Source organism: Pithys albifrons, chromosome 22, assembly GCF_047495875.1.
Source record: "Pithys albifrons albifrons isolate INPA30051 chromosome 22, PitAlb_v1, whole genome shotgun sequence".
In the NCBI taxonomy this organism is placed as follows: domain Eukaryota; kingdom Metazoa; phylum Chordata; class Aves; order Passeriformes; family Thamnophilidae; genus Pithys; species Pithys albifrons.
In genome coordinates this window covers 8,059,158-8,114,957 of record NC_092479.1, presented here as the reverse complement: position 1 = coordinate 8,114,957, position 55,800 = coordinate 8,059,158, and the positions used below count along the sequence as shown (strand labels likewise).

The 55,800-nt window shown below is 47.2% G+C and overlaps 4 protein-coding genes across 6 annotated transcripts; 2 read left to right on the top strand and 2 right to left on the bottom strand.

Moving 5' to 3' along the window:
- Window positions 1-2,435: 2,435 nt before the first annotated feature.
- On the bottom strand, window positions 2,436-4,646 carry RBP7 (retinol binding protein 7). Its single transcript, XM_071575706.1, has 4 exons — window positions 4,538-4,646; window positions 3,306-3,484; window positions 2,946-3,047; window positions 2,436-2,671 (listed from the first exon to the last, which is right to left on the bottom strand). Exons 1-4 carry the CDS (start codon window positions 4,608-4,610, stop codon window positions 2,621-2,623), a joined length of 405 nt encoding a protein of 134 aa, XP_071431807.1. The 5' UTR covers window positions 4,611-4,646; the 3' UTR covers window positions 2,436-2,620.
- A 1,357-nt stretch (window positions 4,647-6,003) lies between these two features.
- On the bottom strand, window positions 6,004-11,335 carry NMNAT1 (nicotinamide nucleotide adenylyltransferase 1). Its single transcript, XM_071575628.1, is given in 6 exon segments — window positions 6,004-6,650; window positions 6,653-7,021; window positions 7,372-7,517; window positions 8,165-8,348; window positions 8,806-8,978; window positions 11,293-11,335. Coding segments are annotated over 5 exon segments (852 nt in total). The 5' UTR covers window positions 8,930-8,978; window positions 11,293-11,335; the 3' UTR covers window positions 6,004-6,621.
- A 29-nt stretch (window positions 11,336-11,364) lies between these two features.
- On the top strand, window positions 11,365-20,141 carry LZIC (leucine zipper and CTNNBIP1 domain containing). Of its 2 annotated transcripts, none has more exons than XM_071575872.1 (7): window positions 11,365-11,408; window positions 12,207-12,350; window positions 12,901-13,036; window positions 14,137-14,235; window positions 14,347-14,442; window positions 16,119-16,200; window positions 17,391-20,141. In XM_071575872.1, the coding sequence occupies exons 2-7, from the start codon at window positions 12,250-12,252 to the stop codon at window positions 17,447-17,449; spliced, it is 573 nt and encodes a 190-aa protein (XP_071431973.1). In that variant the 5' UTR covers window positions 11,365-11,408; window positions 12,207-12,249; the 3' UTR covers window positions 17,450-20,141. The 2 variants fall into 2 exon arrangements, with proteins under 2 accessions (XP_071431973.1, XP_071431974.1); XM_071575873.1 differs by lacking the exon at window positions 11,365-11,408 and adding an exon at window positions 11,423-11,443.
- A 3,815-nt stretch (window positions 20,142-23,956) lies between these two features.
- On the top strand, window positions 23,957-53,887 carry CTNNBIP1 (catenin beta interacting protein 1). 2 transcript variants are annotated; one of them, XM_071575682.1, is made up of 5 exons: window positions 23,957-24,191; window positions 36,731-36,813; window positions 39,078-39,198; window positions 39,978-40,068; window positions 51,190-53,887. In XM_071575682.1, exons 3-5 carry the CDS (start codon window positions 39,103-39,105, stop codon window positions 51,246-51,248), a joined length of 246 nt encoding a protein of 81 aa, XP_071431783.1. In that variant the 5' UTR covers window positions 23,957-24,191; window positions 36,731-36,813; window positions 39,078-39,102; the 3' UTR covers window positions 51,249-53,887. The 2 variants fall into 2 exon arrangements, with proteins under 2 accessions (XP_071431783.1, XP_071431785.1); XM_071575684.1 differs by lacking the exon at window positions 23,957-24,191 and adding an exon at window positions 31,475-31,638.
- Window positions 53,888-55,800: the final 1,913 nt, after the last annotated feature.

Here is a 55,800-nt window from a genome sequence, read left to right as displayed (position 1 = left end):
TGGTATTTTTGTGAAAGATACTCATCTTTTCCCTCCCACTGAAAGCCAAACTCGGCTCTCAGCAGAGCAGCCAGATCAGCTGTAAGAGCACTGAGGGGTCACCACCCGCACTTGGCTTGTTTGGTCACTTATACAAAGGTAAAAGAGAACAGGGTTTTTAAAAGTTGTGGTTTGGAAGAGCACAGACAAGTTGAGAGCTGCATCAGCAGATTTTTAGCCCAGGGTGACCAGTCATAATAAGGATTAATAAGCCCTGAACAGACAGACATGGAAGGGCAGCGTGGCTGAGTCAGTGAGAGAAGGAATCCCATAAACGCTGGACAACAGGATGTGAAGATGGAACAAACCTGCTCTGTACCAGCAATTAGGTCATAGCTTCATACACACTGCAAGTAATTATATAGTAATAAAATTGATCCGAGTTCTTAAATGCATATAAGAGGCAGGTAAGATACTTGGTCTTGTGTTTTTATATATATCTTCTGTGTTGTGTTGATTTGAAGTTCTCTGAACAAAATCTTTTGATGACTTAACTAAAGTGCTCAGAAGGGAAATAAATTATTTTGTAAATAATTGAATCATAATATACATTACTGGTCTTTTTATGGAACATACATATATTGTTGCCTAATTTTTAGTTACACTTCTTTTGGGGATTTTTTTTTTTATTTTTAAGATATTTGAAGTGGTCTGAAACACCTTTGAATAAAACCCTTCAAGTGATTCTTTGGGAGTTCTGTTCTTGTCCTTCAGGTCTATAATTCAAGTTCACATCTTCTTGTCAAAGACTATTTTAATGTCTTTATTTTTCCCCCATTTTCAGAACACGTGACTGTTCCCTTCCTTTTTTCCCCCTTGAGTTTCAAGATGTTTCATTTGTATTTTAGGAGAGTGTGTGGATTGGTTTGCACATAAATGAAATCAGAATAAGCAGTTTTGTCACTGTAGTAGTTTCTCATCCATCCCTAAGATCTCCAGAGCATCCTGCAGCAAGTTCTGCATGGCATTACCTACTGCCAGACCAGCAACTGGAAGCAGGAAAGTAGCAATAAAAAAGTAACATCCCTCTGTTGATAAAACCTCTTGTATCAGTAAGGGCTTCTTAACAGCAGCCTCACTAAGGAGTTATTCACTTCTGGTCACTCGTGTTTCTAAGGCTGCATTTTTCTCAGTCCTGCTTGGAGCCTCTCTCTGTACTAACAGAGCCAAGGTAGTCACTGGATCGCTTCTCACGCATCCTTTACTGGAGGGCACAGCTTGGAGCTGTGGGGTTTGGGGATATCTGCAAAGTTTAACAAGTGAAACGTTTACAAATCCAGTGTAGACACAGCACGTGGCAGAAGCGCCATCCAGTGGAGCAGAGAAGTCCCTGTGGCTGCTGCCCGGATTTGTTATTTCTATTAGAATAACACTGCAACAGCAATTTTGTTTTCAAACAGATGAAAAACTGCCCAATTCCAGAAGGAAGACACTGTCAGGATCCATAGAATAAACAGGCATTTTACTGCTGGTGCCCACATTGCCTTAACTGTGTAAAGGCCATTAGTTCTTTTGTTCTTATTTTGGAAACTACCTTAAAGTTACCCAGGCCTGCAGTAATTATGGGGGTCAGTCTAACTAACCCCCCTCTGTGCTTCAACAGGTTTTGTTTGGCCTCAGGGGTGGCTCTGAGCATTCTGCACTGACAGATCAGAAAGTTGGTGCTACTCATGTTTCAAAATGTCAGGGAGTAATTTTTCATTTAAAGTAATAAAGTTACTAAGCTAAAGCTAAAGCTAAACTCTTTCCATTCCTAATAACAGTTAGTGTTGCCAACAATATGTAACAACTCACTTCTAACTCCCAAGTTGAACTCACCATATACAAGCACTCACATACAGCAGAATAAAACCTACTTCTCTGTGACCCTCTGTAATATTGCATAAAGAACATTTAACTGAATTGAACAGCTGTGTGCAAAATAATCCTAACTGAAGCAGCATTGTTTTCACTCTTTGTGTGCTTAGAGAGTTCACTTGTTTTGCAGACTGAAGCCTCTGTGGATGCCTCAGACCCATCCTCACTGCCTGGGATTTCACCTCAGGCTGGTTCCTCTGGTAAGCTCAGCTTGGCTATTGTTGAGAATGAAGCAGCTACAGCACAATGTGGGGCCTCACAGTGCTCAGGTAAGATGTGGGCAAGTGGAGTTAATAACTACAGTCTCTGCATCTTAGAGATGGATTTTGAATAATAAATCTATATCCTCTGTTGTTTGTTTCCTTGTTTATCTTCTCTACCATCCTCCCCCTGCTTTGTTTGATGTTGACATGCCCCTTTAGAACCAGGTTTTCTTGTTCTAATTCACACTGTTAGTTAACCAGGGGCCCAGGCCACACCACTTCACTGGGCTTGGATTTATTCCTACAAAAACACATTCAAAAGTCGGGGACTTAAGATTAGTTTGGTTTGGGGCATTTATTAGCAAAAATCAGATCTTTAACACTGGCAAGAGCAGACATTTCCTGAGCCAGAAACATCAGCCCATTCAGGCTGACAGACACGAGGGGTGAGTTCTTGGCCATGAGGATGTGCAGTCTCCTGTGCAGAGCTGTCTCTCCAGGGGCAGGCCAGTACAACAGGCTCAGGCTCTCTTGAAGACCTGTTTACACACTTGATTCTCACAACGCAGCTCCTACCAAAGAAACCAAGAGTGCAGATGTGTACAGCAACCAAAGGACCTGCTCCCCAAAATGAACACAGATCCTTTGCCCCACTCTGGCCATGCCAATGGCTTATGCTTAACGTTACAGGGAAGCAGGGAAGTTGTTTCAAAGCAGAATGTGCTTGCTGTGTATCATCCATTACAAATACTACAGAGCTAGAGGGACTTCTGCACACCATGACCACTTCATAGATCTTACTTTGGTCATATAAAGACAGAATCAGTAGAAATTTGAAGTCAATACCAGGTGGAGGTCATCTCCTTCAAGCCAGTGAGTCCAGCCCCTGTTCTTCTTCTCACCAGTCTGGACACAGACAAGTCTGTCATTCTCCCAGGTAACCAGGCTCTGTGCAACAGGAACCCAAACAGTGTTTCTGCATGTCTGTCTCAGTTTTGCAAAATACTTGTAAACAATGTCCATATTCCCAGACAAAACAGGACCTAAATACTTCTCCTGAGTGAAACTCCTTGTCTGTAACTCAGGCTCCTACCTCTGCCCTACATTACAAATATTATTCTTTAAACACTTTCAGCTCAAGTATCTGGATTGATCAAGGCATCTTAATTTTGTCACAGCCCCATGATTTGATATATTCATTCTTACCTTGCATTTTCTGTTATCCAGGCCTTTATTATCTTCGTCAAACTCTTCTCCAACTTTGAATTCAAGCAAATAATCTCTGAATGTGCTGGTGGTATGGATATAGAATGAATCCCCATCTTGTTTGATGACTTTCTGAGGCTTCAACATTTTTGCTATTTTGCGTGTTGCAAAGTCAATACCTTGGAGAGGAGGCAAAAGGTCAGAGCTGTATTTACCACCAGCCATTTGGGCAGCCAGAACTCAACCTGTGTTACCACTGGAAGCATTTCTTGGGTACTTTTGTGGCTTGGTTGGAACCTTCTGTTTTCCTCAAAGGTGTACCTTACACAGATTTAGCTGTTCTCTTGCACATTTTACTCTTTGGAAACCAGTTTACTCATTGCCCAACTTCTAATCAAGATTTGTGGGACTTTGGGGCAAAATGCTCCTTTTAGGAGCTGGTTTGCCACACACAAATGCCCCAAGGTTGGTCTCAGGCTTAACCCTTGCTCAGCTAGAGGGAATAGTTGGGGGCATTCCCATCCTTTGTCAAAGGCAGTGGAGGAATTAACAAGGACTCTCTGCACCCTGTACCTTAAATAGGGCAAAAGGAAGGGCAAGATTTATCATCAAGGAACAGGCAGAATCTCTATTTGATTTGAAAACATTAACATATTAAGAATATATTATTTAGTATCCCAACTGAGGAATAAATGCAAAAAAAAAGAGAGAAAGGGTGTTCCCATAATGAGTAATTGATAGCACAGCAGGACTAGTAACAGAGAACAGTCCTCTCACCATGTTACAGACACCAACCAGACAATTTAAGTTGGTCACCCAGTATAGATACAGCCAGAAAACAGATTTCTTTCTGGCTGTGTGTGCCATAACCCACAAGGGACAGTGCTGGGCACAAAGGGAGAGAAGGGTGGGAGAGGAGATGTTCCTGCTGTCACTGCCTGTCACGGGCTGTGCACCACAAAGCTTATCAGGTACTGAGACCTTCCTTACTTCCCCATTAAAGCACTGTCAATCTCTCCCTGGGAGCCTGAGAAGTTCCCAAAAGCTGCAGTGACAGGCTCCAGTAGGGTAATGCTCTCTTGATCAATAAACAAAGTTCCTTCCACTATTTTTCAGAGGGGGAAAAGGAGTTTAAGCAATATCTCTGTTTTAGAAGAACTTATACTCCTAAAATTCAGGACCCTTTTGGGAGAAGGAAGGGAGGAAGGACAGAATCAGGTGTTTTCACCTACCTAAGGCCACCATGTAACCTTCAAAGTTGTCATTGCTGACAAGGTTCCAGGTTCCACTGAAATCCACAGGCATTGCCAGACTGCAGAAGGAAGATGCAGTCAAAAAGGCAAAAGTGAAGAAGGAGTTTTCTAACCAGGCCTTATATAAGGCAGATTGTGGGTGGGATTCCATCCCAGGGCCTTTCCTATGGAGGGGAAGGGTGCTCCTGCTGGGCCAGTGGGTGAGAGGCTGTTTGTAGAATGGCTTCAGCTGGGCTGCAGGGGAAAGTTCACCCTGTCTGAAATCTTTGTGTGGAGGAAATGTTAATAGCCCAAGAGCCACAATGCAAGGCAAAAACTGGGCTGAACCTTTTGTGTCCATTTGTATGCTTTGAAAATACTGATTCTGTCATTACTAAAATTCCCTGCACGTTTATTAGATCTGTGGCTCTATGATCTGAAATCTGGATATTCATAGAGGAGAAGCTGATCAGGGACTCAGGACTGACAGGGTGACCTGCCCCCTGTAAAGACAGGCTGTGTTAGAACAGACAGGCACTGACTGCCAAACTGTACATAGTATTATACCAGCACATTTCAAAGCAGTACCTATGGCACAGCAACAGAGATCAGAATTCTGGCTTGTTGGTTTATGCCTGGAGTGAATGGAAGGCACATTCCAACAGTACTCTCATGGATATAGAAGCTGTAGCTCCCTGCTTTGCTTTGCTTTCCACTGCTCACACATAAAGCAGAGCTGATTCTGTCCCCACTGGTGCTTTGTTAGATGCTTTACCTTGTGCAGAGCACAGAGGCAGCAGAGCACAGAGGCAGCAGATAAGCTTCAGTGTTTGGCTTTATCTTCAGCAAAGGAGTGATAGAAATCTCAGAAGTGATGATCCAGCAAAGTATTTTGGGAAGAGAACAAAAAATGCTTGACTTGGAAGAGAAATCATACAGGGGATTTGGAATAAGGGATTTGAAGGTGAAGAAACTCACCTACACTTACTACATTTATCTATTTACTCACTTGTGTTAGGCTGAATAAAAAGGGTAGTATTTTGCAGAGGAGTTTCCCTGAACTTTAGCTCCTTTGTGGAGCTGGAAGTTTGGCCAAGGTGACTCACAGAATGATGTGAGCAGGAAATCAGGACATCAGAGCTTGTTTCCTGTTCGCAGCTGGATGTTCTCTAACCTGCACTTAACCAGGAATGGCACAGAGAAATGAAGAGGAATGTGTTCCCTGGACTCAAATAGTAACATTTCACCCATAATTTGGTGTTAGGAGGTTGTGGTAGTAAAGCACTGTTGCAATACCACTGACTCTTGCAAGCAGAGAGAAGTGGGTACTTGGGTAAATCCTGTGTCAAAGCCTGGATGTAACATTTGAAACCAAACTGTACTAACATCATTCTACCTGTTTAAAAGTCCCACATCATCACACTTCAGAAATGGTGAAAAAGATGACTAAAATTAGCATATTACATGCCATTTATTTTATTGAAAGACCCATCACACATAACTACATTAAACTCCAGTGAAGTAAAACTGAAGACCAAAGCTCACAGTTTCTCTACAATTACACAGAGTGTGCCAACACACACCAGCATCATTATTAAGAAGATTAAACCTAGACTTAAAGTGCAGTTTTACTCTGAAAAATGACCACATAAATAGGGTGCTTTCCATTAGAAGGATCTGCTGTTTATTAAGCAGCACACTGGTTGACTTGAGGGCTGAAAATAAATCTTTCCTGCCCTCATCAGTCACAAAGACAGACAGTGAGCAAGAGAGAAAAGCAGATCTCACCCTTTGCTAGGCCTAATCAATAGTACAGCAATCAGCAGCAGCTCAGGCAGGAGCTAAGGCATCACAAGGGCATCCTTTATCCTTCAGTACCCTTATTACTACTGAGGGTAAAAGAACCAACCTCATCAGCAAAGGACATTGTAAACTTGTGGACTCTGGGGGGAGAAATGGCAGCCAGCACATCTGATGTAGGAATCACCAAAATAAAACCCTAACAATCCTTGGGGCTACTTTCTTTTCCTGTACCAAACTGTAGCTTTTCTCACAGCAGACAGTGGGTTAGTTTTCAGTGCCTTTTAGTTCTTGGAGTCACTGGCACGTTTCTCAGGGGGGCCAAGACCACCCCAGCATTCCTGTCCTCACTCTCTGGGCTATACAGGTTGTTTTGCTCAATGTAGGCTTGAACCACATCAGGCACCAGGTACCGAATGCTCTGGCCCCTGCGCAGGGCCCTGCGGATCTTGGTGGAGGAGATGTCGTTTGTGATCCATTCCTCCACCAGGTGAATGTTGTTCTTGTGCCTCCACAAAATGTCAGATTCGTAGATGAACTTCTGGACGTTGTTTCCAGCCCTGCTGATGCACACAAGGCCGTACTTCTCCACAATCTCAGTGATGTCCTCCGACTTCCACAGATCAGGGATCCCAAAAGACTCCAGTATGTCACTTCCACAAAGCAGTTTGATCTGTGGGACACCTTAAGAAGCAAAACGAGTGAGAAACAGGGCTTGGTTTAGGCCACCAGATTTTAGCTGACAGGGACATTTATTTTCTAGGCTACCTTTGGTTAAGATGAGACAATGGAATGAAATAAAAAAAGATTCAGAGTATCTAACATAGTCAACAGCCTCAATACAGAATTTTTCTGAATAAAGGTTATTGAAGTCCCTTCAGTAAAAGGATCTACTGCCTTATGCTGTGGGATCTAAGGCAACAAACTTACTCAGTGGCATCAGAACCAAGAGCTACCACAAAAAAGTTACTCACTGTGCAATTCTCTTGCAATAACAAGTGGCATTAACCATTTAATTTGCAAACAGACTTAACTCTTTATATCTGGACTCTGGTTTTTCTTTTTAACAGGTTCGTGCCTGTTTGGTTCCTGTTTCCTCTTCCGTCCCACCTTTGTTAAGGGCACAGCATCCTCCAGGCTATTGGTGGCATCAGAAGATAAAAGCTTCTGATGATGGTACCTGCAAAACAGATGTATTTTAGGGATTTAAAAGATGTAGGAGAAAATAGGGGTAGTATGGCCTATTAAATAACCTATCACCATTTCCTCCTGCAGCACTTTCACAGACAGTCCACCCAGGAGCTGATCTGCTGAAACAGGGACTTGAGAGCTCAGTCATGTGGTGCTCAAAGTGCAAAGATTTCAAAGCAACAATAAGGTTGGCTTGTTTCTTTTTTAAAAAAATCTGTTTTATTAATAACAAGAATCTCAGTGAAGTAGCAATGACAGAAAGAGTAAAAATGCAAACCTCAGAAAATACTCCTTCAGGGAACTCTCATGCCAGTCTTTAAATACACAATGGGCAGCTGCTGTAGCATGTCATGCCCTGTTCTGGTCTCTGTCCCTCCCCATGAACACCTTTCAGCACAAAAATTGAGTAAGGCCTAAGAAATACCTTTAAAACTGTTTGCAGGCTCATTTTTGGTATGTTTAGGACTAATGGTGCAATCTTTCATTTTCAATGCTCATATCAGTAGTGCCTCTGAATTCACTGAGTCCATTCATGCGATTTGGGGCTGGCCTGCTGTCATCTAACTTGCTAAGTTAACACCCTTCCTTATGCTTCTATAGGTTTGTGAGACTTTGTAGAGCTTGGCTGAAGAATACCTTAAAACTTTTAGTGTTTCCAACCACTCACTCTGGCTGCTTTCCCAATCATCAACTGTCACCCAGTCTGAGTTTTTTGTGGCCAGCTTTGCCATTGTCACTCGGTGGTTTGCACTGATCAGACCTTTCTTCCCATATGCATCTCCCACTGGTGAGATGATGCCCTTGATTACTTTGTATTTTCCTGTGGAGAAAAACACATGACACAAGAACACGAGAAGTGGTTGAGCAGATGTTACTTCCCCTGCATTGTATTTAAACTATGACATGAACACTGTTCAGGGCAATGGCAGCTCTGACAGGCAGCCCAGTGGAAAACCACAGTTCCCTTCTGCATTGTCAGGGCAGCACAAGGGAGGAGTTAGGAAGATAAATTAGAAAAAAGATTTCTATAAGCAAACTATAAAACCTGTGCTTTAGCCCATTAAAATCAGGAATAAGCAACAGGTATATCAGACAGTTCTCTCACGTTGGCCTACATGGTTTTGTGTGATACATCCACACATACCACCCTCAATATCTAATTAGCATTTCCAAAAATATCTGTCACTGTCAAACAGGCATTTACAGACACAGAACACCTTAACATGTAAGTGTCCAGTTATCAAAGCTATTCTGAATGATACAAATTATCATCCTACCTGTTTCATGGAAATAGTCTTTAGCCAGCTCAAAGAGCCTCAGGTGCATGTTGGTGATGGGATTGAAGGACCCACAGGCCAGCAGAACCACTTCAGTCTTCCTGTCAGGGTCCTCCATAGCCATTCCTCACAGCCAGAGCCAAGTGCAGAATGTTGGTGCTGGGTACCAGCCACTACAAGAAATGGGATGAAAAAATAGTTTGTCACTTATTTGTGCTGCCAATAAGCACAAAATAAAATGTCAGGATCAAATTCAACACTTTGGCTGCACTGGTTCATGTGATACTGCACTGTCTGGTTTTTAAGAGATTAAAATACAAAATCAGTGTTAACAAGGTGCTTGCTTAGAGAGGACAGTGCACTGCCCACTCTGAAGAGAAGGAGCTCATACTTTCAAACTTCATACAGGGACATTATCTGTCCTGATTGCAGGACAAAGTTTATTAGAACTTTGCACCTCTTTTAAGATGGAAGTGCAAATCAACTGCCAAGACATGTGGGCAGGGAAATTCCTTGTTAAGTAACTTCCTCCTAGGACTTAAAGGCACAAACAGAACATCCTGTGACAGTTCCCAGGGTTGCTACTCTAAACTGCAGTGGGCCTTTCCAGCAAGATCTATAAAATCAATATATTAAATGTAGTATTTTATTAAATATGACGAGAATAGTGTCAGCATTTCTTCATTCAGGATTTATTTATATTTTCTGTAATATAAAATGTAAAGGGTAATTTGTGTAATTCAGAATGGTATGAAAGAAGAGAGTGCAATGGACTAAACCTGAAAAGAATCAGTCTGCTTTGTGTTGCAGAATGTGGTTGGGTTACCACTGGTGGAACAGATGATAGAATAGTGAATTAAAAGTTGAGTAAAAGCTTCAATTAAATACTGGATTTTTTCTCCTTTTCTGAAGTACAACAGCACTGTTCCAAATTTGAGCTTCAGTTTCAGAAAGCTGCTTTCACTGGTTATCATTTGATTTCTCCTCCTGCTTCTGTGCTCTTCCCTGAGGATGTTCTGGTTTGCCTGGCCCCCAAAACAACCACTGGAATGTGCCACGGGTTTTCTCCCACTGTTGCTGTTTGTGATTTGGCTGAGACATCCGTGAGGAGCACGGAACTGTGTGGCACTGTCTGCCATTGTCTCTGCAGCAAGAAACACCCCCAAGGTCACCCTCCCTGCCAGTCCCCCTTACAGAGAGGCTGAGTGATGTTCCCAGCACTGAGACCCCGTCACAGCCAATCCCCGTGTCCCACCATCAAAGAGCCCTCGGATAAAAGGAGCTCTTGCAGAGCTTCACCCTTTGCCAGTGTTGGTACTTTTCTGTGCTTTCAAGAGTTTCACAAACTTTTAAAATATTCTTTATTACTGCAGAGTAGCTCAGCAGCTGAAGGGCTGGTGGTACTTGGAAAGAATCCTTCAGAGGGGCATGGCTGGGAGGGTTCCCATGGGAACAGGAGGAGAGCAGCTCCTTTGTAATGAGCAATCCCTGCTTTGTACAGTGACTGCAAAACTGAAACAGGCTGGTATTTTTCCTTAAAAAACACGAAGTGAAAAAATAGTAGAAAACTTTAGCATGGAAATACAAAGTGCCTTTACAGGAGTTAGTCAAACGTCCCTTTCCAAGCTGCTGATGTTACAGTTTTCAGAAGGAGGCAATTAGTGCCTGACAAACTCACCTTGTGGCACTTCATATCTACATAGAAATGAGAGTATAAATAGGATTTCATGGTTTTCACACCTCCTCAGCCTCCTAATTTGCCCTGACACACTTTGTCTGGCACTGTTTGCAGCCAAAACACCTGCATGGACAGTGTGGGGAGCGCAGGAGATCAGAGGTATCACGACATGATTACCGTCACTGTTACATCTTCCTGTGACCACCACAGCACCGTCAGAGCTGGGATCTGTATGGAACCCCCTTCACACAGCACCAGCGTTTGGGGACAGCCTTGCAATTTGTACATCCGAGAGAGAAAGAGAAGACCAGGTCCAGGTATGAGTGAGGCCCGGGGGGTCCTGCACAGGGAACCCCGCACAGAGGGTGCTGCACAGGGGGTCCCGTACTGGGGGTCCCACACAGGGGATCCCGCACAGGGGATCCCGCACAGGGGATCCCGTACTGGGGGTCCTGCACTGGGGGTCTCACAGGGGATCCCGTACTGGGGGTCCTGCACTGGGGGGCCCGTAGTGGGGGGGACTCACACAGGGGCCCGTACTGAGGGTCCTGCACTGGGGAGCCCGTACTGGGGGTACAGAAAGTCCTGCACTGAGGGTCCTGCACAGGGGATCTCGCACAAGGGGTCCCACACGGGGAGTCTCACACAGGGGGTATCACATAGGGGGTCTCACACAGGTGTCCCGCACAGGGAGCCCTGCACAGGAGGCCCGCACTGGGGGTCTCGCATTTGCGGTCCCGCACAGGGGTCTCACACAGGGAACCCCGCACAGGATACCCCGCAGGCCCCGCCGCCCGGCCCGCACTCACCGCCCGTGCCGCTCCGTTCCCCGCCGTGCCCGCCGTGCCGCCCTCGCTCATTGGCCCTGGCGCGGCGGAAGCGGCTCCGGGGGCCGGGCCGGGCCCGCCCAGCGAGGCCTGCGCGGGTGAGCGGAGCGGGGAACGGGGATTCGGGATCCGGGTGCGGGGCCGGCGGGGCGGGAGGGCTCGGCTGCAACCTCGGGGTGCGCAGTTCCCGCTGCCGGCCCCACTCGCCCCGCGTGTTCCGGGCTGGGGCTGCTGCTCTGCGCCCGCAGTGCCCGGCAGTGCCCCTGGGCCCTTGTACCCGCTCCTGCTGCCCCCGGGCACACCCTGGGTCCTGTACCCGCTCCTGCTGCCCCCGGGCCCTGTACCCGCTCCTGCTGCCTCCGGGCACATCCCGGGTCCTGTACCCGCTCCTGCTGCCCCCGGGCACACCCCGGGTCCTGTACCCGCTCCTGCTGCCCCCGAGCCCTGTACTCGCTCCTGCTGCCCCCGGGCCCTGTACCCGCTCCTGCTACCCCCGGGTCCTGTGCCCGCTCCTGCTGCCCGCGGGCCCTGTGCCCGCTCCTGCTGCCCCCGGGCCCTGTGCCCACCCTGCTGCCCCCGGGCCCTGTGCCCACCCTGCTGCCCCCGGGTGTGCCCGACCCAGGCACCTGCAGCTCCTCTGCTGGTTGGTGGAGCGGGGCCTCTGCATTCCAGCAGCTCCTGCCTGGTTTGCCCCTCGGCTGCTCCTTCTGTTGGGGTTGTTGCCCTTGGCGACCCCTCTCGCTGCCCAGATAACCCTGTGTGCTCTGCATTCCCACCGCAAGCATCGCCAGCTGGTGTGCTCAGACGTTGTCAGCAACAGGCTGTGTGATTATATTTGGGCATTTTAAATAAGTTTTCGGTTGTTGATACAAACAGTAAAACGTACTTTTTCCCAGGGGTGTCATGCAACAGCTGGAAATTTTCATGTGAAAACAGAAAATGGCTTCAAGAGGAACAACAGAGACCAGTAAACTAAAACAAAACTTGGAGGAGCAGTTGGACAGATTAATGCAGCAGCTTCAAGATCTGGAAGAATGCAGGTAAGAAAAATGCCTGCTTTCCTCATAGGTGGTAATATTTCTCTTGAGTGGTTAGCAGAAGAAAGTGGTACTTTTCAAAAATCTTATTTTTGGATTTTGTTGTGGCTTTCTATTTTTTACAATAGGGTATTTCTGTTAGGTAGTAAAAAATGTTCTTAGAAGACTTCACTAAGATCATTTTATTTATCCTCTGAAGAAAATGCAGGCAGAAACACTCTGTGTTTTCTTTATTTTCTGTTTCTGGGTCACTTTTTAGCTTCTCAAGTAATCTGTTTGACTGTAGCTTTGAGCAGGACAATCTCACTGTGTGTTTTTGTTGAGATCCCAAATACACTTTTCAATATTGGCCCAGGGGTGGGGTGTGTTGTTGTCAGGGCCTTTTGGACAGCAGTGACTTCACCCCAAGCAGCACACAGGGGGCTGGGGTGGGGGCAGCCCCTGGCAGTGCCCGGGCCAGGGCAGGGGGACCAAACTCTGTGCCACCCTCTGCTCCGCGGGAGGGCTCAGGTCAGATCCTCTGAATTGATGTGTCTTCCTGGATCCTCTTTAGGGAGGAGCTGGATGCAGATGAGTATGAAGAGACCAAAAAGGAAACTCTGGAGCAGCTGAGTGAGTTCAACGACTCCCTGAAGAAGATTATGTCTGGAGATATGACCTTGGTGGACGAGCTCAGTGGGATGCAGCTGGTAAGGATGATGTGTTGCTAAAACAATTCATCTTCTGCCTGGAGCTGATGAAACAGGAAACAGACCCAAGTGCTTCATTATAATTTTGGTGTGTGAAATCTAGATCTATGTATCTGATGGTTTTATTATTTAATACATGTGTACATGTGAAAAATTTGGATAGGTCTCTTCATTTTAAAAGGCAAAAAAATGAAAGAATCAACCACAACACTGGGAAATCAGAGGAACTAAATATATCAGAACCTTAATATTAGGAAGTAACATAAAATAACAGAAATTAATATAAAAGGTCTAAAGGACAATCCAGGATAATATATATCATGAGAAATACAGTTCATGCCTGTTTGTTAGAAAGCATAACATGGCACTTCTGTGCTTTTAGTGCTGATTTGTGTTTCAGATTCAAACCAGTCCAAGTGAAAAGGCTGTAGGAATGACTGTGTGACTTTAAGTTCTTTTATTATTATTATTATTATTATTATTATTATTATTATTATTATATATTTATATTAATATATTTTATATATATATTTATTTATATTATTGGTCTTATTTTATGATGACTTCCAAACTTCTGATCTATTTTCTTTTCAAATGTTTAATTTGAGCATGATTTGTTCCTTCTGAGCCCTGTGTTTTAGGATTTTGTTTTCAGAGAGACCATGACTTGTCCAAAGATAACTGTAAAGAGGTTTAATAATTATAGTTTTGATAACCCATAGAGGATTTTGAATAACAGTAGGGTGTTTTCCTCATCACTTACATTCTGCTATAATCATCAGTGTGGGCATTAAAACTGTGATGTGCTGATATCAGAAAGGTGTTGGGAATTATTAGAAAGCAAGACCTGGACTGTGATGAAACATTTCACAGCTCTCTCTCAGTGTAGCTGCACTAATTAGTGGCTTTTTCAAGCCCTGCATAAAGGTAATATATATATTTTTAAATTCATTTCCATCGTTGTACAGAAGAAGGAGAGCTCTCTGTATCAAAGGCTGCAGAGGGTACTGATGATGCTCTGCAGCCCTTGTTAACGTCGTGGTGCAGCTGGAGCTTGTCAGTGCTCCTGGTCTGCTCACTCCTTGCTCCCTTCCTTGCAGGCAATACAAGCAGCCATCAGCCAAGCATTTAAAACCCCCGAAGTGATCAGAATGTTTGCAAAGAAGCAGCCGAGGCAATTGAGGACGAGGTTGGCAGAGGTGAAGGTTTTTTGTCTTGCTGCAAAAACTCTTGTGTTTCTCCTGCTGTTGTGTTGAGTAGAATAATGAAAGGTTTTTATATTGTGACTTAATTTCCCTCCTGCTGTGCAGATGGACCGAGACTTAATGGTTGGGAAGTTGGCCCGAGATCTGTACACCCAACAGAAGGTGGAAATCCTGACTGCCCTCAGGAAGCTTGGGGAGAAGGTAAGGTGGTGGTGTGGTAGGGAATGGAGTTTTCTGTCTATGTATTTAAGAGGAATTTGAATCAAAATAAGAAATTATAACTTTATGAGCAAACAATAATATGCAACTTGCTTTTATATTATATAAATGTTCTTCCATTTTAATGCCAGGCTTTCTGAAGCACTCACTGCTGAATACACATCAAATAGTTGTGTAGATTTATATAAGGCTATTTCTGCTTTAAAATGCTTTCTTGGGGCCATATGAGGGAATCACACACAGGCTGGTACAAGGTGATCATATTTAAAAGTTCCCACCTATTCACCAGGAACTTTCCAAAGCTTTTGACACACATCCAGCCTCACTTTTGTATTGTTGATAATCCTCTTGGTGTGAGGTTGAGAAGGTGGAGCCACGAGGGATAAACTCATTGTTGTCCCAGTGATCCAGGGTGGCACAACAAGCCCTGGGTTTGCCACCAGAGGGAGGAAGAGAAGTTGCTTCCCTTTGTGGATGGCATGTGAAGCAAATGGGTTGCTGTGTCTGTACTTAAAGTTTCTCAGGAACTGAGGGAATGTAATGCAAAAGAACAAGTGCAGTACTTAAAGGAGCTGCAGTCCAAAGCAAAGGCTTTCCCTCAGAATAATTTTATTTCTTGACTGTCAGAGGTAAATAAAAATGTTTTGGAAATCTATAAAAGACTAGTTGATACCTAATCCTCCTGGCATGAGTTCCTTGGATCACAACACTAAGCCACTTCACCACACTCTGAACTAACCTCTTAATCTTTTAAAATGATCAGTAACTGCACAGAGGACCTGCTGGGACAGGAGTTTCACATCTGTCCTGGATGTGGGCAGTGACAGTCAATACATGTTTGTCTGCACAGTACTGCAAAATGTGAAATAGTTGGGTGCTTGCTCACAAAGCCCAGCAAAGGCAGGTAACTAATATGTTTTCCTACATTCCAACACCATCCTGAATGCCTGTGCCTGATTTTATGTTTCTAATAAATAAACTGATGCAAGCACTGTGAATAGTTTGACACCCTTATGCTTTGCTTTAATAAGGATGTGTATCTGGAGCTAATTAAATGAGTGACTTTTAACTTAGAATATCTGAACCTTCCAAATGTAGGTTACTGCTTCATTACTGTAAATATTTTATGGGCATCTGTCACAAGGCATCAGAGCACGTACATAAAAGCAAAATATACATGTGCAAATGCCACTTTGAAGGAAGAGAACCATTTCTGGGTCACTGGCCCTTAACGTGGTCCAAGCTGGCAGTGACTGCATGGGTTGCTTTCCTCAGTAGGTGGTGAGATCTTGGTTCATTACTGTGCTGACCATGTGACAACACAGTTCCTGACAGCCCTGGCACGGTGTAGTGCACAGGTACAGTGTGACCCTTCACCACAGGTGACCTGGAGGTCAGCCTGAGCCTTCTGGTGCACGTGGAGGCACAGCTGGCACTGCACATCTGGGCTGGCAGGAGCCAGGGAGGGCAAATCCAGCGTGGGGGGAAGCAGCTTGTGTTCTTATTTTAGGTTTTCATGTGTTAGATAACACTGCCACTTAAAAACTGCACATGTACAAGTGCTGCAGCCTGTCATGGTTCATGATGTGCCCGTGTAGGAGGTGGGAACATGCACAGGTAAGGTCTGAAGTTCACAGGTGTGGCCTTTTGTGATTCAGCTCACGGGGGATGATGAGATGTTCCTGTCAGCAAATGCTGGTGCAGCCCTGAGCCAGTTTGAGAGAGTCTCCACTGACCTTGGTAAGTTTTCATTCTCAAAACTTCCAATTTCTTTGCATCATTGAACACTGATTAATAGAAATACCTCTGGTTCCCCTGTGAAAGAGAAAATACCAACAGAAGGTTCGTGCCACTAAATGCTGGTGTACATTTTATTAGCAATGAAACTGATACACAATCCATGAGGAGCAAATAAATCAGTGCCAAATGTCCATGAAGTGCCAGGTATTGCCCATCATCTGAAGGCTTGAATGGTCTGTCTCAGGCAGAGATGCCCCTCTTCCACTTAAATACAGATATTTTTGACATTAATGACACTTCTCAGGAGAGCCTTTTCCTCTGCTTGATGCAGAGAATTTGGCAATTGTTGGCACATTGTCAAAACACAGCTTTAAAGCAGCTCCTTGCCATCACTGTCATACCTCTAATCATATTGACAAGATCAAAAGTTCAGTTATAAAATGCATTAGATGAACATGACAGTTCATTCTGGCATTACAGTGACAATGGGGTGGAAGAACAAGCATGGCAGGAACATGCCAGACCAGGTCAGGGGGCACTTGAAGGGCCTCTGACCTGCCTGTCTGCACTCCTGAGAGTGTGAGCAAGGTGAGAACCCTTTTGTTCCAAGGGGACTTTGTTAGTAGCTCTCCAGCCACACTCTCATTCCTCCTCCTCAGCAGGACATGGGGAGAAAACAGAATTAAAAACTTATGGGTTAAGATAAAGGAATTTAACAAAGAAAAGCAAAGGCACAGTTCCTTCAAGGAACAGTTTCTTCAGAAGACAAATGTCTCATTAATTAATTCCCCACCTTCTCCTTTCTCCTGACTCACTGCTGAGTGTGGTGACACATGGAATGGACCCTCAGCTGTCCTGGCCATGTCCCCTCCTGCCCATTCCAAGCCCACTGACCCTTGGGGGTGCCACAGCCTCGGAGCCCAAACCTTGGGGTGTTACCAACCCCATCCAGCTGCTCAGGAGCTGCTGGGGCAAAGGAAACCTCCCTCCCAGCCAGGCCCAGCAGGACATGCTGCTTTAGCCCTGCCAAGCCATCATCTCTCTTTGCTAAGTTAGCTCAAGTGTTCTAGTTTTCACAATGTAGGTTTGATGTCTTTTGATCTCAGATGTTCTGCTTGATTTAAATTGTATGTCAGGAAATTCACAATTTCTACTAATACTTACTGGAAATGTTTTTTCCCCTCTCATAGGATCGGGAGACAAAGTCTTTGCTCTGGCAAGTGTTGAGGTGGAAAAGGCAAAGCAGTGAAGAGGTGTGTGAGGCTTCTGTCTCTGCAGTTATCAGCAGCACTGGACTTCTGTCATACTGCATTTGGGTTTTCTGTTTCTAGAAAAAGCAAAGCAAAACAAAAAAAACCCTAAACCTCTTGGGTTCTTAACTAGAAGACATGAAGTAAACAGCCTTAAGTGCACTTTGGGATCTTGGTGTCTGTACACCCCTTAAGTAAAACAAGCTCTGAGGCTGAACACTAAGTGGAACTCGAAAAACAAAAGCATGGTGTGACTGTCTTTGGAAAGAATCAGCTGTTTTGAACTTTTCTGAATGTGTATTTCTCTAACTATTAAAACCTAATCTTTTTGCATGTGGTTGTAGCAAGCAGGCCTTTTTCAGGAGCAGTCCTGATCAGTGGTTTTTTGGGTGATCCTTCACATTGTCTTAATTTTTGTCAGGACTCCTTACTAAGTAGTTTGTACTAGGGAAGCACTGAAGCTTTGAAAATGGACAGAGTTTGTTTGAAGTGCCACCTTCCTCCCAACTGTTTGCAGAAGACCCCAGAGGGGCCTGGATGCTGATCCCTGGCCCTTGACTGCTTGTTTGCTGTGCACATGAGCGAGCACTTTGTGTGCAGCCCCAGGACAGACAATGGCAGCCCTGTGGGGAATCGTTTAACCTCGTGTATTGAGCGACAGGGAACTGATAGGAAAGGCAAGGAGAGGCTCCTCTGTGACCTCCTCCCTCAGCTCTGGGGTGTAACCACACCCTGCCGTTATTTCCCAGTGTTTCAGGGGTGGCATGAAATAACTTGCAAGTAAAAACCAGTTCTAAAAGTGGGGGGAAGCTCCCATGATGTGATCAGTCAAGTGTTGCTCAGGCCATCTCATCTCTCAGGTGGTGGCGCTGTGGAGAGGGGAGGGTTGGGCCTCCACTGCAATTTAAGAGTCCTGAATAAACTCAGTGTAGGAGGATTTAAGATCTCATATTGTTGAATTTTTAGCTCAGAGGCTGGAGAAACTACTCGGGACTCTGGATGAGTGCTTGGCAGTTCATTTAGAGTGCACTTAGATGGCATAAATGCCCTATAAATAAGCAAGTTTGTCTAATTGTAACCTGGGATTGGAGTAGTCTAGAAAATGTGTTGCTTGACTGTATTTTGCTTCAATAGGTCCCCTCTGGAAATGCAGCATTTTAGAAATGAAAGGACACATGGGATAGACAGCATAATTTGTTTTTCACTGGTGGAACTGTTTCCTCCCTTTTTTAAAAAGCCTTTCTTTAGATGGAGTCTTTTGTCCATTCTGTCAGACCCACTTTGCTGTCTGGGGCAGTATTGTGTGCTCTGACAAAGGCTGATTGCAGCTCCAGAGCTGAGAGCAGCTTATTAAAAGGCATTATTAGACAGTCTGAAATTATTGCAAACAAAACAGTCCCTGGGGACTGTGGCTGCCTTCTCTTCCTCTCTGCTCATTACTGGTGCTAAGGAACTCTGCCCCACACCCCCAGCCTGCTTGCAGCATTAGTATGTAAATTAAATCTCTCAGCACTCCAACAGATTGCAGAAAGTTTACAGTACAACACTATGGAAATCCTTTTCCTCTTAGTTTGAGAGGTGTATGTTTCCAGGAGAAACTTTTTTTTACTGATTTGTAAATATTTCAGGATTTTTGCAAAGTTCCTGCACTGCAGGCAGTTGTAACATTCCTGTTAAACTCATCCTTGACTGAACATCTCTTCAACGTTGTGCTGCTCCTGCTCTTGGAAGGACCTGAGGTGGGCACAGGTGGGACTGAGGTGGGCACAGGTGGGACTGAGGTGGGCACAGGTGGGACTGAGCAGTGCCCAGCACTGGGACACTCAGGGTGCCAGGGCAGAAGGGCCCTCTCAGGAGTGTGCAGGGTCAGAGGGCAGAGCTCAGCCCAGGCTGTGTCCTGCAGGACCAGAAACAGGACTGGGCAGGGAAGCTGCTGCTGCTGTGGAGCTATTCATGTGTTGACCCTTAAAAGTAGTTCAGTACCTTGAAGTGTTTGATGGATTTCAGAGGCATAGCAAGTTCATTGGTGTGTTGTGCTAAATATTTTGTTAATTAGTCCTGGGATGTGCCTCCTCCACTATCTCAAATGTTTCTGCAGGGGCTGGGGGAAAAAGTCCATTATTTATTTATTATAATAATAATTTGCTGGAATAAAGACTGGTAACAAATGAACAAGTGCTAAATGAAAGCATGGATTTGTTGTTTAACAAACAAGCTTGTGATGTGTTGAGTTCCATCCCCAGCTCAGTGTCAGACCTGGGCAGATCACTCATTCTGTGCACATCTTTCCTGGAGTAAAATACAGATTATGATCCCTGAATATCGAGTGCTGTGAAGTTGTTATTGATCATTCATGACTTTGAAGATTAAAAAGGGCTTTGTTTTTTGTTTATCATTTTACTTCTGAAAAAGGGATTGTAAAGTACAGTAGCTTTAAACACATCAGCAAAGTTCCCAGAGTTCTTTTTTTTGGCCATATGTAACCTCCCTTTTTTAATCTTTTTCTCCAGTGTGAATTCAGTGATTGTACTCATCTGAAAGAAAAAGCATTTGAGAGAAAATTGAAGCTTCAAATGCTCTGTCTCTCTTTCTTCTGTCTTTGTCTCCTTGTATTATTTCCCTTCTTTGATCTTGAATGGAAAAGTAGCAAGTTATCTTTGTCTTGAAGGAAAAATACAAGATTTCTTAAGAGATCCCTTAGTTCTTCATGTTACCTTGCCTGTAAAAGTCAAATTCATTTCGATAGAGAGCTCTGTGCTAATGATACCCCACTGCCCAGGCAGTGAAGGCTCTGTCATTAGTGGCTGAAATGGGAGGCAAATTCACATGGAACCATTTGGGTTTGTTTCCAGTATGGCAATTCCCTTCCTATATAAGGACAAATATGATTTTTACATTGTAAAGCAATGGAAGTCACCCTGCAGGCATCTTTTAGTTTTCCCACCTCCATCATTTTAAAATTATCCTCACTGAGTTCTGGGGAAGGATTTAACTCTTATTTAAATTCCCTCTGCTGAACTGCCCACAGGAGAGGAATGGGAGTGCTCCTGTTGGGGTTCTTCTGTAGGAGTCATGGAAAATGTGACACCTTGTCTTGCTGTGAGGTTGTGGGTTTTTTTAACTCTACCTTAAAAGGGTTTTATGCCTCTCAGGGTGAGGGGAGAATTACTGGAGCTGATGTTGCCCAAGATTTTTCTTCCATTGCTTTTAAACACCCAAACCACCCACCCCAGTGAAACAGGAGCTGCTGATTCAGAGCATGTGGAAGGGTGGCCTGAAGTACCTGACATGACCTGACAGCACAGATAAAAATGTTTCAGAATAAGTAGTCTCTAAAATAAGGTGTTTAAAATGAGACAGAGACACAAGGTAAGTGGATATAGCTGTGTGTGAGGCAGAGCTGTGCCATGCACTGAAATAGCTACTGCAATTTAACACACTCATGTAAATGTCATATCTAATAGCAGATTTCTCATTTAAACGAGTACTAATCATGAAATACCTTTTTTATCTTGCCATCATACCAGTTTGCTGCTTGACAGTGTTTAGGATCATGTTTTCAACGTGCCTCCAACACTGGGTCAGTATCAATGGCAGATGTGCTGGAAACCACCAGGCAGATGCACCTGCAGATCCAGGGACAGAGCTGTAATGTCTGGGTAAACAGCCTTTCTTTACAGTGTTCAGTTCATATCCTTGTGAGGTGGAGCTGGAAATTAACTTCTGTTACTGTAAAAGAGTGTGTTTGCAACTTTGTAAATACCAATTTAATCTGGGAACACTTCTGGGTTTTAATAAAATTGCAGCTGAGAAGGTTTCCTGCCATACAAACTGAGCCTGGGTTAACAAAAAGATGATTGTCAGAGCCTTTCCTACAGCAAAGGGCTTTCTTGTTCATGCCTGGCAAGTGTCTCTGCATAACTCCTCACTGCACAGGCCATGCAGAATCATTCAGTACCAGAACTGAGGCAGCTGAACCATTTAATTCACTTTTTTAGTATAATCTCTAATCTCCACCAGTTGTGTTCACCCCCAGTCATGGGGAGTTCACCTGACTTGTGGTCCTCCATCATTTTTTGCTGTCCTCAGTATGCAAAGAGTTGAATGGTTGAACTGCATTTAAGTTTGAGGAAAGACTTTAACATTTCTGCAGCAGAGCCTGATTTTGCTGGATTGGAATTGTCAGCTAAATCTAAAATAGAAATTATTAACAAAAGAAAAAGAGATTCCAAACTAAAAGCAAGTCCCTCTTTGGGTACCACACACACATCTTGGGGAGAGAGAGTTTTCAATTGTTGTGTGGTTGGATCAAGGATAATGAAAGCAGGGCTTGTGTGTGCAGATGCTGCTGGAAGCCCTTAATGAGAGGGAGATGCCAACAAGGACAGAGGCACTTGGAGGGTGGAAGCAGCTGTGCTGTGAAGGAATCCTAAATGAATTTCAGAGCTGATTGAGAAACTATTGGAGATTGGGAAGGACAAGGTGAGTTGAGAGAATTTTTCAAAGTCAAGCAGGAATTCAGGGAAGGTTTCATGGAGTTTTGGCTTACTAGAACAAACAGCCTCATTAAACAAGAGATTAGGAGCAATTGAAAAGAAAAATCCATTTAATCTGATAGATTTTTATAAAATAATATCAAGTCTTTACACAATACTTGTAAAAATGTTAGAAAGACTTGACCTTTAGATAGTTAATCTTCCTAAGGTTCCCCTGCTGAGGGAACGTGGTTGGGGCAGGCAGGGGGATGGTTGGAAAGGTAACAGATCTGGTGAGGCAGTTCTGCCTTGTGTTTGCTTTGGGAAGGTCTGTGCATTCCCAAGGGACATGAACAATAACCTCCTGAAGCTGTTGCAGAACTAGTGGAGTTAAGAGGCCTCTTGAGCATCTGCCATGTCTTGTGATGCTCCAAGTGACTCATGGCAGATGTCACCTTGCTTGGTGCACAAACACCTCGGTAAGCTTGGAGGAGGAGGCTGAGCTGGGGCAGGAATGGGTTCTAAGGCAAGAAATCCTCAATTCTCCTAGGGCAGAGGAAGCCCTGTGGTATCTCTCCCTGCTAAAACCCTTTCTAAAGCAATGCAGGATGTTAAATTGATGCTCTGTGAGACTGCATGGCACTGCTGTGCAGTCACAGCTGAACTAGGAGAGCGAGACAGCACTTAGTCATAAGATGGTGTTGTGCCACGATGTTATCAGTAAGGAAATTCTTCCTATTGCACAGATGCAAATGATGGCTTAATTATATGCTCCTACCAGCATAAGATGCTTTCAGATCTTTCCCTCAGACTCATGTACTGTGCTAATTAACAGTAATCCAACTGGAGGATCCCAGAGCAATACTTCTGCATATTTTTTTCAGCTTATGCTGGAGCTCTTATGTGCTTTTCTTAAATAATTAATAATCATTACTGCCTGCTGTGCTGTGGGTATGTGCCAGTGATCTCAGATCCCAGCACATTTGCACCATTCCTGTTCCTGTCAGCAGCTTGGGTTTGCTCTTTGCAGAGGCTTTCATGTTAAGCCCTTCATTAGCTGGCAGTGGGGTTTGGATTTCAGTGGCATCAGGCTTTGATGTCATTAAGGAGCAAGCTGTTAAAGGAAGTGCCACCTATATCATTACTGTGACTGTTTTTATGCAATTAAGTTAAATACCGAGTAGAAAGCAGATGCATTTTACTAAATAACAGTTAGTACACAAAGCATTTTTATCTCCAGGATTTTTGTGCTCACCTGCCTGGCCCCACCAATGCACATAGTGGGGAGGCAGAGTAGCTGTTAACCTGGTGGGAAACCACGGTCAGGTGAGTGATGGAGCAGGGTGAGGAACCTTTGCTGGCTTCTGTCATCTCTGGAGTTTTTAATTTTTAATTACTCCCTCTCTGTGTCCCCTGGGTTTACTCTGCTTCAATCTGTATAGGTGAAGGATTACCTTACTTTTAATGAGTGCTTGAATGACCAAGTGACAACTCATTATTTTATTTTTGAGTGGTTTAAATGGCGATTCATTCTAGTTGGAGGTTGGCATTTTCTGTGTTTGCCTGAATTAGCTCTAGCTGAGCTGTACTGGATTTGGCAGCGCCTTTAACTTCCTTTGCCTGGTGCTCTGACCATCAGCCTGGTGCCACGGGTGCCATGGACCATCAGCCTGTGCCACGGGTGCCATGGACCATCAGCCTGTGCCAACGCAGCCGTGATTTCCTGACACGGCTCGGCTGTGCTCCCAAGGCGAGGCCCCGCGGCATCCCGGCGGTGATGCAGAGGATGTTTCTCATGGTGAGCCCGTGGCCAACCCCCGGCCCTGTCCCCCAGTCCCCTGTCCAGGGGTGTCCCTGGGGCCGGCGCTGCCCCCGGCGCGGCTCCGCGTGGTCGCGGCTCTGCCCGCCCCATCCCCGGCCCTGCCCCGCCGATCCCGGCCCTGCCCGCCCCATCCCCGGCCCTGCCCCGCCGATCCCGGCCCTGCCCATCCTCGGCCCTGCCCGTCCCCATCCCCGTCCCCGCCCGCTGCCCGCCCCTTCCTGCCGGCGCTCTCGGCTGTCCCTGCGGCGCCGCCGCTGCCCTGGGCGCCGGGACGCGCCGGGTCCCTCCCCCGGAGCCGCGCAGGCACCTCCCTCGGGCCGCCGCGGTGAGTCACGGCGGAGGAGGTGGCTCGGTTTGGTTCGGCTCGGCTCGGCTCCGCTCCCCCGTGCCCAGCGCCCGCCGCCCGCGCCGCAGGAGCGCCGGGGCCGCCCGGCCCCGCACCAGGTGAGCTTTGTGCGCCGCCCGAACAAAGGCGCTGCCCTGCCCGGGGCCTCCCCTTGGCCGGCGCCGGGACCCCTGCCCTGCCTTGTCCTGCCCTGCCTTGTCCTGCCCTGCCTTGTCCTGCCCTGCCTTGTCCTGCCCTGCCTTGTCCTGCCCTGCCCTGCCTGCCCCTACCCTGCCCACCCCACCCCTGCCCTGCCTTGCCCTGCCCCGCCTGGCCCCGCCGCACAGGTACGGGAGGTGCCTCTGTGATGTTGTGGCATCATCCCCCACGTCACGGGGCTGCCGGTTCCCCCCTGTGCCACCCCAGCCGTGGCTGCGGGCCCGCGGCAGGTGAGGTCATTGCTGCGGGGGCTGCCCGGGCCGTGCGGGGCCACAGAGCGCCCAGTCCGCTCGCGGCATCCCTGCCCCCCGTGGGAAAACGCATGTCGGACAGTGGGACCCTCGCGGGCAGTTCCTACCGTGGCTGAAAATTGTGTTTCTGGAGCCTCTGGGTCAGCGCTGGGAACTCCGAGTGTGGATGGGCAGAGTTTGTTGGCACAGCGTGTGCAGAGCGTGCTGGGGAGGGACGTGCGAGGGGACGGCAGCTCTGCCCGGCTCAGAGGGCACCAGTGCCCCAGGACACAGCAGAGATGTCCTCCTGCTCAGCCTCCAGGTGTGCTCCATCAGGGCACATTTGCCTTTCAGACTCCCATTTGCTTTCTCTTCCAGAAGAGAGTCCTTTGCTCTGTTGTGTGTCATCTTTTATTTGTCCATTCCTCATCTTGACACATTGGACAGGATGGGCTTTGATGCTCTGGGAGACATTCTGCAGATGTGAGGATTTCAAACAAAACCAAAACACCAAACTCCAGCAGGCTTGGGAGGCCAGTTAGGTGTGTTTGTTCAGTGTCCTGGGCTGAGCTGATGGTGAGAGGCATGTTTAGTGAGTATTGAAGAGCACACTTCTCAATGCATTTACAAAATCTTATTATGTTTAGTTTTTCTTGGCTGCTGAACTTGCAGGCTTCCAATTCCTTTTGCCCTTGGTATTTTTGGAGCTCATGTGTGATGTGGAATAGCTGCTGAAGGAGAATCACTGTGTAATGAGTGAAAACTGAGGCCAAACACATACTTCAGGGGGTTTTATTTGGGAAGCACTGCTGTTCAAGGTGAGGGAGCCACATATCACTACTTTTGAAAATACAGGCTTGTTTTCATGCCAATCTAAAAGCTACTTTTGCCTGGACAAACAGATGGAGCTGGAAAATGGTGGCAGGTGTTCTTCAGACACGTTGGGGTTCCTTCCCTTTGCTCTAAGCTGAAAAGCATCATCAGTTTTGTATCTCTGGCATCTTGGCAGGCACTGGCAGCTCCTTCAGTCTAATGTAGAGTTGTTGGGAAGTGGATTTGTGTGCTCTCTTGTCTGTTGGGCTGCATAGAAACAGTAAATCCCTAAAGAAGAGTGGAGAATTTAACAAATGCAGGAGAAAAGGGACCTGTGGACAATTAATTGGTAATGGGAAGGACCCAAAGTTGCTTCAAAGCAGTTTTCTCTTTTAGCTCATTTGAAGCTTTGCAACAGGTTGTGGAAAAGTTGTGTAGGACACAGAAGTGCCTTCAGGTTCTTTTGGTGTCCAAGTGACAGTGAAATCCTGCCCAGGACAGGGATCCCATGCCTGGCAGGACTCCTGGCAGTGAATCCTGTGGGATCCAGCCCACCTGTGCTCCCTGCAGGGGCAGGGCAGGGCTGTGGGCAGGGAGGGCTCCCACTCACCACACCTTAATGCTCATAAATCCACTGGACATGAAACATCAGCATGTGGAGAGTTCAGGCTGCACAAAAAGCAGGTTCTGAATCCCAATTTTATGGGAAATCAGTAGCTGTACCAATTCCTGCTCCCTTCCATCCTCTGCCTTTCCCCTTTTCCCCCCATCAACAGTGTTTAAATTTGCAGGAGGAAAGAGAGGTTTCCAAAACAACTTGTGGTGTTTTCTAAACAAAACCAAAAGTGAAGGGAAACCAAACTTAGATTTGCTGACACTGACTGACACATACCTGTTACCAAAATGAAAAACCATCCTACAGTTGCACCTGGGCAAATAGAGGTAACACCTGAATGTGTTTGGTGAGGTGAAGCTGTTGGAGGTTGATGCTTTGCCTTGGAAACAACTTGTGAGAAATAAATCTATTTATGTGTGTTTGATACGAGCTTTTCCTCTCCAAAATGTTTGTCCTCTGTAACCAACATAAACATTTATGACTTTTACCAAGTATTTCAATTCCTAGGTTGGTTGTTGACTACAGAACATCCCTGCTGAGCATCTGACCTAGTTTGAAGCATCAAAAATGCACCCAAGTGCTGTGCACAGAGGCAGGGGGCTCTTGGAGCTGCTGCTGGGAGAAACTTCCAGGAGAGTTTGTTCCAAAAAGAAGGAATGGGTATCAGAAATATTTTTATACATGCAGAGGCAAAACTGTATTTCTTTTTTATTGCAAGCTGTCACCAGATTGGGTTTCCTGCTGAAATGCAGCAGGGCCAGAGGCAGCTGTTCAGCTCCTCCTCACCATGGGCTGTGTGAGGCAAAGTGAGGGGGAGCTGCATCCTCATGGCCAGGCCAGTTGTTGGTATTCTGGGAGTTGGCACAAGGGTGAGAGCCAGAAGGTGGTTATAGTTCAGTTTTCAGATGGTGAGAGGAAATCACTTTGTTTACTGTGTTTCCAGATATGTTGATGGTCTCCATGGTGAAGCTGGTCAGTCCTGTGCTTTACTTGAACTATCAGTGTGTTGCTTCTGGAACAGGATGGTGGGATATTCAACCAAAAATAACCCTTGGTTTGTCTCGGGATGTTCTGGTTTATTTCCTACAAATGCACAGACAAGGAATTTATTTGATTTTTCAGCAAGTCCATTTTCTCTCTGTTACAAGGGCAGCTCACAAGTATGGAAGCAACTTAAGTAATCAACTCTGTTTATGACCATGACCAAGCTCTGAAACCTTCTGACTCACTTTATCCTTCCATAAAATTAGTTGACTACTTCACATGAAGGTGAAGATGTTTAATTAAAGTGTAATTGTTTTGCCTCTGAACTCATCCAGGTCCTGATTCAATGCACATTGAAGTCAGTGAGGAGCTTTTAATTAATTTCCTTGAGCTTTAAATAAGTGCCCATGTACGTGTACCCTTGAAGGAAATGTGACCTCAATTTTTGCAGCAGAGTTGCTGTAAAGGGGCAAAATAAATCCTGGAACAGCTTAAGGTAAACTCCTGATGGGAGGCTTTTGGGAGCACTGGGAAGGGGCAGTGCAGCTGCAAGGACCTGTAAGGTCATTTTAGTGGAGTTTCCTGACTCTGAGTGTGTTGGATCTTACATGGAAAATGGAAATGTCTCTGTGCCTTGGCAGCTTTCTCAGCTGGTCAGGGCAGGCAGTATCAGACTTCAGTTAACTGACTGTTTGTGCAGAAACGATCAGCAATAACACTTAAAATATAATTAACATTAAGAGTTGATGCCAAATTGAGAAAAATAGGAGCATTCACATCTTCTTAGCTGCCTTTCTTTCAGGAATGTCTGCAGATGCCAAATAACACTCATTGGTTTATGTGGAATTCGTGAAAGGTTTTGCTTCATTTCAGAGGTCAGAAACATCAGGTTTTGCTCAACAGAACCTTTATCACTGCAAGCTTGGTCTGCAGCTACAGTGAATTTGGTACATTAACTTTCCACAATTCACATAAAACTGTTTGCAACTCTTCTCTTACTGCTCCACTGTCAAGAATCTTAGTTCACAAACTTCTACAAAATGTGTTTCAAGCCTTAAATGAAATTCTGTGAGGACCTCCAGTTTTGGCCCCTTGTTTTTCATGCATTCACTTCATTGCCCTTTTCTTTGTAGCTACAAGTTTGGGCATAAGTGCTCTCAGCTCCTTCCTTTTGTTCAGACCCCTTAACAAAGGGGTTCTGTAATTGCACAGCAGTTTGGGAGGTGCAGAAATGTGGCTGCACTTCAGCCATTCCCTTTCCCCATTCTGCCTAAAACTGGGGGTGGTTGGATCAATCCTGCTCATGGGAACTTCCTGGAGGGACCTGGAGCCTTACAGTGGTTTTAACCAGTGCTCTCTGGGTTACACCTGCTGTAACCTGGAGTTTGATTCCTCTGAATGGAGATGGTTGATGTGTGGGTTGGGGTCCATCTCTTCTCGTGGGTAACAAGTGACAGGGTGAGAGGAAATGGCCTCAAGTTGCACCTGGGGAGGTTTGCAGTGGATATTAGGAAAAATTCCTCCATGGAAAGGGCTGTAAATCAATGGAAGAGGCTGCTCCATGGTAATGGTGGAGTTACCATCCCTGGAAATGCTCAGAAAACATTGGGAAGTGGGATTGGAGGACTTGGTTTAGAGGTGAACTGATGGTGGTGCTGAGCTGATGGTTGAACCTGATCTTAAAGGTCTTTTCCAACTTTTCCAAATCCATGATTCCATGATCTGCATGATGCCCCCATTCTTAGGGAAGCAATTGCCATTTGTCCTGTAAATGCACCAAGTTTTACATGTATAGATCTTGAAACAGCCAGTTTTAATTACTCAACTTCATTGTGTTGATCTCTGAATAAGGTGACATTCGAACCTGTGGCGAGGGAGGAAGGAAATTGCATCCCTTTTCCTGAGAAATAGGAAGTCTCCTGAAGGCAAGATTTCCTTCCTCCTATTCCCAGTTGACAAAAAAATATAGAAACCAAAGTGTTTGTGGTAAAATCAGTGAGGGATTTGGTTTAAATTTGTGAACATTAAAGCTCCTCTCTTAGGATTGAAGAGGGTTTTCTTCCTCTCTCCATCAGACATCTTTGCACTGTGGTCTTGTTTGGTGGCCCAAAGGAGGGAACAAAAATCCTTTCCTTGTCCTCTTTGGTGTTCACAAGTCCTTCAGGGAAGGGAGAAGCTGGCATTTTTTTGCAGGTGTAATTAAAAGAGCTGCTCAGAGCAATGTATGGAACACTGTCCAGGAAAGCTCTCACAGAATGTTATTTTGGGAAGGTCCCAGGAGCACAGGACTCTCTGGCCCACGTTGTCCTGGTGCTCACAGCTCCCTGGGGAGCCAAAGGTTTTGTGGTCTGTGAGTACCAAAGGGATGATCAAGGACTGTGTTCATATGAGACAAATACCCAGGAATTCTTAGTTCAACTCACAGCAAGAGCCATTAATAAAATATCTCTTTAAATGGTTTTTAAAAATCAAACCTTGCATTGATTCAGCACTGCAACCACTTTGCTTTCTTGGTTATTCAGAGCACCCCTGGGGAAAGCAGCAGAGGTTTTATTTATTAATTTTTCTCTAAAGAGGCAAGTATGTGACATGAGGGTTGTGTTTAACACGTTCTACAGCTGATTTTATTGTTGTGTGAGGCCAAAACAGCATCTGTTGTTGTCCAGTGATTGTGCAATTTTGGTAGCCAGGAACTACTAATCCAAGAGCCTCTGGCCCTGGCACTGCTTTGATAGAGCATTGCAAAATACTGCAATGCCAAGTAGTCACCAGGCTAATAACAGCTCATGTTCTAATGGCTTTAAAAGCATCCAGTTAGCCCTAATCTCTCTGCTCCAAAAGATTTGTGGCATTTACAGTGTGAAATGGCTGTGACCTGGCAGTGATGATGCTCAGATGTCAGTCAGAATTACAGGGCACACTCTGAATGGAAAGCCCTCCCTAAAACACAGGTGTCTGGAGGTCTGTGCTGTGAGTGCCAGAGAAATGCCCATAAATTTATATATAAAATTACACACAGAGTAGAGAGGAGCCCTCCCAGTGCATTGCTCATGATCTGCCATTTCGGGTTCAGTGCACCCAGTGCTGTGGGAATTTGGTCACTGCACCACAGAGAGTTTCACTCCCAGGATGGCACTTCTGGGGTTTGGAGGCTTTTACTGTGTGACTGTGAATTGGAATTCATTGTTATTGTTATTTTAACTGCCTACAGACACTCTGGAGTTTTGGCTGCTCTCAGTTAGGATCTTGCCTGTTTGGATTAGGGATCTGTGCTCTGGGATGACCCTGGAGCAGGGGTGGGACCAGGGGGACCCCACTGTGGTCCTTCCAACCTGGCCCATTTGGTGGGTCTGTGGTTTCAGACTCTCCTGGAAAGGTTCATGGTTGGTTCAGTGTCACTTGCCTTTTTGTTCAAGTTGCCTGAAACATCAAATGTTTGTACGAGATGCAGTTGAATTTCCAAGCTCTGCATACAAATATAATATTAATGAACTGTTTGGCTGGAAACACACCAAATATTGGAGTGCTCTCCATTAGCACTGCTGGTAATTCTGACATCTGTCCTTGCTCATGTTTCTGTTTCCTGTTCCATCCCAAGCTACTTGAGAATTGCTGAAGAGGCAGCAAAACCACCCCCTGCACTGTGGGCATGTCCACACACCTGCAGAGCCTGGGCATTGTGTCTGTTGTGGAGCCTTTCTTTGGGTTCAGTGTGAAGATTGAACCAATTTCTTGCTTCTACAATCAACTCACTCTTTACCCATGTCCACTCTTCATGAGCATTGGCTGTTTATGGCCCAGGTGTGACGTGACATTTTGCCCTGTTAACTTGAGTTTCTGTGCTATAAACCCAACCTGCAGCAGCCCCAGGTTTGATACTGATGATCTCTGAGCCCTCAGAGGGTTGGGGGTCCAGTGTTGCCTCTTCTTGCAGAGCTCTTTGCAAACATGACCACAATTAATGGTGTTCATGTTCCTGGTGCTCGTTCAGAGGCTGGTCCTGCTCAGGTCCTGCCCTGCTCATAGGACAGATGTGCTCAGGGGTCTGCCAGTGGTGTCAGTAATTAACAATCCAAAATGCCACCCTGCAGGTGGAGGGGCCTCCTGGGAATGTGTTTGGGCAGTGTGTGCCATCCCAGCCCTGTAAATGGGGGGATGCACTGAAAAGAATTTGATTCTTGTAAGTGCTTGATAATTTTTACCTATTATTGCTATTTCACTGTTTTATGATTCAAGTCAAAATCAAGCTGTGAATATAAAGCTAATTGCTTGGGGACAGGCAAAAGTACCTCAAGTTTGTGTGCTGGGAAGTTCCTTTTCTGTTTCTGAGAGGATCAGGCATTTACAAGGGTGTCCAGGCAGTGTTGCTGCACAGCTTTGTTTTGATGAGGGACGTGTGGCACTATTTTACAGCAGTAATTCCTCAGCGTGGGGTACCTGGTAGTTAAATCACTGCCTATCTGTCATTAGTGCCCAATTTCCTGCCTGGGAGATTTGTAGCTTTGTTATAAATAGGGAAGAGGTGCCTGAGCCTCCTGGTTGGGACAGGAGCAGCACTCACCCATCCAGCTGAGCACCCTCCAGAATAAATTCTGCAACATTCCTCTGGAATTGTTTCTGTGGCTGGGAGAGAATCAGTGTATCAACTGCTGCAGAGAGTGTTGTCACTTTATAAAGAATTTTTGACACTTTCATCTTTGAAGTGTGAGTACCTTGGGGAAATGAAAGGCTTTTTTTCAGGTTTTGTTGCTGTTACTACATTTAATTTCAGAGGCTTCAGGTTGACTGATGTGAACTACCTAAAAACCTGTGCTGCCTTTTCTGAGTGCATGAGATGTGATAGGTGTCTGCTCCTCCAGGGAAGGGGAGGAATCATCTGGTTTGTGTGTTCCTGAAGGTCAGGAAGCAAATATTAATTTCATAAAAGTGGTTGTTATGATGGTAGGATGTTTTTATTTATTTTTACATTAGCTTGAGCATTGTTGTAAGAACTGGTTTGATATATTGGGAAGCTTTACTGAAGGCACTTCATTACTACTTCTGAAGTCCATTTTGAAGCTCTGAAAGGTGACCCAGCACTGGGGAGGAAAAAAAACCAACCTCATGTTTCATGAGTGAATGGCAGTTTTGGTGCTTGGGGCTGGTCCTGTCCCTCTCCAAGAGGGAGGGCTGTAGTAGTTGGTTAAAAATTTAAATCTAACCTTTCAGAGATGCAAACCTACCCCAGGAGTTCCTGCAGTAATTGACCCCAGTGTGACACTGGGCTGCAGGTTCTGGAGTCAGCTCAAAGGCAGTGCTGAGCACAGAAAGGAAGACAAAAAAGCCCCTGTTAAATATTTCAACTCTTACAGTTCACCTATAAATAGGTAGCTGTTATGAATTCTTCATTGTATCCCTCTGGAGAAGGGAATTAATCCAGTCTCCAGCTGCCTGTGACTGAAGGTCAGGAGTCAGGATGAATTAGAGGGAAATTTGCAGCAGGATTTTGCAGACTCTGTTCCTGCCTTCAGGTTTCAGCTCCAGCCTGGGAGGTGTCTGGGCTCTGGCTGTGCCCTGTGCAAGGCCATTTGAACAGAGCAGGGCTGCAATTAGGGGCAGAGCATCCCCTTGCCCTGGCACTTGGCAGGATGTCCATCCTGGGGCACTGCTGGTAACAATGCCCAGGGCTGGGAACCCTCAGCTGCTCTCAGCTCCCTTTGAGCTCTGCAAATACACCTGCAGGGCTGGGGTTTGTTCTCCACAGCCCCTGATCTGTGCTTTGTAATCCCATCCCCTTAATTGAGGTTTTTAACTGCCTTCAACAGAGCCAGGCAGGTTCAAGGGGAAAAAATAAATTGTGGCTGAACTTGGTGCTGTTGGTTTTCCTTTGGCTGGGACTGGAAATGCTACAGGATATTAAAGAGCTCGTCAGCTGTGAGGTAGTTTGAAAGAGCTTGCCAGATGGCTGCTCTGAGTACCCTAAATTATTAAGGCAGAATATGTAAAATATTACATTTTCTGACAGCTTGCTGCCTCTTTATGTCCCCCCCTTAATGCAGGCTGTGCAGACTCCTCAGTTGCACTTTGTTTTTCCCCATATCAGGGAAATGTGGTGGTTGGAATTTCAGCATTCCAGAGGACTCCAGTGTTGGGGGGAATATGGAATTTGAAGGAACAAAAGCCCCTGTTGCTTTCTCATTGCATTAAACAAGCATGTCTTTAAAATTAAATGGGATGCTAAAGTGGTTTGCCTTATGCAAAATTTATAAACACACATTTTTGTAGTGTGTCTTTTTGTGTTTCTCTGTAGGGATGTGAAATATTTATTTATTTATTTAAAGAGAGTAAATCAGAACAATTTGGAAGTTCTTTATTATGACCCATCTGTGGCTGTGTCCAGCAGACAGTCCCTCCCAGGGCCTGAACTCAGCCCATGTAGGTGGAAATGAGGGAGATCCAGTTACAAATTGTAATTTTTGCTTGCTGTGTGTTGGAATCATCTGCTGAAGGTTCAGTCAAAACAGTTCTTGCTGCTGAGGTTTGAGTTTCCCTGGGAGCTGTTTCCATCTGTTGGTAAAACAGACGAGTTAAACTGAGATGGAGTACAGATTTCTCCTGTCTGCATTTCCATGGAGTGAAAACCCAGGAGCTGATGTCCTGAATCCAGATAGGAAAGCAATAAAAGGGGGAGCTAATGGCAGTGGCAGTATTGTTTCATGATTTACTGCTGTGTCCAGGGTCAGGAATTGAAGAGAAAGCCACTGCAGTCTTTCAGTTCCCTTTTGGGGAGGAATACATTGTATTTTCATTAAAGCCTTTTGGGGACAAGTAACTGAGAGGTGGGGAAGCACCTCAGTGCTAGTGGGAAAGTTGAAAACCCTTAATCCCCTTCTGAGTAGCCCAGGTGGCTTCCAGTGAAGTGCCCACATCTCCTGGTTCCAAAGGCACATCTGGTTTATTTTCATCTCTAAGTGCCTTGCTGGAAGGTGTGACCACCCTGGAGAGCTCTGCATGCAGCTGGCACTGGGGCTGCCCGTGCCCTCCCAGAGCCCAGGAGGGGCTTTGGGGGCAGACAGTGGGCATGGCGGGGGTGCTTGGCTCTGCCCACCCCACATGCTGGGCCTGGCAGGGCAGCAGGAATTCCTGGGATCCTCTCCCAGCCCAGGAGTGTGGGGAGGGTTTGCTGAGCCCCAGCACAGCCTGCCCAGCTGTTCCTGCCCAACCTCCCTCTGTCTGGGACAGCAGGGAGTGTTTGCAGCCTCTCTGTGGCAGAGCTGGGCTGGCAGCTCTGTCTGCAATATTGAGATCGTTGTTGTTTATTATTCTGTCATGTGAATCATCTTAAAAATAAATGAGAACTAAATTTCATTGCCTGTGTTTGGCAAACAAGGGAGAATGAGGTGACCCAATTATGTCCATTTGCAGCCTGTTGGAGGCAGCAGGACAAGCTTGAAGGATTTAGTCTTTTAACACAGTTTAGTGAAGAATGGTGTGATTTCAGACTCAAACTGCAGCTTTTGAAAGGCACAGGTTAATCCTTTTCATGAGAAAGGAATTGAAAACTGGCCCTGGGGAGCAGAGCCACAGGTAAGTCCTGGCAGCCCAGCCTGTCCTGTTGGCTCTGCCCCTCTGCCTCCCCCTCACCTGCAGAGCCCAGATCCACCTGAGAGAGCAGGGAATTCTGTCTGGCCCCACCAGCCTTTCCATCTGTTCCTTCAGTGCAAACACTGCAGGATGAGATGCCCAGAAACTCAGCTGAGACCCCCCCAGTACTTCAGGACAGATCAGTGAATGTGTCACTGGGCTCTGGGACTGCTTTGTCTGCTCATTCCCTCAGATGAACAGTTTGCCAGTTGAGTTCTGTTGGTCCTGTGGAGATTCCTCCAGCTCAGTACACAGCAGCCCTTGTTGTTCTATCTCCCTGTCTGGCTTTTTGTGCTGAAAACACAGATTGAAATGTTGTTTTCCAGGGCATGTTTCTCCTATGCAGTATAAAACATCTGACAAAATTGGGTAAATACATCAGTTGTGTGTTCTAACTGTGCCCAGGAGGGTTCAGCAGGCTGACTGGGATGCTGCCCTGGGTAGTGGCACTTGTTTCCTTGCCTGTGACAGAGGGCTGGAACTGTCACTTCACTTGTGACATTGAGCTGCTTGTCTTAGAGGCCGATGGGATGGGTAGGAAGTTATGAATTCTTACCATGCCCTGAATCCCAGTTGTAAAATCTGTTCAGAAATATGTCAGAGGGCTGAAAAACAGAATAAATAACTGTCTCTGGCTGTTGGTGACTGAACAGAGAGGTTGGTCTGAGGAATTCTGTGCCCAGGGTTTTCCAGCCCAGCTTTCCATGGCCAGTGTTTGTAATTGCTGTGTTCAGATGACACAGGCAGAGCTGAAAACAATAATTTTGGTCAAATTCAACATGCTTTGCATTTCTCCTTAGTTCTCTTTGAATCCTTGGTAAGATGTGCCTGTTTGGGGGTTTTTACCAGCAGAAGTTGTGTCACAGTGTTCACTTCTTGTTCAGGGAGTTGGGGTTTCTGCTGAAAGCTCCCTAAAGAATGCAGAGCTTGAATGCATCTCATTCTGGAGTGGTTGGAATGTCATTGGTATGGTTGGGGTGGAAGTTTTGCAGATGAAGAATGGCTTGAATTTTAAAAAACTCCCTCTTTAAAAAGAAAAAGGCTCTCCAGGCTCCAGACACGCCTGCAGCTGTGTGAGCTTGTCTGGGGCTGAGCTGGCAAAATGCCAACTGCCCAATACAGAGTCAGGTTCCCTCCCTCTGGCCAAGAAAAGGGAGAAGGAAAAGAACTAGAAACTCATTTAAACTTAAACTAACTACAGATATTTATAGAGAAAAGAGAAAATTAAGAGTAAACTACAATATAACTCACACACACAAGTTAGAGATAACACCAATTTTCTGCTTCCCACTGAAAACCAGATTCCATCACTCTAGATCTGTAAGCACCCCAAAAGAAACAGAAAGTATAACAAGAAAATGTTTTTACTTCCCTGAACTCAAACAAAATGCAAGTTGCAGCAGCAGCATCAGGGCCCACTGCAGCAAGAACAGCAGCTGAGTGTCCTGCCTGTACTTGAGCCATGATGGAACTGAGTGAGCACCTCCCACTCCTGTGTTCATATCTCAGGTTTGCATCATCTGCTATGAAATGTTTCTTTGGTTGCTTAGTCAGGTGATACCTGTCTCTCCCAATCTACGTAGATTCTCTGAGCCTGCTAATCTGAGGCCTGGCTAAAACTCCCCCAGATGGTCTTACTGAGAGGTGTGAACTCCCCCCCAGCAGAGGGGAAGAGCAGCTCCCTTGCAGCACATGGCAAAGCCCAGAGGTTGCCCTTGTACCACTGCTGTGTCATCTCATGGGGCTTGGATCCCCATATGTAGAGGCTGATAGGGTGGGGCAAAGGATGACCTTTTTGAGCTTTCTGATATTTCTGAGCAGAATCCAGGTTCTAGATCAGATTCCAAAGCACACAAGGTTCTATATAAAACCCAGGGACTAGATCGGGTTCTACATCACACTGGGTTCTAGATTGGGTTCTGGATCTCCAGGGACATGCCCACAGCCCTGGGGCGTGTTCTTTGCATTCCTCTCTCCCACACCTTTGGTGCACCATCTCACCTTCTTAGACTTCCCCCACCCCAAGTATGTTATGGCTTTTCCAGCAGCCTTGTAAAGTGAGTGGCTCTAAAAGTTCACCTGGGCTGTTCTGGATTCAGGCTCAGGGAATGAAGGGCCTTTCTGCTGCTCACTGTGGGTATTTCTGTAACACTCTGCTCCTTTGTTTCCACAGGGCAGTCCCTCCCACCCCTGCCCAGCTCCAGGCTCTGCTCAGCTCTGACCTCTGGGTTGTCTGCTCTGTGCTTTTGGAAGCAGGTGGGTTGGGGGGGTCTGGGGGTCGGTTGTGGGTGGGAATGGGGCAACAGTGACCCCATCCAGGGGCCAGAGAGAATGTTGGGGCAGGGAAATGCTGCCTGAGGAGTGTCCCATTGTGTGGAGCATGTTAGTGGAGCTTCCTGGAGAACACCAAGCTGGTAAGTGCTGGGATAAGATTTTCCAGGCCTTCCTTTGTGAGGGTGGGTGGGGGTGTCTCCTGGGCATGGCCCAGCTTTGTGTTGGGGTTGGACATTTCCTGGTGTAAGATCTGCTGGGCCCTCCTGTCCTCCTGAGCCCTGTCCTGTGAGAGCTTTGTGTGGCAGGAACAGAGGTTTGTCCAGACTTTCCAGTGCTGTTTTCAGACTCTCTCTACCCTGATGCCATCAGGTAGGAAGGGCTGTGTGGCTGGGGCTGTCACCCACAGCAAAGTGCTCTGTGGTCTTAATGTAACCTCTTCACACACACATTTTGGGCCACATTGAGAGCTTTTCTGCCCACGTTGCTCACTGACTGTGCAGCATTCACTGTGGGCAGGCTGTGGGATCTTTATGCTGCCTGGTCAAGAGGTGGCTTCAGGACAGCCCATCTTGGCTGAAGGTGACTTCAGAAGAGCCAGGTTTACACAGGAGTTTCCATCAACCCTTTTTAAACTTAGAAGATAATTAGGATGGAAAACAATGAATAATACCACATACAGACTGCACAGTGTCTGCTGTGCAGAGGATGCTGAAGGGGAGCCCTCCCTGCTGGCACAGGGGCAGCCAGGGCACTTTCTTGGTGCTTGTGGATGGTGCCACCTATTGATATCCCATATATTTGGTTTCATTTTCAAACAGTAACTGTGTTACCACATTTCAGGCTTTTGCTGTTGTGATTTTTCTCTTCTCAATGGATTGGTTACTAGTGCAGCACCTTCCCTTTTCAAGTAATGATATCCACAAAAATATTATTTCTAGTATTAAGGACCAGTCACAGCCTTTCAGCCTGACCTGGTACCTTGATAAATGTTTATTGTTTTATTAGTCTCTGGATAAACACAACTTGGTGTCTCTTGCTGCTGTTTTGTTCACTGTCTGACTTGGCATCACTAATTAGCACTCAGTAAATTGCCCTGTGGAGGATGTGCTCAGTAACAGAATTCTGTTTACTTATTTGAGTTGACACTACACAGAAATGAGGGATGGTTTTTCTTCTTCCTTCAGGGAGCAGTTTGCTGATTATGGTAAAAACCAATCCCCTTGCACATCTGGAGGCTGCAGGTTCCCAAGCACAACCACCTCCAGCAGATCAGGCTCATACAGATCTTCCCTCTGGAGCTTGGCCAGGAGGGACTGGAATGGATCTTGCTCACTCTTTCCTGCTGTTCTCTCCATGCCCAGTAATGTGGGTGGCACAGCCTATCCCAGCAGCTGCTGCTGCAGTTTGCATTTTTTCTGACTCACTCAGGAGGGCCTATGTGTAATTTTAAACTGTTTCCACACCCAGATTACTTTCCCTTAAAAGTAATAATGAAAATGAAGTGAGGGGAGAGGTTGGTGGTGGCTGCAGGAAAGCATTGCAGGGTTTGACCCTGCTGGGGCACAGCCTGCCCAAAGCAAGCCTTGGGTGCTGGATTCCAGCTTTGTCATGCTTTGTGCTGTGGAATTGAGATAGCACAGTCTGTTTATTTCATAACAGGATTATTTTTTAATAAAATGAAAAAGCAAAAAGTTCAGCTTTTAAATGATAGGAGAAGGGATGATAAACCATTTTGTGAATTTTAGTAGCTTTTGCAGAAGTGCAGTGGCCTTTTTTATAGGATATATAAAGGAAAAATGGAAAAAGAGAGAGGAGGAAGACCTAAGAGTTTAGTTTCAGACAGCTTTTGTTTTGTCATTGCAGGCTTGATGGCTGTGCTTTCTGCATCCTGTTTTCATTCTGGTTGGGCTTATTTATGGAAAACCCCCAAACCACAGACTGTCCTGTCAGGGTGAATCTTCCATCTAGTTGTTAGAATCCTTTTTCTGCTCAGGCAGAGGGGGACCCCCAGATGAGGAGCTGCTGGGATGGGAATTTCAGCCTCTGGGAGGGTTTGCACATGGAAGGCCCACTCGGCTGTCCAGGGTTTTAAGGAGTTCTCTGATGAAGGATGTGACTCCTCATTCTCTCAGGATACTCAGTGATCTGCCCACTGGTGAAAAACAGGCAGTTTGGAAATGAAACTTCTCCTGTATTTGCTATTATATTGCACTAACTCTCCTATTTTGTGTCCTTGTGCCCCTCAGGCAATCAGGGGCTGGCAGGAGGGGAATGAACCGTGAGGGCGTCCCCGGAAAGAGTCCGGAGGAGATGTACATCCAGCAGAAAGTGAGAGTCCTGCTCATGCTGAGGAAGATGGGATCAAATGTAAGATGCACTTCACAGCCCACGATTTGGGCTTTCCAGAGCATTCTGTAGTAACTGGGGTGGTGCTTGTTGAGGTGGGCAGGGAGGGGCTGGTTTGAGCAGTGGAGGGGTTTAACCATCACTGATTTAACCATCATCTGCAGGTAAACACACTTGATTTTTGCTTAAATATTATAAGGCTTTCATGCCTGAAACTGCCACACAGATAAGTGATCAGATGTCTAGATTTAAAGCTTTTCATCACTGCAAACACAGCACACAAAGCAAGTGTTTTAAGGTGACTTTGAACGTGTCCATGAATTCCCAATGTACCCACTTGCTGCTGTGTCCTTGCTGATGGTGGAGCTGCACAGAGAACAGGGGATTCAAGTGCTGGAGGGGAGAACAGGGGATGTTCTGCTGGGAGGGGGAAGCTGTGTGTGCACCCTGTGATGTTCTGCTGGGAGGGGGGAGCTGTGTGTGCACCCTGTGATGCTCTGCTGGGAGGGGGGAGCTGTGTGTGCAGCCTGTGATGTTCTGCTGGGAGGGGGGAGCTGTGTGTGCACCCTGTGATGCTCTGCTGGGAGGGGGAGCTGTGTGTGCACCCTGTGATGTTCTGCTGGGAGGGGGGAGCTGTGTGTGCAGCCTGTGATGTTCTGCTGGGAGGGGGGAGCTGTGTGTGCAGCCTGTGATGCTCTGCTGGGAGGGGGAGCTGTATGTGAGCCTGCCCACTCTGTGCCCACTCTGTGCCCACTCTGTGCCCACTCTGTGCCCACTCTGTGCCCACTCTGTGCCCACAGCTGACGGCCAGTGAGGAGGAGTTCCTGCGCACGTACGCCGGGGTGGTGAGCAGCCAGCTGAGCCAGCTGCCCCAGCACTCCATCGACCAGGGTGAGTCCTGCCCCCTTTCCCTGGGCCAGCAGGCTCAGCAAACACCCAGTTCAGGCTCCTGTGTCTCTGCATTAACCCTCCTGCAGTCTGGGCTGTGCCTGCCATGGCCAGACACAGGTGGGTTTATCCTCACAGGCCAAGTCAGTCCTCACTACTCCTGAGACTCATTAGGATGAAGAGCAGTTTTAAACACCTTGCACTCCCCATGATCACTCAGAACCTTGATAGCCAAGGTCCTATGAGGTAAATTCATGTGTAGACCTTCCTACCCTGTGTGATACATCAAACAGAAATAAACTTTAACCTCACAGATTTATTCTTTTTCTGCAGGTGCAGTAAAGGGCAGGGGTGTGTAGGTCCCTCTAGCTCTGAGTGTGTCCTGCTCTGTGCAGTGTAGACCCTCTGCAGAGGATGATCATCTCATTTTTTATGTTTATTCTTGAGCTGGACACCTGTGCTTGAAAAGGAACAAGTTTGGGGGTGGCTTGCAAGCACTTGTACTCTTCAGACTGGGAGTTTCATAACAAAATAAAATGCAAGGTAAACACAGACTTCTAAGGTACAAAAGTAGGTGTTAGGGATGTGATAAATTAGTTACTAAGACTCCACTTGCTTGGTAACACTATTGTCACAAAATAAAATAGAACCATCTGGCAATGCCCTTTGTTTTTCACATTTCCATGAGTGTGGAAGTGCAGCGTTACCATTTCAGCAGAGTGAGAGATTAGCAATAGGAGGAGTTTGTTTTCCACTGCATTCTTTAATTTGCACAATGGAATTAACTCCCAGACAGGGGTAGTAGACACGTAATGAGTTAGCAAATCTCTTTTGGTTTGTTTAGATTCCCATTAAGAGGATGAACTGTGTGCTGGTTTTGGTAACTCTTTGCAGAAGTCTTGGTAAGCAGCTCTGGGGAGCTGCTCTGGATCCACAGATCTCTCTGAACCCCAATGTCTCTTCTGCTTTTCCTCCCTCCCCTGCCCAGGCCTCGTGCCAGGTCACGTTCCTGATGCACAGTTTGATGTGAAGGGGAATTGTGAGTCTCCAGTGCCAGAACTGAGTTGAGCAGAGACTTAATATAGATCTAAGTCATTTAGAATGCTTTAAAAACACAACCTGCACAAACTTGCTGCTCTGTTTCAGGCCTGTGAGTTCATTCCTCACATAGCTGGGGGTTGGGGGTGGTAGATCTACTTGTGTGTTTTGGCTCAGGATTCTTCTTTTTTGCCAATCTACAGGGAAAATTTGGCAGTTTCTTGTCAAAACTGGGGTACACAGTTAAGAGAGATTTACCTTAGTTGCAGTAGGCATTTTTCAGTGTTGTCCTTAAAGAATTCCCATTTTTCACAGTGCAAATGTGCTGAATTACCTGCACTTGGGCACAGAGGAGGGGATGGAGGCAGAAATCCAGCCAGGGGACACAGCTCCTTCCAGCTTCACTGCCTGATTTCACTCTCTGGGAAATCATATTTTTCTCACCTTGCAGACTCAAAACACTTAATTTTGAGGTCACTTTTGGTCTTTCTTTTGATAACATTTAAGAGTTCCTTCAGTCTGTGTCTCGACTCACTAATCAGGCAGTGCAGGAAATGTAAGAGCTCCACACATTGTTCAAAAAGTGGCTTTTGTCCCATATTTGAACAGTTACTCACTGATTTCTCTGTCATGATTTTCATAAAGTCCTTGAAGGTTCTTCAGACTTTGTCCATAGGGAGGTGAGGCCCTTCCTGATCTGAGACTCTGCTCTCTGTGCAGGGAGATTTGACTCCACAATCTGCCTCCCCAAAGTTATAACTGAACTGGTGGCCTGGCCATTGAGAATTTGCCTGATAGGGAAAAAAGAACAAAGGAAAAACCAGTTAAATATTTAGAGAAGTGGGGAAGGCTGTTGGTCCTTCCCTTACTCAGAGGTGCCATCTCTGCAAAGCAGAGGCACAAATGGAATTGAGGGAAGAGCTCAATCTTTTTCCTTGGGAGAAGGATGGAGCAGCAACTCTAATTTATTGCTCAGGACTGATTTCCTCAGAGATCCCTCCAGGTTTCCAACAGCCAGTGATGCTGCTCTTTGCTGTGGGGTGTGGTGGCTCCCACAGCAGCATCCCTGTCTGTCTGTCTGTCTGTGCCTCCTGCTGCACCTGGGGCTGCTGGAACAGGAAGGGTCCATTGTGAAATCATTGGAAATCAGGAATGCAGTCACAGAGGTGGCCCATTTTCCACCCTCAGGGAGATTCCATCTCCACTAGATGGCATTATCTCGTGCTGGAAACCCATCCAACCCATCTGAGTGTTCTGTGTGCTCCAGGATGGCTCACAGGGATTTTGTTCCCTACTTTTCTGCTGTTTCCATTGAATTGCCTCTGGATTTTTATTTTCTTTGTGCACCTTGCCTTACCCAGCTACAAAAGGTGTGTTATTTCAGGAGCTGGCCCTCAGTGCCTTCCCTTTGTTCCCCAGAGCACAGGCTGCTCCCAGCCCTGTCTCCAGAGCCACTTCTCTCCAGCAGCCACAAAGACACAGCTCTGCCTTCACATCCTGCTTTGTTCCAGGGGAAAAGAGGGACACCTTTGGCATCAGCACTCTGAGGGCTTTGTCCTGCACCTGCAGGTATCTGTGGGCCACTTGGAAATGCTGTTGCCTGGCTCCTGAGTTACAGGAGGGTTGTTTTGGATTGGGGGGTTTGGGGGTTTTTGGTGGGTTTTTTCATTGTTCGTTGTTTTGGGTTTTGTGGGTTTTTTTTATGTTTTGGGTTGTTGTTTTTTTTACAAGAATATAGAGGATGGATGGTCTGGAATTTTTGGAGTGTATCCTCTATTACAATTTTTTTGTTGTTCTCCACGGAATCCTGTCCTGGCTGGTGCCCCCAACACTGAGCTGAGCTGGCAGAGCTGGTGCCCCCAACACTGAGCTGAGCTGGCAGAGCTGTTCCCCCTGCCCTGTCTGTGCTGCAGAACCTGCAGCTGCCCAGGACAGCCCTGAGTGACCACAGGGAGTCACTGCAGCCTCTGTGTCCCCTGCAGGGCCGTGACCCTGCACTGAAGGAAGGAGTTCACTCTGTCCCTGCTGAATTCAGGCTGTGCCTTCAGTGAGCCCCTTAATCATCTCTGATATGGACTCTGTTTGCTGTCTCAGGGCCCAGCAGTTGGAATTAATGGCTAATTTTGGTCAAGAAGCATCTTAGAACATCTCTGTAATTGTTCAGCCAGCCTGAAGGCTGAGCCTCTCCTTGAGTTTATGGTTGTTTTTATTGGAAGAGAAGAAATTGCACCCTTTATCTCTTTATTTTTTATCTTGCTTTCAAAGGGAATTCATCTGTTCAGATGTAGAAAGTCCCTGGGTTAGGATTGTTTACAGGTTGCCTTTTCCACGTGAAACACCTTCAGTCCTGAAGCAGTGCCTGCTCGTGGAGTGAATCTTGTTGTCCTGACAGCAGAATCAAAGTTATTCTGAGTGTCTTTGTGTAAATCAGGTAATAATGACATCTATCCCAGGCTTACTGGTGTGCTGGGGCAGATACCACATGGAAATCAGTGCAAATCTTTCCAGTGTGTGTTCTAAACTCTTCACATTTATTGCTGCAACACATATTGGAGCACCAGATCTGTGAAGGGATCTTCAATGGCCAGAGCATGTACTCCAGTCTGAAAACAGTCTTTTTTTCCTTTCTTTTCAATTCCAGCTCTATTTGCCCTTTCTTTTCAGTGTATTCCAGACTCTCAGGAAGTGCTGAGTCCCTCAGTGTGTTGACTTTGATTCTCTTCTCTGGAGAAGGTTTATCTGATGTATTAAAAATACTTTATTATCCACTGAAAGGTAAACTGGTGGCAGAGGGGATGAGCTCTCAGTAACCCAGAAAGGCCTGAACAACAGTAATAAAACTCCAAAATGAAGTCTTTAATACTTAAATTTAGTATTAATTGAGAGTCTGACATTAATGTCATGCTCACATTTGTTATAACCATTTTAGTTTTCAGTCACTGCCGTTCTGTTGGTAACACCTCTAAGAGAGTATAAACTACTTTCCTTGGGAAGCTTTTTAGGTGCCATCCTTGGGCTGTTTGCTGCTTTGTTTTATGGCTCCAGGAATAACTGAGGACCCAGAGGCATCTCTGTGCACCAGAGTGTGTGCTGGAGAGGGGATGGAAGCAGGAGCTGTTTGGGATAATATGAACATCCTGCTCTTGCCTGCATTGCAGCAGAGCTCAGGCAGCTCACACTTGGGAGGCTTCTCCAGCTCAGGAGGGTGAAATTAAGGCTTTCCCACAGGTTTTGGAGTACAGACCAAATGCCTCTCAGGGAGTTTTATGCCCAGGGGCATCTCCTGCCTGAAGCCCACGTGCCATCCCTCCCTTTCCAAAGGGTGGGCTGTGGCAGGTCTGGAATGGCAGCAGTGCAGGTTGGAGGGAGCTGGGGATGGTGCTGAGCCCTCGGTGCTGCTGTTCCCATGGCAACAGCAGAGTGGGGGCTCTGGAAGGAGCTGCTCCCTGGGGAGGGCACTGAGTGCAGGTGGCCCGGGGGGAGCTGCAGGGGGGATGGATGGGCTGCAGGTGGGATTTGTGCCCAGCATGGTGGGCCGGGGGAGCTGCAGGTGGGATTTGTGCCCAGCATGGTGAGCCAGGGGAGCTGCAGGTGGGATGTGTGCCCAGCATGGTGGGCTGGGGGGAGCTGCAGGTGGGATGTGTGCCCAGCATGGTGGGCCGGGGGGAGCTGCAGGGGGGATGGATGGGCTGCAGGTGGGATGTGTGCCCTGCATGGTGGGATATGTGCCCTGCATGGTGGGCTGGGGTGGCTGCAGGTGGGATGTGTGCCCTGCATGGTGGGCTGAGGGGAGCTGCAGGGGGGATGGATGGGCTGCAGGTGGGATGTGTGCCCTGCATGGTGGGCTGAGGGGAGCTGCAGGGGGGATGGATGGGCTGCAGGTGGGATGTGTGCCCTGCATGGTGGGCCGAGGGGAGCTGCAGGTGGGCCGGGGGGAGCTGCAGGTGGGATGTGTGCCCTACATGGTGGGATGTGTGCCCAGCATGGTGGGCCGGGGGAGCTGCAGGTGGGATGTGTGCCCTGCATGGTGGGCTGGGGTGGCTGCAGGTGGGATGTGTGCCCTGCATGGTGGGCTGGGGTGGCTGCAGGTGGGATGTGTGCCCTGCATGGTGGGCTGGGGTGGCTGCAGGTGGGATGTGTGCCCTGCATGGTGGGCTGGGGTGGCTGCAGGTGGGATATGTGCCCTGCATGGTGGGGCACCAACACACACCCCCAGGCTGGGTGTGCAGGGAGGAGGGACCCTGCAGTGGCAGAGCTGTGGGCAAGGGCAGGCTGAGCTCTCCTCAGTGGGTTTGCTCAGCTGAACACGAGGCTGGTGTGGATGTGCTGCTCCTCTCAGCAGTGCTGGGGTATTTTTAGAATGCCAGACTCAAATCCTGGCAGTGGTTGTTTCAGGGAAGAGTTAATGCTCAGAAGGCTGCTGCTGGAAGGGGGCTGAAGAAATGTTGTGTATACAGAGATCTTCAGGGAAGTGAAGAATTTCTTTAGAAATTCACAACAGGCTAAACCCTCTGATCTCTTTTTGGGGTTTAATTAATCCTGCAGGTGACGACAAACAAATCAGGTGGAGGTATCTATTTATCATTCAGAGAGCACTTGGAAACAGCAGCTGGTGGATGTGTCAGCATCTTCCTTTGTGGTAAGGTAGTGTGGGTTTAATCCAGTTTGTGTCCTCCTGGCTGGATGTGAGTGAGTGTCCCCAGGTACCTGCTGGGAGAGCATTATTGTCACTCATCCTGGGAAATGGGCTGCAATTCAGGTGCCCTGATGAGCAGATGAACACACTGAGCTGAGAGGATGTCTCTGGTCTTCACTGCTGTGCAGCAAAATCATTTGACCTTCAGCTCATCTTGGCTTGCTGAGACTGAAGTCCAAGTGGTGTCAAAGAACTCTGAATTCAGCAATCCAAGCAACTGCAATTGGGACACAACCACAGCAGGATTGTTTGGGAAGTCAGTGGGGTAAGATTGGCACTGTCACCTTCCAAGACAGGACATACAAGACTTACCTACCAGCTGATGATTGGTAATTTCTAGGAAGGAGGAGGCAGAAGAAGTGGGAGAACTATTTGCATGTCTGAAAGTTTGTGGCAATTAATGCTTTGCTCATGAAAGAAGATGGAGAGTATTTCATTGGGTTTATGTATTTCAGTGTGGAAATGTGTGCCCAGAGAAGGGGCAGCTGTGGAGGAGCAGGAGGTCAGGTGTGAGTGCCTTCATCATTGTTCTATACATTAATTACTGGAAGTGCAGGGCCCAGTGAGGGATGTGCTAAAAGTAAACCTGGTTCCCCATCCCATTGTCTCAGGCACAGACTCTTGGCAATGTGCAGCTTCACTTTCTAACCTGTGCTCTGCTTTTTGCATTTCCCTCACTTGATTAGAAGGAAAACATCCTCTGTGTGAGCCCCATGGGGCAGCAGGAGCAGCTCTGCTCCATCCCTGCTTCCCTCCCAGCTCTGCTCCATCCCTGCTCCCCTACCAGCTCTGCTCCATCCCTGCTCCCCTCCCAGCTCTGCTCCATCCCTGCTCCCCTCCCAGCTCTGCTCCATCCCTGCTCCCCTCCCAGCTCTGCTCCATCCCTGCTCCCCTCCCAGCTCTGCTCCATCCCTGCTCCCCTCCCAGCTCTGCTCCATCCCTGCTCCCCTCCCAGCTCTGCTCCATCCCTGCTCCCCTCCCAGCTCTGCTCCATCCCTGCTCCCCTCCCAGCCCCGAGGAGCCCCAGTCTGTTCCCAGTGTTCCATCCCTGCTTCCCTCCCAGCCCTCAGGAGCCCCAGTCTGTTCCCAGTGCTCCATCCCTGCTTCCCTCCCAGCCTTCAGGAGCCCCAGCTCCCTTCCCTGGCACTGTTTGTGCACAAGCACAGGCACTGCAGAGCTGCTTAATGAGCACCTCGTTAGCTCTGTTTCATTTAGCTCTGGGTGGTTTGGGTTGTAGGGCTGGGCTTGAACAAACCCTGCTTTTGTGCTGTGAAATGGGGCTGGCATTTCTGTGGCCAAGTGTCCCCCAGGTTCTCCTGCTCCAGGACACCCTGAGAGGTGGCCCTGCCCTGTCAGTGGCTTTGGGAGGGTGGGAGCACTGAGCAGTGCCCATGGCATTCCCACTCTGCTCCCTGACTCCTTCAGCTGCCACAGGACCTTCTGCTGTTGTTTGAACAAAGTTTGTCTTCCTCTTTGTCAAATTTGTCACCTCACCAAGGACAGAATTTGATCTTTAATGTGGGAAGAGAAGAAATGAGCCTGGGCTGGAGTTTTTGCTGCAGGATGTTTTCTGTTGGGGTTGTGCCCTGGGGTTACCCACCCACTGACTTGTCTCCCTGGAAGATATTATTATCTTTTATAGGATAGATCAAATTGTCTTTTTAAAGGCAGCTGCCTGAGGCTCTTGCAAATGCTGAGCTGCATGTGATTCCTGCAGAGGAAAACAAGGGTGGTTCTGCCAAACAACAGGAGGAACTGGGGAGGGAGCAGGAAAGAAAACTATTCAGAATTGGGTGTAAAATCCATTCTTTACTAATCTTGCTTAAAACTGTACCAAGAGACACAGAAATACATAACTTCTAATATTTATCTTCCCTTTTTCCCTTTCTAAACTGAACAGGGGCTGCCACCCTGGTCTTCACTGCTCTCCTGTTCCTTCCTGGGGTTTGTTTCACTGCTCCCTGGTGTTCTGGCAGAGCTTTCCAGCTCTGTGTTGCCATCAGATTTCATTAGTTTATGGTTTGCTTTTCTGTTCCAGGCTCATTTATGAAAGTATGAAGTAAAACTGGTGCAAAGGCCAAGCATTGTGGACGTGCAGTTGTCCTTCCCTTCCAAACACAATCCATAATCTTTCCCTAATGAATTGTTTGCCCACCTTGGGTCTTGGGTCAGATTGCCTGTTAGGATTGAAAAAGCACCATGTGGGAAACTAAAAGTGCTGAAGACCATCAGAGAGGGAGCAGCTTTTGGATGATGTTGTGGTTTAAAACCCACCTGTGCAGTTTGTTCACAAATTCAGGCACAACCTGCAGTTGTTGTGATTAAAACCAGGGCCCTGCACAGAGTGTGGTTTGCTCAGGCTGTGAAAGGGCAGAATTCTGAATTCCAGTCCCTTTCTCCATCCACTGTTGCACTTCTTTAGGATGCACAGAATAATAAACCAGTAACCCTGCAGGTATTCAAGCACTTCCCACATTCCTACCCTGCTCTTTATTGTGCTTTGTCTTCCAAACAGAACATGGAGTTAAAACTTGGCTTTTTCACTGTTCCTGGATTTTTGGCACTTCTTTCTCTCTCCCCGGGGAAGTGCAGGGAGATGTCCCAGCATCAGAAGCTGCTGTTGCCAATGCCCTGGTGCTGGGGCTGTGCCAGGGCACGGGGAGGGGACCTGGGGCTGGTTTGGGCTGTGACAGCCACACTGGGCAGCAGCACCCCTGGCATCCCCTGTGCCCAGAGCTGCTGTACAGCCCCTGCAAGCACAGGAGGAGCAGGAGGAGCTCTGGGCACAGGCAGAGGAGCTGAGGCTGCCTGGCACAGGGAAGGGGCCTGGGGCTGCCCCTCTCTCTGCAGGGCTGTTTGGGCAGTGACAGCCACACTGGGTAGAAGCCCCCCTGGCATCCCCTGTGCCCAGAGCTGCTCCTGCTGTGTTTGCAGGGGCTGAGGGTTTGGGGTTTGGGGCAGGCAGGACTCAGCCCTGCCTGGGCACTGTGCTGGGAGGGTTATTCCTGCCCAGAGCCCAGGCAGGGAGACCCCAGGCAGACACCAGTGCCCATCTGGTGGGTAATCCAGCTCAGGCTGTGCTGCCCTGACGTCAGCACAGGGCTCTGGGGTTGCCAGGAGACTGCAGCTCCTCCTCTGCAAGGGCAGGCACAGAAACACACCCTGGCTCTGCTTCACCTGCCCTCGTTCCCTGGCAAAGTGTCTCACTCCTCTCTTAGCACAGAATCCTGGCAAATACAACCCTTTTTTTATTTTGGTTTTTAGAGGCTGCTGGTTCTTGTGCATTCTCAGATCAACGAGGCAGTTGTTGATGCTGAGCTGGATCCTGGTGCTGTGTATCATTCATGTTTTGATCAAGGGAAAACCAGTTTGTGGAGGAGATGAAAGGGGAGATGACTGCAGGGCTTCTGAGTGCTGCCAGGAGGTGCATCAGAGCTGGGTTTGATGTAGCTTTATATAAGATAAGGGTCCTACATATGGAAAACAAACTACTCCTTGGTCCTCGATATTTCCTCCTTTGAGTACAAATAACAAATAGATAGTGAAGTGTATAAAAGTGAGCATTGATTCCTGAGCATTGATTTAGCATTTAGGGACATTGGCAAGGGGGATTTACACCCATTTGTGGCCACTTTTCCTGCTGTATTACAACTAAAGAGCAAATGAGATGACTGAGAAATGGAATCCACATAACTGAAAGAGATGAGGAATTTTTATGAGTCCTCTTTTCCCTTTTGTGCAGGTGAACAGGCAGAAGGTGCTTGGGGCACCAAGCTGGGATCTGCTTCTTGATATGCTGCAATAAAAGACTGGAGGAGTTTTAGGTGCTGATGCTCCTTCTGAGCTGAATCTGAGCTTTCCAGAGCCCTGTGGGAGGATTCTGTGGAGCTGAGCAGTTCCCTGGCTGGGACAGGCCCTTGGGTTGCTTTGGGCATCTCCTGGTTTGCCATCTAATCCCTTGAGAGCAGCTTTGAAGGAAAACTTCCCAAGTAAAATCACCCCAAGCAGACTGAAGTAGTTAGTGAAGGGCAGAGGTCATTGTTGCACTCCAACACTTGGGATCACTTGAAGGAGGACATCATTTTCAGCAATCATATAGACAGTGACTGGAGGATTCATCATATTTTCTAATCAGATAAATGCTGTGAGAGGATCCACAGATGAAAGAAAGCTTTGCCTTTTATCTGCCTTTCTTGGGGATCAGATTTTTACCAGAAATTGGAAATCCTGCACTGAGCCCTTCAGGGTTGTTTTCCAGGTCTTGTCTAGACTAAAGATACTGATTTAATCCCCTGCTCTGACACTGCTTTCTGATGTGCTTTTATTTCCATGTTGTCCTGAAGACATTTCTCTCTAATTCCCTGCTGGCCCCACTCCATGGCTGGGAGGTCCAGGAGCAGATTTCTCTTTGAGCATCTCCAGGTCCCTTTTGGAGGGAAGTGCTCAGGGTGGAGGGTTTTCACCAGCCTTTCTTTAGCTGATCTCCTTCCCAGGCCCTTCAGGTCTTCCTGCCATCAGTGCCCCTTGAAAGGCCACACAAGTTTGCAGAGGGTGGGAGGTGGTTGTGGGAGGGTGATGAGCCCCTCTCTGTGCTCAGGTGAGTTGTGAGGGTGATTTTACACAGTTGGTGGCCTCAGTTGAAAATAAAACCCAGTAACTGAGAAAGTCCACACTGAATTCTTCTGGGAAGGGTTTCTGCAGGCTGGGGATGAAAGCAAAGCTGCATCTCTTTCCTGGGCAAATGAGAGCCCTCACTTTGAAAGAAAATGTTGCACTTCCATTAGAAAAAGGAACATTTTCAAGACATGAAGGATGTTTAAATGATTTTTAGTGAGGGGGAAAAGAGCAGAAACCTTTCAGCTGGCCTATTAAAACAATTAATTATTTAAAAGCAAAGAGTAATGAACATCTATATGTAAAGATACAGCAGAGAATACTTAAATGCCATTTGAAAAGGACAGTGATGCAGAGGGGAGTGCAAATCTCACTGAACAGTCGAGGTCCTTGTGCTTCAGGGAAGCTCAGTAGTTTCTTATGCAGTGCTGGAGTTTACAAGGCAAAAAAAAAAGCATCTCCACATGCCTGTGGTGACAATCCTCTGTACATTCTCCTAAGTCTTGCTGCTTGGAAATGTGTGGAACAAGGAATGCTTGGTTTTCTTTCAAACCAAACTGATTTCCACAGGCTTGCAAAGGAACACTTTAAATCCACTGCTGAAATGTTCAGATCCCTTTAAATGCCAGTTCCCCCCAAAATGAGAAAGTGCAGCTTTCTCCCTCTGTCCTCCTGGTGCTTTCCTGTTGATTTTCTGGGTGTGCAGTGACAGTCTGGGCACTGCATCTCCCAAGGCAGTAATTGTGGCATGTTTTCCTGTGTCCTTTGTCCTGCAGGTGCTGAGGATGTTGTGATGGCATTTTCCAGATCAGAGACAGAAGACAGAAGACAGTAACCCCAGGACAGCTGAAGGACCCAGAGCTGGGGAGGACAGTGAGGTTCCTGCAGATGGAGGAGGATGGCTGAGCATTAACAAGTTCCTTTGCCCTCCCTGATTGTTCCTTGGTATCCCTTCTCCTTTGTAGTGCTGTTTCCCTTTGCCCACCCCTCAGGATGCATCTCACAGCCATCTCTCCCTGCCAGGTTTTGCTCCTCAGCTGGGCTGTGTTGCTCAAGGACAGACCCAAAGGTGTGTCTTTGCTTGGCTCAAAGGGACAGGCAGTGCTTGGCTAAAGGAGGGCAATTTTTCAAACTTGACCAATGGAAACCTTTTATCTCACGTTTTGTTTTGTATTGTAAAGAAAGTCTCTTGACATCCAACTTCTAAAGAAGCTTTTCATGCTGTGGTGCTTATTTAGGTCAAACTTGTGAATTTGAAGAGGGTGTGATTTGGCTGCAGAGAACTGGAAGCAACTTGGGATTGGGTGACAATGCAAATGCTTTCCCTTCAGTTGGCTTGCAGGTATTTTGCTGACCCCAACACTTTCATGGCAGGAAGCTGCTCTTTTGGTGCATTGGTTGTTTCTTTATCCTTCCTGGCTTGGGGGGAAGGAGATAAATGTGCTTTGCAATATTTATTACACCTACACACATTTAAAGGCTTGCTTTTGGGGGGTTGTTTTGGGTTTTCTGATTGGCTTTGAAGTCATGGGGTTTGATTTCCTTTGGGCTGCAGTGTTTCTGATGCAATCAGTTTTTCCATGCCCAGCTGCTCTGTGGCCTCGAGCTCTGTTGGCAGCATGTGTCAAAAAGCATATTTGGGTCAATAAATCCACCTGTTGGGACTGGCAAGTGGAGATTCCCATTCCTGGGCTGCTGGGGGGCTGTGCCAGGGGCTCCTGGCACCCCTGGCTGCTCAGGGGGCTCCTCTCTTTGCTTCTGACACAGGAGCTGTGGGTATTTTGCAGGAATTGCAAGAACCAGATCTATGGCTGTGACAGGAATTTGCCAAATTTGTATAAAGAATATGTGAACTTGTTGAAAATCCTACAGAGTTTCCCTCTAACCCTTCAATTGCTGCACAATTACTCTCACATCAGGAGAAATTAATGACCATTAGCTTAAATCCAGCCTGCACTGGGGTTTCCTAAGCTGACATTTCTGGTCACCTGCAGAACTGGGCATGGTTTGCCTCCTGGCAGCTCTGTGGTGGTGGGGATGCCCTGAGCCCCAAGATCATGGCATTGTGTCCAGGCACTGCCCAGGGCAGGGGCTGCTCTCACTGCCCAGCACTGCCCAGGGCAGGGGCTGCTCTCACTGCCCGGGGCAGGGGCTGCTCTCCCTGCCCAGCACTGCCCAGGGCAGGGGCTGCTCTCCCTGCCCAGCACTGCCCAGGGCAGGGGCTGCTCTCCCTGCCCAGCACTGCCCAGGGCAGGGGCTGCTCTCCCTGCCCAGCACTGCCCAGGGCAGGGGCTGCTCTCACTGCCCAGGGCAGGGGCTGCTCTCACTGCCCAGGGCAGGGGCTGCTCTTCCCTGCCCTCACTGCCCAGGGCAGGGGCTGCTCTCACTGCCCAGGGCAGGGGCTGCCCAGCACTGCCCAGGGCAGGGGCTGCTCTCCCTGCCCAGCACTGCCCAGGGCAGGGGCTGCTCTCCCTGCCCAGCACTGCCCAGGGCAGGGGCTGCTCTCACTGCCCAGGGCAGGGGCTGCTCTCACTGCCCAGGGCAGGGGCTGCTCTCACTGCCCTCACTGCCGTCACTGCCCTCACTGGGTGTGCAGGTGACACTCTCAGGTTTACTCTCTCTGGAGCTGCAGGGCCTTAAAACACCCCACACTGACAGCCTGCAGCAGCTGCAGGGCAGTTCCAGAGGGCACTGAGTGCCCAGGAGGATGCCCACGCCCCTCAGCTCTGCTGCCCAAAGCCAACACTTCATTTGCTCTCCTGGGTGCAGGTGGTGGGTGCAGAACTTTGGGGGTTTGCTGTGGGTTGCACTGACTTTGAGATGTTTCAGAATCTATTAAAGCTGAACTCCATTCCCTGTTCTGGTCCCTTTGCTGTGGTTGTTGATTCCCTGCAGTGACAGTGGCAGAACCTGCCTGTGCCACTGTGGGAATTCTGCTCCCAGGATGTGCTGTGGTCTCAGGGCAGGGGAAAAGCTGGAGGAAACCATGGACTGTGTGCAAATGGAAGAGTGGACTTGTCAGCACAAGGAGGAAATTATCTCAAGCAAATAAATCCTGTGTAATGAGAGCAACTGTACATCTATTTATGCAAACACTCCTTTTAATTGAGTTGCAGCTTTGTAAAGTTTAATGTGAAAGTAAATCTTTTCCCCCTGTTGGTTGGGGCCAAATAAGAAATTTCTTTATTAAAATAAACCAGGAATGAGCCCAAAAGATTCTTTAAATTTTGACCTGGTTGCCTAAGAGGCATTTCAGTGTTAACTTTGGTGCAAAGGGTTAATTTGAGGTGTGTGTGTTCCTGGCTGGACTGGGGGGCCTGTCACTGTCCAGCCAAAATGAATCCTCCATGTGTATCTTTGCCATTCCTGAGCTGGTAAATCTTTTCAAGAAGAAAAGTGAAGTGTTTATGTGGTTTAATCTTTTCACTAAAACTGTAACTGTTGGGGAGGGGGGAAATACAGTTTTTAATAGCTGCTCTTGTTTCATACTGATTTATTGCACTGTTGAACTGCCCAGTGAACAGCACTTGCTTCACCTTTGTGAAGGACTCCAGACACTCCAGACTTGGGGCCTTGAGTAATAGGTTGGGAAAAGCCAATTTATAACCACATGATATGGAACTCAGACCCTGGAGGAGTTGTGGCCCCTGGAGAGTGTTTGTGCTTGGTTGGTGGTTCCCTGTGTGCTCTGCCCCTTCCCACTGGGATTTCTCTCACCCAGAGCTGGCAGGGTTGTAGTAAAGAGCTCATATATATAAGTCAGGGAGAAAGTGGTGGCAAAAAGGGCTTTCCAGTGTTCCCTTTGAGTTACATTTCTAAGTGTTTGTGTTCTGGCTATGAAAACAAGGTCCCCATTCCAGCTGTGGAATCTGCATTAACTGGGATGTGGAGAACCCCACACAGCACATGAGGGTGGTGGACTTACTGGTTGTTTGTACACATTGCTCAAGCTTTGCCTTTTCAAACAAAGCATTACCAATAAAACTAAGAAATACAGTGGTTTAGAGGTCAGAGGTGAGCACAGATCAGATTTGAAATGTGTTTGTGGGTAGGAAAGGCTGCACAGCCCAACACCAACCAACCAGTGCCTAAGGCCTTCAGCAGGGGAGTGTAAAACCTTCAGAGGCACCTTCCAAACAAGCAGCTCTTTGGGTGCTCCTTTTGGGAGACCTGTGCCTTTAGACACTCCAGGTGTGCTGTTCTCCCTCTCCTGACAGTTTTCCAGAGCCTGAGGGGAAGGTGCAGAGCTGGCCCTGCCCTCCCTCCCTCCCCTGTGTGGTTGGTGTGTCTGAGCTCAGCCTGTTGGACATGACAGGGAGACTCCACTGTTCCCACAGACCTTGAGTTTGGTTCTCTCAGGTCCTGAAATACCCCTGGAGTGACAGAACATGTGAGCTGGAGGCTTTGGGAGGAGACATTGCCTGGGAGGAACTTGGACCACTAATAAAGTAAAATAAGCTCTTCAGATGTTTTGTTCCTGTTCTACCCAAGGTAAGTGGTCACTGGGAGTTGTGTCCTCTTGGCTGTTCAGTGTCTGTGTGAAAGTTTCTGATGCTTCACATGAAATCTGTTTCAGTTCCACAAAGCCTGTTTCTAACTCACCAGCAGCCCAAATAGTTCTGGGGAGGGCTGAAGATTAAATGGCCCATGAAGTGCAAAAACCCATCACCTGTAGGAGAGATGATCCTAAACAAGACCTCAGGGTCATATGTGGGATAAACTTCTATTTATTGAGAGGTTATTGAGAGTCCCTTCCAAAAATAAAGCAGTGCCACGTCTGGAGTTACTGCAAGGACAGAAGTTAAAAACTTTGAATCAAATACTTATGATGTGTTAGAAATGGTTTTATAAAAGATCCTGAGTGTCTGGGCAAGGAGGGGAAATTAGTCTGGACTTCTGTAAGATCAGTCCTGCAGCTTTCCCTTTGCTCTCTTGCCTCCTCAGGGACTGTGGCAGCAGAAGAGGCACTGGGGGCACCAGGACCCAGGAGAGCAGGAGGAACAGTTCCTGGAAGTTTAAGGAATCTTGGGTTGTATTCAGTCTCTCCAAAAGAAAGAGTCCTTAGTGAGTAGCATCTTCTCCTCACTGTTACCCATCAGTAACAGAGTTCCAAGGCTTAGTTATTAATAAGGAGCTTTTAAGAAGCTTTGTTGAAGCTGCACAATGTGTTTCAGTGTAACAGGAGCACTGAAGAGCTGCCCAGGACTGCCCTGCTGGGATATTTGCTGAGGGCAGTTGATTTTTAACCCCTTGACAGAACATGGCCCATCAGCTCCACATCCCCAGAATCTGCACCTCCCTTTTGCTCAGAGGTGCAGGTTCTGTGCAGGGCAAATCCCTGCTCACAGCATCCTCAGGAAATGGCATTTATTGTTTAGTTTCTTTGA

Bases quoted from the DNA above. Each gene is read 5' to 3' on its own strand.
- RBP7 (XM_071575706.1), bottom strand. From the start codon at position 4,610: ATGCCTGTGGATTTCAGTGGAACCTGGAACCTTGTCAGCAATGACAAC. The intron at 3,048-3,305 runs GTAAGAATGAAT...CCTGTTGCACAG, and splicing joins TGGATAACAGAAAATGCAAG to AGCCTGGTTACCTGGGAGAA. The intron at 2,672-2,945 runs GTATTGACTTCA...TTTCTTTGGTAG, and splicing joins AAGGAGATGACCTCCACCTG to GAGCTGCGTTGTGAGAATCA.
- CTNNBIP1 (XM_071575682.1), top strand. From the start codon at position 39,103: ATGAACCGTGAGGGCGTCCCCGGAAAGAGTCCGGAGGAGATGTACATC. The intron at 39,199-39,977 runs GTAAGATGCACT...CTGTGCCCACAG, and splicing joins TGAGGAAGATGGGATCAAAT to CTGACGGCCAGTGAGGAGGA. The intron at 40,069-51,189 runs GTGAGTCCTGCC...TTTGTCCTGCAG, and splicing joins CCAGCACTCCATCGACCAGG to GTGCTGAGGATGTTGTGATG.
- LZIC (XM_071575872.1), top strand. From the start codon at position 12,250: ATGGCTTCAAGAGGAACAACAGAGACCAGTAAACTAAAACAAAACTTG. The intron at 14,236-14,346 runs GTGAAGGTTTTT...CCTGCTGTGCAG, and splicing joins TGAGGACGAGGTTGGCAGAG to ATGGACCGAGACTTAATGGT. The intron at 16,201-17,390 runs GTAAGTTTTCAT...CCCCTCTCATAG, and splicing joins GAGAGTCTCCACTGACCTTG to GATCGGGAGACAAAGTCTTT.